The 72,089-nt window shown below is 43.3% G+C and overlaps 1 protein-coding gene across 1 annotated transcript; it reads right to left on the bottom strand.

Moving 5' to 3' along the window:
* Positions 1-38,193: 38,193 nt before the first annotated feature.
* RWDD1 (RWD domain containing 1) lies at positions 38,194-64,534 on the bottom strand. The gene is made up of 7 exons (XM_075597673.1): positions 64,327-64,534; positions 62,040-62,105; positions 58,560-58,690; positions 57,811-57,954; positions 42,895-43,027; positions 39,746-39,808; positions 38,194-38,493 (listed from the first exon to the last, which is right to left on the bottom strand). The coding sequence occupies exons 1-7, from the start codon at positions 64,397-64,399 to the stop codon at positions 38,387-38,389; spliced, it is 717 nt and encodes a 238-aa protein (XP_075453788.1). The 5' UTR covers positions 64,400-64,534; the 3' UTR covers positions 38,194-38,386.
* Between the last annotated feature and the right edge of the window lie 7,555 nt (positions 64,535-72,089).

Here is a 72,089-nt window from a genome sequence, read left to right as displayed (position 1 = left end):
TGGGCCTGATGGGTTACCTCACAGACCTACAGATTACCAGCATCATGTTTCACACAGGGTCTGGAGGCCTGTTGGTGGGTCCCGCCAGGCACCATGGTCCACCAGGTGGTCTCCACGGGTTACCGTGGGCCACAATGGGGTCCCCACGGTAGGCCCGTGGTTGTCTGGTGGGCCCCGGGTCAGACCCACAGGTGTCTGAGGTGCCTCGGGTGGTTCCCACGGGGGTCTGGGGACCCACGGGTGGTCCCACTTGTCCGCGGTGCCCCCACAGATGTGGGTCAACCAGTTCTTCCCCGCAGGTGTCCCCCGTGGACCACGCAGCCTGGTACCCGTGAGAAGCCCAAGGATACCTCAGGTGGTCTCCAGAGGTCTCTCGCAGACCAAAGGAACCAACCCTGTATGTAAAAAAAATAAGTGTGAGTCTGTGCTCAGGATCAGTGTTTCCTGCCGGAATCAGATCTCACACACCAGGACATCCGGCTACAGAAGCAGGACCATAGAAAGGGAAGAGGAGAGGCCAGAGCGCCTCTAACCTGCTCCTCCTGAGCTCATATGGAACAGTGACCCCTTGTGCGCTCTCAAGTAAGATCACGACAGGGAGCATGAATTCCCAACAAGGAGGGACAGCGAGACAAACAATCTCATAGGGAGACAAGACACACCTCGCTCTACAAGGCGGAAAAGAACAGAGGATTCAGAGGAAAAAGAGGAGGAGGGAGGAAAAAGAAAAAAACAAGAACACGGGAACCCAAGACATATACCTACCATCGTAAGAAAATCAAGAGGACCACCTGTGAAAATGTACGAACTGTTCCTCTCAGACACAGAACCAGGAACATTATATCAGGTTTACATACTTGATAGTGCGCCAAGGACTTTGTTCTCTGTATTACCAGAAAAAAGCCATTAAAAATAACCTGTAACAAAATACAAATTACATTATTCACACCAATGACAAAATAAAGCTGATAAATACATTAGCCATACATTAAAAGAACATAAACATTAGCAAAACAATCAATTATCATCCCTGTATGTCTATCCATATAGATAGATATACATAACATACAGGGGCAATAATAGAGCATTAAAAACAATGCATTTACATACAAAAATCACATAGTACCCCTATTATCGGTAGAAGTTTCAGGGGTGCCTTCACACGGTCGCCCGCCTTACCCACTCGCTGGCAGGCATCACAAGAGTGGCAGAAAGTGCCTACATCTCGAGATTCCCCCGGCCAGTAGTAACGCTGTAATAACCGGGCTCGCGTTCTGTTGACCCCCTGATGTCCCGCTAACGGAATAGAGTGAGCTACCCGTAACAGTTGCTGTCGGTACCCCTGGGGCACTACTAGCTGTCGCTTACTGGTCAATCCCTCCTCTATCCCTGGGTTCCCTTCTTCTCTATACAGGAGTCCATTATACCATAGGCAGTGCTCAGTGCCTTCCCCTGCCTGAGATTCGGATGCCCGAAGTCTCACGCCGGCCAGGGTAGGGTCTGTCTTTACTGCCTCCCTAAACTGGGCTCCTAATTCTGGCCATCCCCAGTCATGTCATTGTCCGGAGAATGGGGAAGGGTGAGGGGGAACAGTAAGTCAGTCTGTGGTTGCAACTGATCCTGGCTTACCTCCCCGGGCTCCTCTGCGCCCTCCGCTAACGTTGGTCCCAAAGGCTGGGGGACTGGCGCCGCCACCATTGCCGCTGTCTGGCTCCGGGTAACTGCCGCCACTGCAGCGGGCTTGGGCACTCGGTCGTAGGTGCAAGTCATCGGTCCCAGATCATTGCCAAGAAGAACATCGGCATCCAAACCGGGTAAAACCCCCACCTCCCGCACACCCTGGACCTCCCCCCAATCCAAAAAGATCCTGGCCACTTGCAAGAAACGTGGCTCTCCATCTGCCACAGTGATCTGTATCCCTGGGCCTGGGAGTAATTCCTCTGGCCGGACCATATCAGGTCGAACAGGGTTACTGCAGCTCCTGAATCCAGCAAGCCGACTGCTTGCCGGTCACCGACTGTGATCGGGGTGGGATGTCTGCTCCAGCCGTCCGTCTGCTGCAGGTCCGGGCTGAGATGTCCTCCACTCCTGGCTGTAGGCACCGATGAAACCGGGACAGGTGTTGCATGAGACGTCTTGCTGGGAGTTGGCTCCATGACCGGTCCGGAGTCTCTGGTGGAAGCCACCCGCACGCTGGCTACTGGCTTCGCAGCTGGGGTGCGTTGCCCCTGATGGGGTCTGCCGGAACGCAGAGGTTCCAGGCAATCTGGTCTGATGTGATCAGGGCGGTTGCAGTTGTAGCACCGGCGCTCGTGCCGGAGCTCCCCCGCCTTCGGTGGACTGCTGCCCGCAGGCAGCCTCTGAGTCCATTGGGGGGTATTGGCAGACTTTCTGGCCGGTGCCACCGCCGCCTTGGCTACTGCTTTGGCGGTCATCAGGGCTCGGCTGGCCACATAGTCGTCTGCAAGCCTCGCCGCCTCCTGGTAAGTCTTGGGCTTCTCGTCGTACACCCAAGCCCTCACCGCCGGTGGGCACTGCTGCATGAGCTGCTCCTGAAAGATGAGGTCCAACAGGCGTTGGTAAGTCGGTGCCTCATAGCCCTCCACCCAGCGTATCCCGTACAAAGCCATGCGGGTCACGTAGGTAACATAGGACTCCTGGGGCTGCCTCTCTTCCTGCTGGAATTTACCCCGGTAGGCTTCAGGGGTAAAACCGTACTGAAACAATAACAGTTCTTTAAGGTGGTCATAGTCATCAGCATACTCATCTGGAAGCACCATCATCATCTGCTTAGCCAAGCCGGACAGTAACCCTATGCTGGGGAAGCACTTTGTACCGCCGACACTGTGTCTCAAAGTTCTTTAGAAAACTATCTATCTGATCAGTACCTTCCACGAACTTGGTGAGATTGTGCTGATCCAGTTTGGGTTCATCTGTGTTGGGTTGGACAGGGGGGCAATAAGCGGGTCTATTCACTGCCATAGTGATAAACTGCAGCCGCTCCTCCGGTGTCCCTCTGTCTCCCCACGCAGTAATCAGTGCCAACATTTCACGGGTGAACGGACTGGTAGCCGCAGCAACTAGTACCCCTCCTGTTGCACTGCTCCCGGGAGGTGCACTCGTTCCCTCCCCGAGATTCCGCCGCCCCGGCACTGGGTTCCTTCCCTGATCTCCGGGGTGGCTGTATAAGGGCAAGCTGAGCCATATCCTGAGGCTCTGCAAGCCAGGCTTCATAGTCACCGATTGCGTCAACCATGTCTGCGACCTCCTGGTTCTCATAGGGCAGTCCATATTCACGGCACTTGTCCTTCAGCTGAGCTAGGGTCCTCATGTTGGATGAGCCTTCCGCCTCGCTCATGGTTCACGGTCGCAGCAGTGAGGTGGTGTTACAACTTGTGTTAACTGTTGCACTACTGTGTGTTCAATATCTTTAGTCCCAGGAACTCTCAATTACTCTCGAGTTCCCACTATATGACAGAGTCCCGCAGATCACTGTAATATAGGTTCAGTTCAATCCCGCCGCTTGCCACCAGTTAATTATAGAGCTTGTCACGGTAGCTTATGACAAGATATAATGAACACCAAATATCTGGGTTGAACTGAACGAGGCTTGGATATAATAAAATATAATTTATTCCTTAAATAAGGTGAACACAGCAATATAGTACAATTAACAGACAAGAAGGTAACACTTACTTAGGGTTGGGGAATGGAGAAGTATCAGCTAGCAATTCTCCAGCAATCCGGTGACATTCCAGGTGGAATCAGAAACACAACTAAAAACTGTAGGGTTGACACAGTTTATATACCTGTGTAACCCTATTCTTAACATTGAATACAGACTATTGGTGAACAATTATCTGTATCCAATCACTAACATGGAGACACAGATTAACCCATGCCCCCCAGCTAATTAGCCCATGTGTACTGGGACTCTATGGGTAGCCCCATAATTAAATCAGGGGCAACGACCAGTCTATCAAATGAAGTATCTGCATTGTTTGTAGGTGTAGACATAACACTTACAAACCACTCCAGTTTGATGATTCTCTACCCTCAGGTAACAATTAGAGTGGCAGTGTCTGTTGATTATTACTTGATCTGTTGATTAGTACTTAGTGTAAACAATCAGGCAGTTAAATTTTGATCACAGTGCTTAGGCTCAATCAGCCGGCTGCCCTTCATGACCTATTAGTATAGCAGATGGAGTCTGCATTTTCAGGGCAGATTCAAAATACCATACATATACACTTTAATATCTACACATATTAATAAGTTCCATTCTGGTGGGCTCAGTGGGTCGAAATTTGCCAGTTCTTAATGCCTACAGTGACTCCACATATTAGCCAAATATCAACTCTCTGTGACCTCCAGAACTGGAGATACAGAAATGCACTTTAAAACATTAAAATACAGGATTATAATGAAACATGGGAACAGGGGAACATACAGTTTCCTGACATGACAAGGTGTAAGCCACATTCCTGGACCACAGTCCAATTAACCCCTTGCCTCCCTGGTGAGGTCAGGGGGGCCATATGGGGTGCAACCCCTTTAATATCGGGCCAACCCCCCTCTCCCTCTACAGACACACAAAACAATCCTGCCTTACCGGCCTCCGTAGCTCCCCGGCCCTGCCGCCGTCGCGGGATCACTCCCCACCGGCGATTTCCTCTGCTCAGCGCCGGGTGCACCCACGCCCTCCCGCACGCGCACACCTGCACCATCCACTGGCTCGGTCCACGCGTTACGGAGCACACTCATTCTGCACACTCTTCTTCCCATCCCCCGGACCTCAGGCTCCGCCCCTGCACACCGCACGGGCATACTCAGGTTACCAACAAGACTCACCTTGTCTGTTATGCCTGCACCAATCTGCAGTGTCTCCCTGTAGCTCTTACTGTCCCGCCTCTGTTCCTAATTGGACCTTACTGCTTTATCTAGCCCCTCTCTGCTCTCAGTCTTTGCTCGACATAGTCTCTGTATGGAAGTACTTCTGGATTCTCTCAGTGTTTTCACAGGTTCTGACGCGGCTTGTACGACTACCCCCTCTGGCTCTCGATCTCGGCACTCCTTGGACAACGCTCACTCTGGTAACCCCTTGAACACGGCTTGGACTACGACCTATCTCCGCTCTCCACTCCCTGACCTCAGCAAGGCATTCTTCACTCTATCTCTACAACCGGTACCGGCAAGTATTGTCTACCTTACTACAGCTGGCCTGGCAACACTTTATACCACACTCCGGACATGCTCCCTTTGCAGCGGGTGCGTGTATTACCACTTCCCCCTTCAGCTCAGGGGACGGTCTGGTCTGCAGGCAGCACCGGCGTAACAGTATCTATGTACCTATGGATATACCTACATACCTACATTCACTGACACTGAATGGGTGTATTCTATGTGATTTTTGTATGTAAATGCATTGTTTTTTATGCTCTATTATTGCCCCTGTATGTTATGTATATCTATCTATATGGATAGACATACAGGGATAATAATTGATTGTTTTGCTAATGTTTATGTTCTTTTCATGTATGGCTATGTATTTATCAGCTTTATTTAGACATTGGTGTGAATAATGTAATTTGTATTTAGTTACAGGTTATTTTTAATGGCTTCTTTCTGGTAGTTAGATTAGAATGATGGTGGTTACTTTCAATTAGAATTTTTTGGCAATGGTTTGGCTTTAGGAATTGAATAGGGAATTGTTTTAGGAAATGGATTAATTGATTGATGGTAATTGTTATTCTGGAAGCCAGAGGGTCACGTGTAAGATGACTTAGCTCAGATATTGTCAACTCGGCCCTCTTTTCCAAGCACCACAAGGTCTGTTTCTTTTCTTACTTTATTTGGAGAAAGCAGGGAAAAACAGTCTCTTGTGTAGAGGTGTAGGTCTAAATATCTCTGTGTGTGCTTAGTAGTAAAGGGAGGTGAAAAGATAATCTTGCAGTACCATTACAGGGGTTACAGCAAGGTACTCACTAGTCCAGAGGAATGGTGGAAAGGAAGTGCCAATGTATGCTGGGTAGTAAGATAGTCTGGGGACAGACCATCTGTGGGCAGAGCAGAGGGGGAGAAAGCAGACTAGCCCATTTGAGAGAAAAGCTGGGGCTGCTATGGCAACTCACAGGAGTGTCTGGGGGACCTACAAAACGTAGCAATAATGTTGCATTTCTAATACAGCAAGCTGCTGGGAGAGAGGAAATGGCACTGTATTATCACACAAGCGCTGTGTTTGTGTACAGAGCCAAACACATACAGCTGGCACTAAGAAGCTGGCAAGCAGGGCTGCAAGGAAAGGGGGAGGGGGGTGAAACAGAAGAGCAGACAGGGGTATTCCTGTTCCATGACAATTGTATTGATGTTGCTTAGTTTCAATTTGATTTTCATGATGGAATTGGTGGTTAGGGGACATTGTTCATAGTGTATTTTATTGTTACATATATTTGCATAGTGTTACATGATGCACAGATTAATTGCATCATGTACACACTCAATGCAATTGTGTGACATTTGATATACATTTGTGTAGCTGCTGGTTTAATTGTAAGATGCAATGGGGTGATTTCAAGATTAACAATTCATATTTTGATTTATGCATGTTTTGTGTGTTTCATAATGGCAAAATCTATTATCCATATCTGGATAATAGTTATTTTGCACATTATTGTACTGTATGTGTTGGGGGGATTGATGTATTGAATGTATAGGTCAGGTTTATTTTTTTTTACATACAGAGCTGGTTCCTTTGGTCTGCGAGAGACCTCTGGAGACCACCTGAGGTATCCTCGGGCTTCTCACGGGTACCAGGCTGCGTGGTCCATCGGGGACAACTGCGGGGAAGAACCGGTGGCCCCACATCTATGAGAGCACCGCGGACCCGTAGGGACCACCCGTGGGTCCCCAGACCCCCATGGGAACCACCCGAGGCCCCTCAGACACCTGTGGGTCTGACCCGGGGCCCAACAGACATCCGCGGGCCTACCGTGGGGACCCCATTGTGGCCCACGGTGACCCGCGGAGACCACCTGGTGGGCCATGGCGCCTGGCGGGACCCACCAACAGGCCTCCAGACCTTGTGTGAAACATGATGCTGGTAACCTGTAGGTCTGTGAGGTGACCCGTCAGGCCCACCGGGGACTCGCGTGGGCCTGGGGTATGAACCCTGTATGTAAAAGAATAAATCATGTATTTATGGGGGGCACAGGGGGTGGGTTATGTATTTAATAAATATAATGATGTTTATTGTGGGGCAGTGTATTGTTTTTATTGTGGGTACTGGGGGTGGGGGAAGAGGGTATTGGCCCCAAGGGTATGTGGATAGGCCTCCCAGCTGGGTATTGGGTGAGGGTGGTTAGGCCTCACGGGGTGGCGGATTAGTGGGGGAGGGTATGTAGGCCTCCCGAGTGGTGGGTGAGGGTGGGTTAACCCCTTAATGACTGTAGCGGTTAATAACCGCTAACGTGATTAAGAGGTATGGGGACATTACATTGGCTATTTTTATTCTTGTGTGTGTTTTGCAGCACCGGAGGGACATGGGCAGGATGGGCGTCGACAAATCACCAAAAACTCTACTCGCCAAACAAAAAAATCTACTCGCCACCTAGTACCACACGTGTGCTGCTTGGGCCAATAGGAGCTCGCCACGATGTTAAATCCACTCGCCCGGGGCGGGCAAATGTATAGGTTTATCGAACACTGGTAATATGTATTGACTGTATTTTTTGTACTTTATATGTATTTAAAATGGGCAAATGCATTATTATCCATATGTGGATACTGTACTGTATGTGTTAGGGGGCGGGGGGTGTGTGTGTTGTATATTGCTATGTTTATTGGGGCAATCGTCACCAATAAACATGCTATTGTGCCTTAACCCCTTCATTGCTTTAGCGGTTAGCCGCTAAGGTAATGAAGCTGCTTTAATGTATTTTTATTAATAGTGTGCGGGAGCAGGGGGTCCCCTGAGCGTAACCGCATTGATTTTCTGCCTCAGAGACCCCCTGCTTCCCGAGTTACAGGCCCCGGTTTGGGGCATCGGAGGCCAGTGTCGCCGCCATCTTTATAGAGCTCACGTCACGTCTTGGACGCTATAAAGATGGCGGCGACACTGGCCTCCGATGCCCCATACCGGGGCCTGTAACTCGGGAAGCAGGGTGTCTCTGAGGCAGAAATCAATGCGGTTCAGCTCAGGGGACCCCCTGCTCCCGCACACTATTATTAAAATGTACATTAATGCTGCTTCATTACCATAGCAGATAGCCGCTACGGTAAGGAATTATTGTTTATTGTTTTGTGTGTTGTGACAGTTGTGTAGATGTGCAGGGGGTCTCCAGAGCTGAAGCGCATTGGTTTCAGCATCGGGGACCCCCTACTTAAGGAGTTACAGGCCTCTCTATGTGGTGCAGGTATCCCCTGCAGAATGTAAATAACCCGGTCACGTGATGCGGAAGCTTTAAAGTGCAGGGGATACCGGCACCCCATAACGGGGCCTATATCTCCTGAAGTAGGGGGTCCTCGGACCTGAAACCAATGCGGTTCAGCTCAGGAGACCCCCTGCTCATGTACACTATAATTAAAATGTATTTATTTAGTGTACGATCGCCTGTAACAGCCTTGCATGGAGATGGCAAATCTCCATGCAAATGTTACATGCGGCTTTTTTTCTATCAGCTAGCGTACGTAAAGTTTCAGTGCGATAGAAGAGGGAAAAAACATTGCACGCACGATAAGCCAGTTTTGGGCACGTCCGATAGAAAATGGGCTGAGGGCCTTAGTGAATCGCGCCGCCGGCTTTATTTTTTAATCGGACGTGCTAATTTTTTTCAGGCCAGCGCGAAAGCTCGGAGCTTAGTGCATAGCCCCCACAATATGCTAAAGGAGTTGCAAGATGCATAAAAGCAGTTTCTTTTAGTTTTACTGCACAGGATTGATACCGGAGGCCGGAGGGACCCCCCCAGAGATCCGGTGGTCCCCGCGGGTCCGTGGGTGTTCCCGCGGGCCCCCGCATCTCCGGGATCCCCGCAGGTCTCAGGGGTCCCCACTGGCCTCTGGTATCAATCCTGTGCAATAAAATGAAATTGCAGCCAGTTTCATTACCTTAGCAGCTAACCGCTAAGGTAATGAAAGGATTAAATAGCAGGCAATGATTTGTTGTTGGGAGTGGGTGACGCTTGCAGTTGCCCTAGGGTGCGTGTTTAGGCATTGCGGGAGGGTGGCAATAGAAGTTAACCCCTTCATTACCTTTGAGGTTTCAACCGCTCAGGTAATGAAGGGGTTAACATCTCGTGCTACCCTACCGCAATGCCTAAACACCACCCTGGGGTAACTACCACCTTCACCCACCCCCTGTACCAACAACACCACACAGGAATGGGTAAAAGTGCTATAAACAAAGATGGCCAATAGCGCTTTTCCCCATTAAAAAAAAACATGACAGTGCAATACATAAATACAACCCCCTCCCCCCCCAAAAAGACCCCAACGCATGCACAATTACTATTATCCAGATATGGATAATATCTCATTTGCCCATTAAAAGTAAAACCAGCCAGCATAAAGTAAATAAAAGTTCTACTTACCCATGCCAGGATGAAGGCCATCCTCATCACCATCCTTGTCCTCCGTAGGCAGCATCATTACAATAGAAAAAACTAATGGCCAATAACCCCTTAATCACCTCAGTGGTTAGTAACCGGCACTAACCCCCACCCGCTACCCACCTGGGAGGCCTAACCACCCTTCCCGGGGCATCTACCCCCAACCTCCAACCCCGCTAGCCATTGATTGGCACAGTGGTAAACCATGACCATAATATGGCCATGGTTTGCCACTATTGCAATGAATGAGCAAGCTAAAAAACAACATCCACAAAATAAAACACAATTACATTTAAAAATCAATTTAAAATGCCAATAAACCAATTGATTGGCACAGAGGTACACCATGCTCATATAATATGGGCATGGTTTGCCACTATGACATAAAGTCCAGGTAACACGAATTGGCAAATGTGGATCAAATCATGCAATTGAGTCCAGTCAGGTGGATCCGGATGTGCCTCAGATGACCACGAGACTTTTCTCAGGACATGTGGAGATAAATATACAGATAAATCATAGTGTATACTGCTAACCCACTATCATGACTAACAAAACATGAAACCAAAACTAACACGCAGCCTCTTCAAATTAGACTTTACTTCAAATGTGCCTGATTATACCTTACTGTTACACTTGAATGACCCCTTAGGAAGGTTAGATCTGGTCTCAATCCTTGATGTAAAGAGATTAGGGGAAAAAGAATTGGCCACAGTTCTGGCTCTTCTGAAGAAAACATTAGGACCTGAGGAAACAAGAGACTTAAGAATGGGGTCTAGAGAAAGTACTGCCCAATGTTTCCTTAAAATAGACTTGATTTGCTCAGCTTGGGCACTATATGAAGTAATGGATAAGGGTGATTCATTTAATAACAGTTTTTTTAAAGACCTCTTCAATAATTCCCCTCTATTCATAGCGGAGACCTCCTGGATGGATTTATTCAAATCCCGTTGATTGTAGCCTCGTTTAAGGAATCTATCATAAAGATCCTTGACTTGAAGATTGTAATCTTGCTCAGTTGAACAGTTGCGCCATAAGCACATGAGCTGTCCCTTTGATATGCCCCTAATAATGGCTTTGGTGTGACAGCTGTTGGCTCGTAAAAACGTGTTACGTGAGTTGGGTTTGCGATATGTGTCAGTTTGAATGTTGAGTGCAATGTCAATGTATAAATATAAATCTAGATAGTGTATGTGATGATGATTAAATGTGTGAGTGAAGTGAAGGTTGTAGTCATTAGTATTAATTGTGTCAATAAAGGATAGAAATGTAGAAACATCACCCTCCCAAATAAAGAGAAGATCGTCAATAAACGCCTATAAAATAAAATGTGCTACCTAAATATGTTCTTATCTCCAAACACGTGGAACGACTCCCACCACCCCATGAAGAGGTTGGCGTAGGAAGGAGCGAAGCTAGTTCCCATTGCCGTTCCACGTGTCTGGAGATAATGAACCCCATCAAATACAAAATAGTTGTGAGTAAGAAGAAAAAGAATAGAATCCAAAATGAAGGTGATATGTGCTGGTGACAAGTCTGAACGTGAAAGAAAATGGCGTGCAGCTGTCAACGCCTGTTGATGAGAAATCGTATATAACGAGGTTACATCACGTGTAACCCATATAAGGTTACATTTCCAGGTGATACCTTGGATTTGTTTGAGTAGGTCCCCCCTATCAAGGATGTGAGAGGGCAAAAGCCGGACCAGGGGTTGGAGAAAACAGTCCACGTACCATGAAACACCATCTCCCAAAGATTTAATGCTAGATATAATAGGTCTCCCATGAGGGGAGATCAGGGATTTGGGAAACTTTGTGAGATGGTGAAACACGGCTATGGTAGGGGTGGCATTGTATAGATATTCAATATCATTTTCATTGAGAATTCCAAGCATGGAGCCCTCATCAAGGAGTTCCCTTAGTTCACTCTGGAACCTCCGGGTAGGATCTCAACACAGTACAGCATAGGAACAAGTATCACAGATTTGGCAGAGAGTCTCCCTGTGATAGTCATCTCTATGCTGCACTACAACCGCTCCCCGTTGTCTACATTTTTAATTATTAAAGATTTTATCATTTTAAGATCCCGTAGAGCCTGAATTTCTCCCTGAGTCAAATTGTTCTCATGATGGATACTACGAGGTAAATCAAAGCTGAATCCCTTGTGTAAAAGAATAAGATCCCTCTCCACTAAACTTTCGAAAGTGGAAAGACATTATCCTTTAACAAATTTAGGAAAGAAATTTGATTTTCTTTTTAAACCAGAATCCTTTCTGCCTAGGAAACCAGAATCCTTTCTGCCTGGTCTCTAAAAGAGAAAGGATTAAAGGGAATTAATCAAAGGTACTTCATCTTCACAATCTGTAAGAAAAGTGGTATTAGATATACTTCCATCCTTAGTACAATACAACTTCTTTAAAGTACATTTTATAACAAATTTGTGAAGATAAACAACTTTGTTGAAAACCAGAAATTAGTCTCAGGGGCAAATTTTAACCCTTTGATAAGGAGTGATAACTCATCTCTAGTTAATTCAACATTGGAGATATTATAGACCCCACATTCATCATTCAAATGTTCTTTTTTCACTTCATTGGAATCCCCTTGCTTCAATCTCTTGTTGCCCCGTCTGGTAGCCTTTCGATCTTTGATGAATGATTAGTCGATGAATCAAAATAATGTCCGTCCCGAGATCTACCACCTTGATCCTGGTAGCCCTTCCCCCAATAGGTACGCTGGCTGACCTTTAGGTCTGTCCTGCTGAGAGTGGGGGTAATTATCACCACGATCATTAAAAAATGAAACTGTGACAATGTGTCTGTGTCTGATAAATCAGATTCTGCCTTCTGTAAATCATTAGGTGGTGGCGTCTTCTTTAAAATAGATTTTTGAGACCACAAACTGTCCCCAGATATATTAATGGGTGTTGCGTGACCTGATTGTGTCCCCTTACTTTCCCTTCTAGATTGTGCAATTTTCCCCCGGGCATAGACTTGATTACGCTTCCCACAGTGGGGGGAGGCGTATCTACTGTAATTGGTTAGCCCATTAGGGAAGATACCTCATTAATTGTATCACCGCTGGAAGCATGGTGAATCAGATACATGATGTCCATATTTAAGTATATGCTCAGCCTGAGAGACAGCACACAATTATTTATTTTATTACATGTGATTAGATTACATGATACAATATCAGTACATCATGGGTTAATTATCCCCCTTATTCACCATAATTCCAGTGTGATACAATTAATTAGGCATCTCCCCGTTTGGACTAACCAATTACGGAAGATACGCCTCCCCCCACTGTGGGTATATATACTCCTTACTTACCTGTTCCCTACATACTCCTCCCCCTGAAGAAGTGTGAGTCAACACGTGAAACGTGTGCTGGGAGTGATGTCACGATGGTGATGCCAACATGGTGAATCGGGTCTGAATGATCTAGAAACGGTTGTATGGCACTTTTTTACTAACTTTTAGCACATTATTGGCACACTACTACCCTGTCTAGTACGGGCACAAGTTTGTTGTTCTTGGCTCAGTAGCAACAATTATGTGTATCAATTATTGTAGCACAGCCTAATATACTGAAACAGGCTTGTGTATACACGTGTATTTGGATACAGTTGTGATTGGGACTCATACAGTATGTGTGGTCTTTACTACTGCTGGCAGTGATATTGGAGATTATGGTCTGGAGTCACCTTAGAATATATACAATTGATGGCATTATGATAACTATTGCCTAATTGTATGGTGGGACCTCTCTGTCTACATAGTGTCAATAAGTGGCTCTTGGGTACTTATCCCTTGTGTTAAAAACTCATGAGTGTCACTTTATTAACCATCTGGCATTACATCACACTCAAATATTCTAGGGTGTTTTTATTTATTTTATGTGTACATGAATAATTATATGTACAGATGCTGACTTTTCACTAACTAGTTAATATTGGTTCAGTGGTGGTTTCGGGGACTTAAATTCCCTGTGTCCATTACTCATGAGTGAGGTTCATTTCTGATACTAGATCCTATACTATACCTTGGATTACAGGGGAGGCTTCACAAGCGCATAACACACACAGTCTGTCCTTAATTCTTGCGAATTATATGTATTAGGGAAGCTCTTTTAGGACATACTGTAGATCAGTGTACTGACATACCTGCCACAGTATTACACTCTACAACCAATAGATGTCAGTGTTCTCATACATGAAGTTACTGCCTCTATTCAAAGGACCTTGCAATCACCATAGAGGAGTTTAAATACACTAATGTAAATATATCAGTAATTTACTTGTATATTATGTATATCATGGCATATTTGTTGATTAAATACTTTATTGTTTTAAGAGTACAGTAGGAGTTTGAGTTATAGCTCAGAGATTCAATTTGTTCTCAACACAAAGCTGTAACCCCTCTGAAAGAGTGCAACCAAAGGGTATCTTTTGTGTCTCCCTGATTAGGGAAGCATTTATGTTTTCCTGATTTTCACTGATCAGGTTGATTAGAGGTTGAGGGGGGTGCACCTGGACACAGGGAGGATACTACTTAAGAGACTGTTTCCTGAACTAGAGTCACTCTTTGATAAAGCGCTGTAGAGGTGGGAAACGCTTCAGAGGATTCTCTTTGTTGTTTGTAGTTTGGCTATTATGCCCAATAAATGGATATTTTTTTGTACCTGCCTCCAGCCCAGTATATACCTCTCAGTGCTCATTCCTTCCTCCTTTCACTCATCTCTGATTGTATATTTAGCAGGAATAAAAAGCATGTAGCAATTTACAATTAAGTAAAATGAAGTGAGTGGATTGCAGGTCACTGTGCCTTCAGCTAAATGAGATACTGAGGTAGTGTGGTGTTCACCAACTTCAAAGCCTGTGGGCTGGGACGGGTTTGGTGTTGTCGGCGATCCTGTACTTCCATTTTTTTTGTCAGCGCGGAGGCTGTGTGTAGGAGACTGGTGTGTCTCGAGAAAGGCTCCATCAGGCACTGCGGCAAACATTGATTAAAACTCAGCTGTGCTATAGATACTGTACAGCCACCAGTATCCAATGCCTTGCCTTGGAAAATCTGGAGCAATCTCCCAGTAAACTGCAACATTTCTGTGAGATTTTACAGCCAGACTAATGATTTATCCGATTAACAGTGGGGGGCTCTGAAGGTCCCATTCAAACTGAATGGGACTGCAGGGACCCCTGCTGTGTTAATTCGATGTGCCATTAGTCTGGATGCAGAATCTCAAAGAAATGTAGCAGCATTTACTGTGAAATAGCCATAGTATTTTTCAAGGCAAGGCATTGGATACTAGTGGCTGCATCTGTAAGACAGCTATGCATTTCGAACATTTCCATTCTTCATCAGGGGTCACTGTCCAATTGTTTTTTATAGCCCCCCAATTGTGACGAATTACATAATTTAAATTGCAAATAAATCACAATTAAGATCCTATACATATTAAAAATGGTGACAATATCTATCATATACATGTTCGTATGGATATGTCACCCCACACATAGTGCCAAAATGTTAGTGAATAATGATGGGAAATAATGACATCAATTGTGTAGACAATATTAAAATGTGATTAAAAATGTAATGTACAACCATTGCAAAATATTTAATAACAGTAAGAAAAAAAATGAACAATTGAATTTAGATAAAAACCAGAAAATGAATAGGGGAAAGGGAAGGGAGAATGGGTAGGGGAAACGGAATGAAAAAGGGGGGAGGGGGAGAAAAAGTGAAGAAAAAGTATAGAAGTGGGAGGGAGAGTTGAGGGAAATATGAGGAGCCCATAGATGTGTAGGTCATAACATTTCCAAACCATCATGTAAAGAAATATGGCAACATAGAGACATTTGAACTAGCTGTAGATCAAATAAAAAGGTGGTATAAATTATGATGAAAATATATAAATACATGTTTCTACTGAACAATTGTAACCAATGCATATGCAACAAACATTGCAATTTTCATGAGTCTTCAACCAATTTGCAGTGCAAATAATTGCATACAAACAGAGCAAACATATAATCTCTAATAGTAACAAAATAAATGGTATTATTCAACATGAATATAAGTTATCATTGACCAAAAATATAATGTACAAAGGTGAAGTGTCAAGATAAGGAAAAGTAAAAACAAAAATAATGACGATGAATAAGAGAAAAATTAATATGACATATGTCAATGTCAACATCTACATGTATAATATGTAATGTAGGCTAACTAAAATAAAATGATTCAGTCTAGATTGGATGTGACCAATTCTATCCATTTGAAATTATATATATATACACAATATGTGGTTGAAAAACAATTCAAAAGAAAATAATATATAAAGGAATCTAGATATAGTACCATATGGGAAAAAAGATTGGATTGAAAGGGATCTAAAACACCGCATATGAACCCACAGAGATTCATCTAAGAAAAGGGGTCAACTCCACGTAGTCATTAAGACCTCGAGGAAATTTCGTTTTTAAAGTGAAGATCCAGTACTGTTCTCTGTTGGACAGGAACAAATCTTTATCCCCTGCTTGAATGTTGCCAGAAATCATCTCTATACCCATACTTTTTAAGGAATACTACAGATTTGTTAATGTCTTTGAAAAAAGTTAGGTGGTCTAATAGATATTCATGGGTCACCATGGATGTCACATCCCTACAGTGTATATTTATATATATTTATATATATTTATATGCAAATATAACTGTATGCTCATCTGCATGTCTTAGGCAGGTCTGCAACCCCGCCTTTCCCCATTATCACCCAGCATACAGCACTTCCACTGCAGCAAGGGATTCTGGGAAATGACATGCAAATGAGCACACAGTGTCACTATATATATATATATATATATATATATATATATATATACTATGATAGACAATGACCAAGGGTTGACAGCAGTACATCATTTTCTTCAGCAATCTGATCTTCCTATTGCTCAAAGTATGTTTATTTTAAATTCCATTACATTTTTACTCACACACACAATTATTTCTTATTTGAATCACAAATTATCTTACAGAAACGATGTACTGCAATGTGCACTTCTTTTGCCCCATCTTATGCAAACCTATTTCTTGGGGGTTTTGAGAACTCACAAATTTGATGTGACATCAATAAGTATCGGGTATCATATTGTTTTTTCAAAATGATATCGACGATCTGATTTATTTGGGATGGGGACTATAGCACATTGCACACATTCATAGAAACACTTAAAAATAATTATAATTTTGTTCTTACATATGAGCACCCTAATAACCATATTCACTAGTTGGATTTATTATTTTTATATATATATATATATATATATATATATATATATATATATATAAACATGAAATGTGATTCAAACAGATGTCTATCAGAAAGTCAATTCACAGAACACATTTCTGAGAGCTGACAGCAGTCACCCTAGGTCTTTAATTAGGGGAATATCCAAGGGCCATGTTCTTCGATTAAGGAGACTTTGCACCAATGATGAGTCTGTTATTCAACAGTCAAGAGAACTGACCTCAATATTTGTGACAAGGGGCATAGAGAGACTGACAGAGATGTTTTTAACAATGCATATTGGATGATAGGGCAGAACTGTTTAACCTAAAACATTTCAGAATAAGACTGGATTATCTCATATAGAGAAAATTATTCCAGGGGAGTTGAATCCATCACTCCCTTGTTCATTACACAACATAGTAATCAAGCTCACCAAATGAGATCAATAATCTCCAAATATTGGGAGCACATTGAGCCTAGACAAGGATCTCAAACCCTTTGTAATTACAGGCCCCAACTTTCCCTTTAGGAAAGCTAAATCATTGGCGTCATATTTATCTCTGAGTTTATTCAACTCTTGGACAGGAGACATGTTCAGAAGGGAGTTCTTAGAGGCTTCTTTAAATAGTGTCATTGTAAAATATGTCCTTTTGCCAACTGTATCACGCCAATCAAATGTAACACGATATAGATAAATTATGGGATTTATTAATTGCAACACTAGTTATAATGTATACTATTTGAAATGTGGATGTGGAAAGGGTTATGTGGGGAGAACATCAGACCACTTAAGCTCAGGAAAATGAAACATATTCGTTCAATTAAAAAAGGAGTATAATGATATCAAGAAACGTTATGAACTGTCCAGTAACGGTATTAAAGAATCTAACCTTCTAAGGTATTGAGCACATTCCAATTTCGGAGGTGCACGAGCCTAAAGTTTGGCAGTCCATGCTCGTTGTGGGATGCTGAGAACTCTGGTACAGGTAGTCCTCGTTATCCAACATTTCACTTTACAACGTATGGCATATCCAACGGAACTAGAAGAAAGAGTGGTGTGATTAGCGCTAAACAATAAATGCAATGTGTAGAATTACAATATAAATAAGACAAAATTGTGGTGAAGATAACAATAAATAAGGCTGCCAGGAATTACTAACCCGAACACAGTTAGTGATGAACAAAAAGAAAAACAATACAGACCAGCGCCTTAAAGTCCCAATGTGAGATAAAAGTTCAATGGATGATTGGAAATGTCCAATGGGTATTTATCTGATCCAGTGGACAGCAGGTGCCTCAACAGCAGGATGATTTATACATGCAGGGGAGACAAGAGAGAAAGATCATAGTGTAATACTGTGAGGTTAATACAAAAAACACATAGACATAGACAAACATACACAAATAACACTGAACGATAGGCTGACTAATATAGGAGGAATATTTAATGAACAATAAAAATGCAGGTAACTGGTGATGAGCAGGATTAGGATCCGGTGTTTTAAAACCGGAATCCTACTTACAGCAAGTCCCTAGAACACGAGCAGATAAGAGGGTATAGGTGTCCGGCGGGTAGTGTTGGTAGACACGCGCCGCGTGTAGGTGCCTGGGGGAGCTCTCTCAGCCGCGGCCGATGATGGCGATGCTTCCCTTCACTCCACGTGACTCTCCTTCACTGGCGTCCGGAAGTGGCGCACTTCCGGACGCCAGTGAAGGAGAGTCACGTGGAGTGAAGGGAAGCATCGCCATCATCGGCCGCGGCTGAGAGAGCTCCCCCAGGCACCTACACGCGGCGCGTGTCTACCAACACTACCCGCCGGACACCTATACCCTCTTATCTGCTCGTGTTCTAGGGACTTGCTGTAAGTAGGATTCCGGTTTTAAAACACCGGATCCTAATCCTGCTCATCACCAGTTACCTGCATTTTTATTGTTCATTAAATATTCCTCCTATATTAGTCAGCCTATCGTTCAGTGTTATTTGTGTATGTTTGTCTATGTCTATGTGTTTTTTGTATTAACCTCACAGTATTACACTATGATCTTTCTCTCTTGTCTCCCCTGCATGTATAAATCATCCTGCTGTTGAGGCACCTGCTGTCCACTGGATCAGATAAATACCCATTGGACATTTCCAATCATCCATTGAACTTTTATCTCACATTGGGACTTTAAGGCGCTGGTCTGTATTGTTTTTCTTTATATCCAACGGAACCCTATGGGCCGTTTTTCGACGCCTGAATGCGTTAGCCAACGCTCACCGCCACTGATTAACATGGGACTCACTTTACAACTGTTTCACTATCCAACGCTACTTCAAGAACGGATTCCGTTGGATAACCGAGGACTGCCTGTATTTGTATATCTCAAGGAGAACTCTTTACAAAAGAAAGGAAATCTGCAAATCAGCAACACTCTGGCAGTGTGCTCCGGATCCTGTCATTCCACCGATTAGTGACCATGAGATATAATCTCACAATGCTTGATATCACTCTATCCTTGTAAGTGCAATTCTTTCACCTGACATTTTATTAAAATTGTATGTACAGAGACTTCCGGTGATGTCAACGGAGATGGTTGTCTGAGAAGGGAGCTTCCGACACCCTCATAAGCAAAAGCTAGACTGAGCACTTCCCACGGACCGAAATCCCCCCAGAAAGCTCCCCACACCTTCCCCCAAGCAGGCGCAATGCTACCAAAGAACAAGAGATGTAATAATAGGGAGTGAAGGGGGGAAAGGGTGGTAAGCTCTAGCTACTGTCTGTGATACGGTGCCAGGGGTGAGAGGATCATTGAACGTACAAAGTACCTGCCTAAACAAGTAAGAGAACCCCTTTTCAACAAGCACTCATATTGGGATTGATACAAGAAAGTTAATTAAAAATACCTTTATTAGTGTATATGGGTAAAATAAGTGAAATTCATAAACACTCAACACAATTAAAATACATATTAAACTAAATGTCTCTAAGTCTGAATCGTAGACTACTAGAGGTTGGTATTGAAGGAATATGATGTATCTGGCACCATGTGCAATAAAGAGTTTTAATATCGCAGTGTGAATTGGATAGGGTGCCTCAGTGTGATGTGTGTATTGTAGTTGAAAGGGTCTGGTGTGTGTTACATAAGTAGAGGTGTCAATCACACCGCTTTCAAATCACATCTGATTAATATGTGGTTCAGTGGTAATCTGTAATATGTAATATAGCTAGTACGTTACTGGCCAAACCAACATAGTATATGCTGATTATGGCCTAGTTGGAGTCGATAGTTAAAGAGACCACCAAAGGGTTAATATATATCCTTCAATGCAGCGCTGGATAAGTTAAAATGACAAAGAAAAAGGCTACTATGTAGCTAGGGGTGGTGAGGCTATATTATGGGAGCTATTACTGTGTATCAATGTTATAGTTGATTCCCCCTGGTCAGTAATTTTTCAAGGTTATAATAGCCTCACAAGTGTTCAAACCAAATTAATGTAGTGAATAGATAAATACATAATGAAATGAATCACTGCTCGTATCCCCTGTGAAGGTGGCAAGTGTGTGTCTGAATAGGCTTGCTGGTATACAGGTAGAAAAAACTGGCCAGTTGCAAACGGTTTACTTCAGCTGCCTATAGGACAAGAAGCACTCTATCTCTGCAGGCTTATGTGGAGGGTTTCACATTTATTCTTATAGGGCGAGTATGCCCTGTCTGCTGCGTATAGACACTAAGATATTATAGAGAAATGGTGCCCTGCAGCCGCTCGGTAAAGTACCCTCTACAATACAGGGGTGCTATTTGGGGCTGCTATCTCGGAGCGTTTATTCTCTGCTCACGAGTGGCGACATTTGTTGAGTTTCCACCCGGCATGGTGTATTAATGAACACCGCTGTGAGTAAAGTTGCCGGATGGAGCTCGGAGTGAAGCTGCGGCTATTATCCGCGCTCTCTAGACAGACGTCGCCGCACCAATGCACGTGCTGACGTCACAGAGGACCGCCCACCGATGTACGTTTCGCGTCACACTGACGCTTTCTCAAGGTGGCCCCGCCTCTACGTTTGCCCACAGTTTAAATAGCCAAGCGTTGCTATAGTAACGATCGCACTTGGGTAAATATATCAATTTAATAAAGACAATGGTTTGTGTTGATGTTTATTGCTGTATAGACTGTTTATTTAGTTATGATGGCTGGCTATGGGTGAAACCATGTTAAAAAAAGAACCCTTTTGACTAAGGTAAGTAAATGGTGATAATACTCTTTAACACACATGATGATGTTATAAGAGTTCAAGCTGGGTAACTCATGCTATCTGTCGAGTGTAGAAGTATATCACAAGTAAATTGGGACTAGTGACAGCCTACAGCTTGCAATAGTATACAGAATTCGGATTTTCCTTCTGTTAATGTTTGGTTGTTATATTTATGGGTGATATAAAGACTGTATCTGGCAGATGGAAACTCATATTTCCTATATGCTAAGCCAAAATTCTTAGATGGTGCCATCATAGGTGTATGGTTACTACAAGCACATATTCTAGAGTTGATGGTCACTAAAAGTGAGCTCTGTGAGTTGTCGAAGTAGTGGGGTGAAGGTACGTTGACAGATGGGTGAGTCTTGCATTTGCTGTATAGATACATAGATACATAGATACAGTAGATGCACAGAGTGTCTTATTCCTATCCTATAAAGGGGGCAAACATAAAGCCTTCATTGAGGCCCTGGGGATACAACATTCCCAGGGTATAAATCCACTTTGCTTCTTTTTTGAGCAGCTCTCGGTCCCAATCACCCCTTCTGATGGTTTCGGGGAGTTGGCAGATACCTTTAAAGCGTAACTTGGAGTAATCTCCATCATGCTTGTTGTTAACATGTTTGGCTAATGGGGTATCAGATTTATTCCGAATTGACCCAATGTGCTCTAAGACCCTTCGTCTTAGTTGTCTGCTGGTTTTCCCCACATATTTTCTGCCACACATGCAAATAGCTTGGTAGATCACTCCGGTTGTTCTACAGTTCACGAAGTTACGCATGGTAAATGTTCGACTGCCATCCCAATTGTCAAAGGTTTTTGAGACATGAGCATACTGACAGGCACGACAGCCCTGGCATTTATAGTTACCAGGTAGTCTCTTGTCTAACCAAGTGCCAGTGGTGTTAGGTTGAAGGTGGCTGTGAACCAAGAGGTCTCTGATGTTAGTTGATCTCCTGCTAACCATAGTAGGTCTAGGTAGTAACACCTCCCTCAGATCCGTGTCCTCCAAGAGGACATGCCAGTGTTTGTTCACAATTTCAAAGATATTAGACCATTGTCTATTGTGAGTGCCTATCAGGCGTATGATTTTACGTTCTCGTTGCTTGGGGTTGGGATGTAGTAATGATGCTCTATGAGTGTTTTTAGCTCTGTTGTACGCTTTGTTCAAGTTATTCTTGCTGTAGCCTCTGGCGAGGAAGCGTTGACGCATAGAGCGTGCTTGTACTTCAAATTTCTCATCATTCGAGCAGTTTCTTTTTACTCTTAAATACTGTCCAGTCGGAATGCCATGGATGAGGTTTTGAGGATGATGGCTTCTTGCATGTAGGAGGCTGTTGGTGGCTGTTGTCTTGCGATGGATAGTAGTTTCTATCCTCCCATTGCTTGCCCGTGTTATTCTTAGGTCTAAGAAGACTATGCTATCAGCCCCTATTACATAGGTGAGTCTTAAATTGAGAGAATTCTGATTGAGTTTATTGATGAACTCGATAAACAGCGTGCGTGGTCCTTGCCATAGGATGATAATATCATCTATGAATCTGGCCCATGGAATGATGTGGTTGGTATATACATCATTCTCTTCGGTGAACACTATCTCGGCCTCCCACCATCCCAGGTACAGGTTCGCATATGATGGGGCACATGTCATCCCCATTGCTGTTCCCTGCACCTGGTGGTATAGTTTACTGTTGAAGAGGAAATAGTTTCTTGTTAGTACGAACCTAAGGAGTTGTTCTACAAATTTGTTATGATTCATATATAGCAGGCCTCTGGTTTTCAGAAAATACAGCGTAGCATTTATACCATTTTCATGGATAATGCTAGTGTATAGGGCCTCCACGTCCATGCTTATAAGGAGTGTGTCTTCATCAATTACAATATCGTCAATTCTTGTAAGGATGTCAGTAGTGTCTCTCAAATAAGAGGGCAGTGCCACCACAAATGGTCTCAGTATTTTATCTAGGTAGACACTCGCTTGTTCACTCAAGTTGTTAATTCCGGAGACGATTGGTCGTCCCGGTGGTGGACTGATAAGCTTGTGAATCTTCGGGAGGCTGTAAAAGGTAGCTATCTTTGGGACCTTATTGTAAATACAGTTGAATTCTCGTTTGTTTATCACCTTTTCTGTTAGGCCCAGATTCAGAATGGTCAGAAGTTCTTGATTGTATTGAGTGGTAGGGTCTTTGGCTAAAACCTCATAGCAAGTTTGGTCGGACAAGAGTCTAAGGTTTTCTTTGATATAGCCTCTCTTTCCAAGATGACAATATTCCCCCCTTTGTCAGAGGGTTTTATTACTATGGATGGGTTGGAGCGTAGGTCATTGAGAGCTGCTCTTTCATGGATGTTAAGGTTGCCAGTATTTTTGGCATATCTTATTTTCTCCAAGTCGGTAACAACCAATTTGGTGAATACCTCTACATTGGGGCAAATCCCCGGTGGTGGAATGAAAGTGGCTCTGGGTTTCAGATCGGTAAATGGTCCTTCACCAGTGGGTCTATTTGACTCTTCTTCGAGTGAGGTGAGGGCGGTCAGATTCTCGCGGTCTAGTTGGTCAAGATCTAATAGACCCATGTTCTTGTACATAAAGTCCTCTCTGCGTTTGAAGAACTTGTGTAACATTAGGTTTCGGCCAAAGAGATTTACATCTTTCACCCATTCGAAGATATTCAGGTCCGATGTAGGTGAAAAGGAGAGGCCCATAGAGAGTACTTTCACATGGCAGTCATTTAATACCATTGATGAAAGATTGATAATTTGACTGCTATCTTCCTGAGGTGTTATTAGTACCGACGTCTCCTTTTCGGTCTCCTTCTCCCGTTCTGGCCTCTGAAACCCCATATCTCTCTGTCTCGAAGACCGACTCCTCTTCCCCCTTCTTGTCTTATATTTGGATCGGGGAAGGGTATTTGGCCATCTGTGTCCTTGTCTAAAAAAGTGGTTCTACCTACTTCTGCCCCTGTGTGTCGTGACTCTCGTTCACCCTCATCATTCGAGGTGTCCCAATCTGTGCTTGAATCACTGTGTGCGGGTCTAAATGGTTTCTTTGGGTTGTTGTGTTTAAAGACATATCCCTCCGTGTAATCCTTTTTGTCACGTAAATACTTGCGCTGTTTACGTGCTTTGAGATCATTTGTGAACTTAGATACATTGTTTTTCAATTTGATCTCTAATGCTATGAATTCTTCGGATTCTTTCCAAGTTGGAACATCAACTAGGCATTTATTCAGTTCCTCAGTTGTAATAGTTAGTTTCTCTTTTTCATGAGTTACAATCAATTCCATTAGGTTAATTGAGCACTGAATTAGAATCTTTTCCCAGGATTTGAAAAAGTCACTGTCTGTGGGTGGGACGGATGGGGCCAAGTTGACCCGCAATCCCCTTGGTATTATGTTATTCTTCAAGTAATTCTCTATGCTTGTGATTTCCCACCACATTTTTGCCTGTTTTATACGTAATCGTTCAAGATTTATAAAGTAACTTTTGATGTCGTCATTGGGGGAGGAATTAATGATGGTCTCTGATGAAAACACATCACTGGCTTCCTGTTGCCACGAAGAGAAGTCTGAGATGGTTGTCAAGAAGCCTGCCTTATTAGCAAGGACGTGCTTAGAGCTATAAGAATGCGGGATAACCGCTATTGTATGTAATAATAGGGAGTGAAGGGGGGAAAGGGTGGTAAGCTCTAGCTACTGTCTGTGATACGGTGCCAGGGGTGAGAGGATCATTGAACGTACAAAGTACCTGCCTAAACAAGTAAGAGAACCCCTTTTCAACAAGCACTCATATTGGGATTGATACAAGAAAGTTAATTAAAAATACCTTTATTAGTGTATATGGGTAAAATAAGTGAAATTCATAAACACTCAACACAATTAAAATACGTATTAAACTAAATGTCTCTAAGTCTGAATCGTAGACTACTAGAGGTTGGTATTGAAGGAATATGATGTATCTGGCACCATGTGCAATAAAGAGTTTTAATATCGCAGTGTGAATTGGATAGGGTGCCTCAGTGTGATGTGTGTATTGTAGTTGAAAGGGTCTGGTGTGTGTTACATAAGTAGAGGTGTCAATCACACCGCTTTCAAATCACATCTGATTAATATGTGGTTCAGTGGTAATCTGTAATATGTAATATAGCTAGTACGTTACTGGCCAAACCAACATAGTATATGCTGATTATGGCCTAGTTGGAGTCGATAGTTAAAGAGACCACCAAAGGGTTAATATATATCCTTCAATGCAGCGCTGGATAAGTTAAAATGACAAAGAAAAAGGCTACTATGTAGCTAGGGGTGGTGAGGCTATATTATGGGAGCTATTACTGTGTATCAATGTTATAGTTGATTCCCCCTGGTCAGTAATTTTTCAAGGTTATAATAGCCTCACAAGTGTTCAAACCAAATTAATGTAGTGAATAGATAAATACATAATGAAATGAATCACTGCTCGTATCCCCTGTGAAGGTGGCAAGTGTGTGTCTGAATAGGCTTGCTGGTATACAGGTAGAAAAAACTGGCCAGTTGCAAATGGTTTACTTCAGCTGCCTATAGGACAAGAAGCACTCTATCTCTGCAGGCTTATGTGGATGGTTTCACATTTATTCTTATAGGGCGAGTACGCCCTGTCTGCTGCGTATAGACACTAAGATATTATAGAGAAATGGTGCCCTGCAGCCGCTCGGTAAAGTACCCTCTACAATACAGGGGTGCTATTTGGGGCTGCTATCTCGGAGCGTTTATTCTCTGCTCACGAGTGGCGACATTTGTTGAGTTTCCGCCCGGCATGGTGTATTAATGAACACCGCTGTGAGTAAAGTTGCCGGGTGGAGCTCGGAGTGAAGCTGCGGCTATTATCCGCGCTCTCTAGACAGACGTCGCCGCACCAATGCACGTGCTGACGTCACAGAGGACCGCCCACCGACGTACGTTTCGCGTCACACTGACGCTTTCTCAAGGTGGCCCCGCCTCTACGTTTGCCCACAGGTTAAATAGCCAAGCGTTGCTATAGTAACGATCGCACTTGGGTAAATATATCAATTTAATAAAGACAATGGTTTGTGTTGATGTTTATTGCTGTATAGACTGTTTATTTAGTTATGATGGCTGGCTATGGGTGAAACCATGTTCAAAAAAGAACCCTTTTGACTAAGGTAAGTAAATGGTGATAATACTCTTTAACACACATGATGATGTTATAAGAGTTCAAGCTGGGTAACTCATGCTATCTGTCGAGTGTAGAAGTATATCACAAGTAAATTGGGACTAGTGACAGCCTACAGCTTGCAATAGTATACAGAATTCGGATTTTCCTTCTGTTAATGTTTGGTTGTTATATTTATGGGTGATATAAAGACTGTATCTGGCAGATGGAAACTCATATTTCCTATATGCTAAGCCAAAATTCTTAGATGGTGCCATCATAGGTGTATGGTTACTACAAGCACATATTCTAGAGTTGATGGTCACTAAAAGTGAGCTCTGTGAGTTGTCGAAGTAGTGGGGTGAAGGTACGTTGACAGATGGGTGAGTCTTGCATTTGCTGTATAGATACATAGATACAGTAGATGCACAGAGTGTCTTATTCCTATCCTATAAAGGGGGCAAACATAAAGCCTTCATTGAGGCCCTGGGGATACAACGTTCCCAGGGTATAAATCCACTTTGCTTCTTTTTTGAGCAGCTCTCGGTCCCAATCGCCCCTTCTGATGGTTTCGGGGAGTTGGCAGATACCTTTAAAGCGTAACTTGGAGTAATCTCCATCATGCGTGTTGTTAACATGTTTGGCTAATGGGGTATCAGATTTATTCCGAATTGACCCAATGTGCTCTAAGACCCTTCGTCTTAGTTGTCTGCTGGTTTCTCTATAATATCTTAGTGTCTATACGCAGCAGACAGGGCGTACTCGCCCTATATGAATAAATGTGAAACCATCCACATAAGCCTGCAGAGATAGAGTGCTTCTTGTCCTATAGGCAGCTGAAGTAAACCGTTTGCAACTGGCCAGTTTTTTCTACCTGTATACCAGCAAGCCTATTCAGACACACACTTGCCACCTTCACAGGGGATACGAGCAGTGATTCATTTCATTATGTATTTATCTATTCACTACATTAATTTGGTTTGAACACTTGTGAGGCTATTATAACCTTGAAAAATTACTGACCAGGGGGAATCAACTATAACATTGATACACAGTAATAGCTCCCATAATATAGCCTCACCACCCCTAGCTACATAGTAGCCTTTTTCTTTGTCATTTTAACTTATCCAGCGCTGCATTGAAGGATATATATTAACCCTTTGGTGGTCTCTAACTATCGACTCCAACTAGGCCATAATCAGCATATACTATGTTGGTTTGGCCAGTAACGTACTAGCTATAATTACATATTACAGATTACCACTGAACCACATATTAATCAGATGTGATTTGAAAGCGGTGTGATTGACACCTCTACTTATGTAACACACACCAGACCCTTTCAACTACAATACACACATCACACTGAGGCACCCTATCCAATTCACACTGCGATATTAAAACTCTTTATTGCACATGGTGCCAGATACATCATATTCCTTCAATACCAACCTCTAGTAGTCTACGATTCAGACTTAGAGAAATTTAGTTTAATACGTATTTTAATTGTGTTGAGTGTTTATGAATTTCACTTATTTTACCCATATACACTAATAAAGGTATTTTTAATTAACTTTCTTGTATCAATCCCAATATGAGTGCTTGTTGAAAAGGGGTTCTCTTACTTGTTTAGGCAGGTACTTTGTACGTTCAAAGAACAAGAGAACCCAAAACTCGGTAACTAAGTTCTTTGCGCCCGCGCAATGCCAGATGGAGCCAGCCGCCGAAATCCAAGATGGCGGTGCGGACCCCGACCACGCCGGGACAAGTGCGGAGCCGACCCAGTTTGAACTACCCGAGCACTGACTACACAAAGATTTCTTTGAGGCCCTATTTAATAAGATAAGAAGGGGGTTCCAGGAAGATTTGGCTTCAGCCATAGAAAGCCTCAGATCTGACGTCGATAACCTTGCCGCACGTGCTGACACCCTGGAGGCAAAGGTAGAGGAGGTCTGCCATACCCAATCGACCACAGAGGACGAGGTGAACATGCTTGGTCACCTCGTGAATGAGCTGAGGGACGCCCTCGACGATCAGGAAAATAGACAAAGGAGGCAAAACATCCGCATCAGGAATGTGCCTGAAACAATCCTGCCGGACTCAATACAGACTTACCTGAGCAAGATTTTCCTGAAGCTGGTGCCCGACCTTCAAGAACATGAGCTGCTGATGGACCGTGCCCATCGGGCCCTGGGTCCCAAATCCCCAGATCCCAACCGCCACAGAGACATCATAGTCAAACTGCATACCTACGCCACAAGAGAGAATCATGGCGGCTAGCAGAGGGGTGGGAGATATTCAAATAGGAGAAGACACTCTGCAGATCTTTGCTGACCTGTCCGCTTTCACAATCAACAAACGCAAAGACATGAAACCCTTAACTACAATACCGAGGGCTCAAGGCATCCGTTATAGATGGGGATTCCCCTTCAAACTGGTAGTCCCCAGAAATGGCCACTACTTAACCATTTCGGATCCAGATGAATCCCAAGAATTCCTCAAGGCTCTCGGAATACCCCCTCCACAAGCCCAGCAGCCAACCCCCAGAGCTGCCAACAAACCAACCTCCACTGAGACCCCCCGTGCCTCGGAACAGCTGGAGAGCCAGAAACAACACTAGAGCCAACTACCCTCATCTCCCATTATGGGCCGGCAAAGTCAACTCCCTCTCGAAACCCTCCTACAGCTCAAACTACTGTGACAGACCTACTGTGGGCCGACAGGGACCTGAGGGAGGAAAAGCTGCAGGAGGAACCCCCCCGATGAGAGCCCAAGATCACCCACCTACCTGATGTTCCTGCTCAATTCAATCTCTGCACTTGGCGCCGCAGCATCACATCCCCTGCAGAGAAACGCAGACGATCAACGACAGACCACCCAGTGCACTGCCGTCCAGATCTCAACCAAGCCTCCCTTCCACTAGTCCCCATCCCCCCCCACAACCCTTCCCTCCCCTCACTCCCCCCCAGCCCTTACCCCTGCCATCCAACCCCCCTCCCAATCCTCCCCCCCTCCCCCCAAAGTCTCCCCTCTACCCACCCCCACCTAGATTCCCCCCCCAACCTACCTCTCCTGACCCTCCCTCCCCCTTCCCTCTACCACTCACCAGAGTCGAGGACCCTCCACTGTCCCAGGGGGCGATCCACACAAGCGCAGACCAATCCGGAGACCCTGGTGCCCTGTCTTCCTCAGAGGAGGCCACGCCGGGTCCTCGGGAGGACGTGACGTCCGCAGGTGAGCGGCTGCCCCAGCAGATGCCCGCTTCCAGCTGGCTCCTGGGCTATGGAGGTTAGGCCGCTTAGGTCGATTGAGCTGCCGCTGTCACTGCCCCCCCCCCCCCCCACTCAGAGCCAAGCGGAGCCGGAGTCAGAAGGAGATGACCTCAACCCGAGGCCTCCAACCCCAACGATCGTGGTGCTGCCCCCCCCATGAGAAAATCCAAGCTCCCGACGCGGACTATATCTCCAACCCAGGGGGGTTCAGCTACAACCAGGTTGGATCCATCTTTTCCCCTGATCCTGATATGCCACCAGTAAACCCCCCCCCCCCCTCACTGTGCCGCCACCCGGCCACCCTCTCCCCTTTCCAATCCCCTGTGCCCCCCCCCTACCCCTCTCCCCCCAGAAAGGCCCAGACCTAGGTCCCCATCACCACACCAGCTCCCAAACAAACAAAAAGAGGAATTATATGCCCTTGAAATTGTTTACAAACCATTAGCCTCTCCCCCCCCCACACACACGCCAACCTCCCCTTCCCCACCCTCCAGTCCCCCCCTATCTACTATCCACCGCCCCCCCAATAGGAGGCAAAGTTCAGAACAGATAACACGTGACAAGACTCACAGAGAACTCATCAACACCACGTATGAAAATGTTTACATCTATGTTAATATGTTGTCGTCTAGCCCTCCCTCCTTCCCCCTCCCCCCCACTCTACAAAAAGGGTAACGCAGCCTCTAAACCCTCCCCTCCCTCCCCCCTAGGGCATCCGAAATGTTACATATTGAGATGTAATTAAGGTATTAAATTGTGAATACGCAGCCATAAGGCAAGGCATCCCCTCCCTCCCTTTCCCCCACCCTACCCATTCCCCCCCCCCCCTACCCTTTCCTCCCCGCCCTCCCTCCCCCCTCTAAAGCAAATGAAACAGTATTCGGTGAACGTTGAATATGCTACCAAAATGTGAAAACGCAGCCATAAAGCAAAACAGCCTCCCCCCCTTTCTCCTCCCCCCACCCCACTCAGAGGCAAAGGAATGTGTCAAAGCTGAGTTTCGTAGAAGGTATTTTTGTGATATGTGAAACTATCGAGGGACTAGGAAGACGTTGGAATGTATAGATTAAAAACCTGTTTAGATAATGTCCCAAAAACAACAAATGTAGAAAGAATCGTTTCATATGACTGCATACCGAGACCTGAAGAGTACAAGAAAACTATCCCCCTTTTTCCCCTCCCCCCCCACTCTCCCCCGCTCTATACCCCTCCACCCGCTCTATACCCCTCCCCCCCTCAGTCAGCCCCAAGCCCCTCGGCCCTACAAGATCCAAAGTCCACAAAGCGCCGCAAATTTAGATGAGCAACAGCTCTCCCCCCACTAGTTCTCACACAAACCCAGTATGTTTGATGTCACGGAGGGTGTCGGGCCATATACCCGGTTCGCTCTCCCACTCCAGGCTTGGTGTCCTGGAAGGATCTCCAGGGGTGTTTGACCCTGTCACCTTTCTCACTCTCGTGATTAAGGTAATTCTCCTTGGGCCTGCCAAAGGCCCGTCTTCTCTTTTCTTCCCTATTGTGTCCACCCTCCCCTCCCCCCCGGCCCCCCCCGCCGCCCTGAGGCATCCTATCCCTTTCCCTCCATACCGACTATGGACTTACGTCCTATAACAGAAAAAGGAGCTCTTGACATGGGAAATCCAAGAGCATCAGAGCCTGGAGCTCTGAGAATACCCCCCATGGTACAATGTCTTCCATCAAATTAATCTCACTAAACGTCAAAGGCCTCAATTCAGTAAAAAAGAGGAAGCTAGTCCTTCAGGACCTAAAGAAATCAAAGGGCGACATTGTTCTCATCCAAGAGACCCACTTTAATTCCCCAACCCCACCCAATACATTCAAAAGCATATTCCCCCAGGCATATTTCGCATCCTCGCCAAGCAAAAAAAGAGGAGTAGCCATTCTTATAAGAAACTGTGTCCCTTTGTTCTAGCCAAGTCACTCCAAGACCCGGATGGTCAGTTCCTGGTACTCCATGGCACCCTGTCTGGCACCCCAATCACACTTGTAAACGTATACGCCCCCAATGACAACCAACTCCCCTTCCTAAGAATCCTTCTGGAATCTCTAGAACAGCAATCTTTCTCATCCCTGATTATCGGAGGAGACTTTAACATGGTGGCCTCACACGCACTAGATAAATCAAACCCCGCCCCCACCCTCCTTCCATCCTCTCCCACTCCATATACCATCCAATCCCAAAAGAAAGCTAAGAAATTTAGAGACATCATTGAGGAATACTCACTAGTGGATATATGGAGGGCTCAGCACCAGGGTCAGAGGGACTATACCTTTTTCTCCACCCCTCATCAGTCCTACTCGAGGATCGATTATTTTCTAGGTACTAGTAACATCTTCCAGGCATCCTCCCAGTCAAATATAGGTCCAATCACCTGGTCCGACCACGCACCGATTGAACTTACTCTATCCCTTCCCTTTGTGAAAAACACCCAATACAAATGGAAATTAAATGACTATGTTGAACTGTCCTGATACAGAAATAGCATTACGTCAAAAGCTATCAATGTTTTTTCAAATTAATGCAGGCTCAGTCGCAGCCCCAGCCATGCTCTGGGAGGCCCATAAAGCCTCCATCAGAGGAGACCTGATTTCAATCGCCTCTTACAAAAAGAAAATTAAACTTAAGCTACAAAAAGACATCTTAGACAAGATCACCAAGCTAGAACAGCAGCATAAAATTACGGCATCTAAAAAAAACGCTTAAACAACTAAATCTAGCTAGATCTGCCCTGAAACAGACCCAACTCGAAGAAGTAGAGAAAGCACTGAGGTGGTCAAAGCAAAAATACTTCGATAAAGGCAATAAAGCTGACAGGCTCCTGGCCTCAAAACTCAGGGGCACGAGAGTTAAATCTCAGATAGCCCGCATACAGACAAGAAAAGGACAGATCACATACATAGAAAAGGAGACACCACAGGAATTCTAAGATTTCTACTCGGACCTATACAACCTTCACCCCCCAGCCCAGGACCCGGTTAGCCTTAATACAATCACACAATATCTAGAGCAATGTAACCTGCCCTCCCTATCCCAGGAAGAGGTGGAGAATTTAAACAAAAACATCACCCAAGAGGAACTATCTGAAGCCATTAAATCACTCAAGGTAGCCAAAACTCCGGGCCCTGACGTTTTTTCGAACTCTTACTATAAGATGTTCATGCCAATCCTCTCCCCATACCTATAAGACATGCACAATTCCTGTCTTCAAGGGGAACCAATCCCCGCTACGATCACAGCAGCAAATCTGGCTATAATTCATAAGGAGGGTAGAGACTCGCTTCTCTGCGGTAACTACAGGCCCATCTCCCTGTTAAACACTGATCTCAAAATCTACAGTAAGATCTTGGCAAACAGGCTAAATCCAATTATCCCTAGACTCATACATATAGACCAAGTAGGTTTTGTGTCAGGAAGACAGGCCTCCGACAACACCCGCAAAATTGTGGATATAATTGACCACGTGCATCTCACCGGATCCAAAGCAATGATTCTGAGCCTCGACGCTGAAAAAGCGTTCGATAGAATCAAATGGTCTTTTTTAGACCAAACAATGCTGAGGTTTGGCTTTAGTGGCCCCTTCCTAGAGGGAGTGAGAGCCCTCTATAAAAACCCAACAGCGTTTGTCAAACTATCAGGCGGCTTCTCAGATCCAATAAAAATCAGAAACGGGACCAGACAGGGTTGCCCGCTTCCCCCCTGCTATTTGCCCTAACCATCGAACCTCTAGCGGCCAAAATTAGAGACGAAAAAAGTATTAAGGGAATCCAAATTGCGGAACGAGAGTACAAAATTTCCCTATTCGCGGACGATGTGATTCTGACCCTCGCGGACCCCCCTGCCTCCCTCCCTAACCTTCAAAGGCTACTGACCCAATTTAGGTTGGTCTCTGACTATAAGGTTAACATAGACAAATCAGAAGCCCTAAATATCTCCCTCCCGGCCCAGACTTGGAAACTCATCCAAGCCCATTAAAAATACAAGTGGAGCTCCCCTTATATAAAATACCTTGGGGTCAAAATCTCAAACTCATACAATTCCCTTTATCAATATAACTACCCCCTCTATTTGACCAGATCAAAAAAAAGACTTGGAATCGTGGAAAAAACACCAAATTTCCTGGTTCGGAAGAATAGTTTCCGTAAAAATGAACGTCCTCCCAAGGTTACTGTACAACTTCCAAACCCTCCCCATCGCGGTGCCACGCCCGGCTCTAAAGAACATCCAATCACTAATACTCCAATTCATTTGGAACGATAAGAGATCTAGGGTCCCAAGGTCAGTGATGCTCTCCACAAGAGCAAGAGGAGGCATGGGGGCCCCCGACTTAGTCAGATACTACCTCGCAGCACAACTGAAGCAGGCTGTAGTTTGGAATTGCGACCCAGCCTCGGCCTGTTGGCTCGCAATAGAGTCACATTAAGCACAGCCCCACTCCATCCAAGTGGCACTGTGGACCACAGGAGGAAGAGGGAGCGGACCACAGAGGTTCGACCTCGGAGCAATGAGATGCACGTGGGACGCATGGCTCAAAAGCAAAGGGAAGTATGGTCTGCTAGCTTCCCCCTCCCAGCTCACCCCAATCTTTGGGAACTCTAACTTCCCACCAGGGTGCTCCCCAAGACAATTTGACCAACTCCAGGGTCTCAATATTAGGATGGTTGTCGATCTGCTGCAGAAAGGAGAGATCATAACTTTCCAGGCATTAAAGGACAAATTCCAGATCCAAGACCTTCACTTGTTCAAGTATTTACAAGTTAGACACTTCCTACTCTCACTGTCCCCAACCTCCAAATTCCCCCCGCTGACCCGGTTTGAAACCCTATGTATTAAGAACACCTACCAGAGAGGCCTGATATCTGAGATATATAAAGGAACGGAGCCGACATCAGACCCCCCCAAACCACCGATATATGCAAAAATGGTCGGACGAACTAGGTCTTCCAATAGACCTGGAGGACTGGGAGGATATCTGGGAGCAAGCTCCTAAAACTTCAATTTGCACGACAATAAAAGAAAATATCTATAAAATTATATTCCAGTGGTACCTGACCCCAGCGAGGCTGAGCCAGGTCTACCCCGGCACACTGGACCTGTGCTGGAGGGGATGTGGTCAAAAGGGGGACATGGCCCACATTTGGTGGTCATGTCCGGAGATCCAGAGGTACTGGACCATGATCCAGACGCTTATCTACGAGATCACGGGACTCCCCCTCGACCCTCTGACCATGGTGCTGAGCAAACCCATTGAAGATCTCCCACCACCAATGTCACGGTTGATCATGGCCATGCTGACAGCGGCCAGATGCTCTATAGCGGCAGCCTGGAAACAGATTAAGACCCCCTCGAGAACCACAGTAGTGAGAAGGGTCAATGAGGTCATGACTATGGAGAAGCTTACGGCTATGCTCCAAAAGAAAATGCCTCAGTTTTGGAACACATGGGACCCTTGGCTCGAGAGATAAAACCTCAAAAATCAGAACCCCTATGACTACTAGTCCCCCCAGACAATTGGAACGTGGGGATGTCTCTGGGCGAACCCTCAATCCATTCCCCTCCCCATGTTTGTCTCCTCGACACCCCCTTTTCCCTTCTTTATCTCCTTCTCATGAAAAAGGAAAACTGTTATTGGTCCCTCTCTGAATGCACTGAGTTGAAATGTTGTGGGCCCACAACATTTCTGTATTTACACTTATATAAGAATGTGACCAATAAAAAAATTGTATGTACTTTTTTTTTTTCACACTATGGAGCATGTGCTTGTGTGTTTTAGCTCCCGTTTTGGATGTGGTCCATCCCGTAAAGAAGCTGTCCCAGCCTCCGTTTTATTTAGACCATCTTCAAATCATGGTTTTGTCTTGTTTTTCTTTTCCCTTTTTTTTTTTTTTTTTATATGGAGATTGCTTTTTTTTTTTTGCACGATTATTTTTTCTAGTTAATCACAGGAATAATTAGAAAACTGTGTGTAATTATTCATCTTTTTAAACATAGACTAATTACTAAGTAAGAAAAAAAGGAAAATAACCTCCGGCACACAAGCTCAAGCAAGTTTTCCCAAGCATAGGAGAAATACAAGGAAAAAACAGAGATAACAATTTTATTTTTAAATAGTCAGACCAGTGCGGTCATAGAACTGCTTGTATTTCGTCTCTGTCACTATAGTTGTTACTCAGATAGAGGTTAATAATGTCAATGCAGTCTTCAATTGAGGCATAGATTATGAATAGCACACACCTGATGTGATAACTTTATAAGGGATTTTTTTTTAGGTGTTTATCCAAATGGCAGCAGTTGGATATATAGCTGTATGGATTAGTTACCAAATTGGAATTTGAGGATAATCTTCAAAATTCCACCAGTTGTCCTTTAATGTCCCAACATTAAATAAACATGTACTGGAATAAAAACAAATGAACACTCACAAAACGCCCTGTAGTTTGGTGCATTTTGAATAAAGCTTTCCAGCATAAAGAGTCTGTATCTTCCTGAATTTCTTTGTAGAGAGGATCTTTCACAAAACGTTGCTGTCAACTGACAAGTTGTATCCTTCCACGCTGGGGTAGCTTTGCGGCCTCTCCTTCCCCTGCTCGTGCACAGCTGGGGGCGGCGGTGTCTCTCTCCCTAGATGGATCTGCATCAGCGCGATGTTCCTGCAGACACCAGTGTCAGTGTAGAAGCTTCCACTTGGTCGAGCGTTCCAAGAACTACGGTGGCTTGTGAGTGTCAAGCCAACGCGTTTTGCTAATACGCTTCATCAGGGATAATGCTCTAAGGGTTCTCTATATCTTTAAATACTCTCTTGGTGTTGGGGAGTGGATAATCTAAAAAGTGTCCTTCATTTCACAGCAGCATATTAGAGTATGCACTTTCATCACAGCATTAAAAAACACTTGCTTTAAAAACTCATTTTAAAACCCAATTTAAATATCTACACACAGGTATACCCAGATCAAGTATATAAAGATTGCATTTAATAATAGAGTAGTAATTGACCAATATATAATTTAAATTTGATATGTAGTTGGTTAAGATACAATTAATGATATAGGGAATCTTGTCACCACCACTCAATCCTTTATTGGTATTACATAGATATGTTGTCATATCCCTCATCAATTAGAACCTGGGACTAAGTTACTTTAATACCTATAATAAGTACTAGTTAAGCAAATAGTCTGTTGTGATATTGTAGTGCTGTAACACATTTGTTTGTATACATACAATTTTATTATTTCAAAGACCGGGATCTAACGTCCTCGTGGTTCTTGTATGGTGAATCTTCTTGGCAATGGGGAGCGCAGAATCAATGGATATGCAAAAGAAAAAACATGGCAAAATACAAAAATTGGTAGTTGTGACTAGGAAATCTTGTGATGCCAAAACTCACATGGTGTCAAATTTAAACGGGCATGGGTGTAAAACACTCTGGATCTTGTAATGGAAAGTAGATTTCCTCAGACCAAATTGGAACCCTCCGTCTCTCCCAAAGAGCAAGATAGAACACAGGAACAGATGGTTAAAAGAACAATTTTATAATAGCAATAAAGTGCAACATCAACACTTACTTATAAAAAAAAAAGGTAAAAATCAGCGTGGAGTCGAAAAGGGATCTTACCCCCACACTGCTACTTTCCAGAAGGAGTGTGCCAGCCGTGCGATGCAGTATCTCATTCAGCTCTGTGCATGCAACTTGCAGGTACGGCGTCAGACATCCAAGTCGTCTCCACCTCAGTGCATCACAGCTCAAAGCGCTTCGCTTACGCTTCAGGAGCCGTGTTTTATTCCTCTGCATAATAAACAGACCTCCATTCTCTGAACTTGTCTTGCACATAGGGCCATGTTTACCAAGCAGTCTTGTCATAAAACACCTTACAGCCCATTCTAGTTAATGAGCTGTAAAGGACTGATACATCACATATGCACACTTCTACTTCACATGCACTGAAAAAGAGGAACATATCCATGTACCTTATTTAGTAGAATATTTAAGCTGATGCTGCTAATACTTTTATATTAAATTAATATTGTTGTAAAAAAAAAAATGTAGGAGACTATTATTCAGAATAAATTATTTTGTACATAGCTTTTGAAACCACATAGGTTTGTTCTTCAATTGTGCTATGTGAGATTCCATTTAAAATATTAAATCCATTTTCTTTTAACACCACCCATATTTGTTGGTTTCTATACATGTTGCAATTAGCAACTTCTGTTCCCAAGAAATAATTTCTGGGCATTTCTTGTTACAAACCAGATTGTTATAAGAATTTATCACTGTGGGATGTAGCACTGAGGTTGTGTAATATCCTGCTGCATTATTTGACTAATGGTTGAAAAGGAGAAGAATGCACAACTGTTCATGGATTGTGTAACACGTACACACTGCAGTTTCTGGATATGATTAGGTCACAGTTTAGACGCCGGGTTGTGAAGACACCATTGAACAAATCAGGCGGCTGGTTGAAATTTATTTTCCATATAACCCCGGATGCTATCAAAGTGGCTTTCATCAGCTAGTTTTATTTGTTATTTTGGATATAAACACCTTGCGCTTTTTTTTTTTGTGTGGATAATATGACATTTGGATTCAACCGCCCTGTAAAACATGGTTATGTTTAACACAAAACATCCAGGTTTTTTAAGTCAATTTATTCAGCGTCAATATTGGGAGGTGATCAGAAGAATATTCTCCTGAAAATGAAAATGCATGACTTAAAAAAAAAGAAAAAAAAAGAAGTGTATAACAGCAGTGAATGCATGCTTCATATAGTCACAGATACTGTGATTTTCCTGGCTCCTGAAGAGTGCTAGCTCCAGGATATCAGTCGCTTTCTAGACCAACTGGATTATAATCTGGATCATCATCATCCAGCTCTAAATCGTCCATATCTTGGAACAAAGACTCATCAACTTCAACACTGTTCCCTGCTGTAAGATAAAGGAAAGACATTTTATGAGAGTAAACTTTTTTTAAACAAAGCAGAAGACGCTTTGACAGGTTTACAGAAATGATTCAGACAGTGTCAGTGCCACCAACACACGAATACTTTGAACGCAGCTGTAAAACACGTTATCAAGTTATACAGTATATGTGCCAAAAACTGCAGTCAATTTCAGACACAGGAGCTGCAAAAATGTAGGACAATTAATCATTAATTCCCTTGACAATAACTGTGGGACAACAGAAATAATGAGCATGACTACACTATCGCTGAAGTTTCACACCAATAGTCTGTGGTTAATATCGTAGCAATCGATCCGATTGAATACAAATAGTGGTGCTTGTAAAGTGGCGTGTTGTGTGTGCGCTAGTCTAAAGTAGTAATTTGTGTTGCTTGCAATCATTATTTTTTTGGGGAGAGGTGGTAGCTTAAGTTTTTATTTTTGCTAGTGACGTTGTTAAAGACAGGTAAGGAAAGACAGGTAAGGTAAGCCACTTAACCTCGAAGACTTTCCAATTTGGTCCACAGGTCTTTGGCAAACCATGTCCGCTTATGTAAAATTAAATCTGCATAATTTAAAATACGGTATAGAATAGGTGCCACTGAATGCATAGAATTCTGCTATACGGTTTAAAAAAAAAAAAAAAAAAAACATAGAAAAATGCTTAGATTTTAAATGAGCATGCAAATGACTACATACTTTACAAAGATTGGCTCTAAATGAAAAATAGAATTCTTTAGTCCATGTTAATATTTCTTACCCTCTAATTTCATCTAATAAAAGACCTGTGCTCATGACAGTTGCTAGGAACACAATTTATTTTTATTCCCACTTGCCTTCTAATGTAAATTAATATCCGATAGGATTGGATGTGCCATCGGTTGTTTGTAGAGATGGCGAAAAAGTTTGCCAAAATTCACATTTGCAGCTAAAATGGCTGTTTTCACATTTTTGAATATTCACACATTTGTTGGCATTCAAAAAAAAAAGCAACCACTGTTTTATTTCCTCTCAAAATGTTAATGTTTGAAAATTGGAGAAAACTTGAAACGTAGAAATATTTACACATTTTTGCATCGAGAACATTTACTCATCTCTAGTTATTAACTATTTGATGTCATCTTATGTTTGTTCTCCAATTCTTTGCTGTGAGCACCGAATGCTCGTGTCTAATGAACCATAATGAAGGACAGCCAGACATATATAGCTATATACAACCTAAAAGCAAACATTTTACCTTCTTCCAAGAATTGGATGTCAGATGTATCAAGATTATGATCTGTTTCAAATAGCTGCTTTCCTGAATGAAAGAAAAAGATGGAATATAATATATTAACACTGAGATCACTACAATAATTATCAAGGTACAAGATGTATGGTAAACAGTGAGCCTGGATGGATGGGCTGAAGCTTTTAACCCAATTAGAGATTATGTTTTCCATTTTACAATGTTTTCTTTTGCCCACATATACCCTGTGTTCTCTAATTGTAATGATCTTGCATTAGCAGTGCGGTGCAGACCGTTCTCGCAAGACACACTTTGTACCATAGTGTGAGCACATAGCCATATAATATCTGGACAAATATTTCTAATTTGGGATGTTTCAATTCAATTTAGGCCATTTGTTTTGTAAATATTGATACAGAAGCCTAAATTGCAAAAAAAAAAAAAAAAAAAAAGTGCAACAACTATATTTTAATAAATAAAATAAAAAATAAACTGGTCCTGCTTTGTGCTTATAGCTAAATAATTAAAGACTGGCAACACTTCCAAAAGTTCGGTCACCTGGATACATTTTAAAGTAATTATTTTAAAACCACAATAGCAGCCATCTTTAAAAGGCCACACAAACTGCTTTTTCTCATCAGTATTTCCTCACATTAGAAAAGTACTTCTACAATGTACAGTATACCATTAGGATGAAAGGTGCAGGCAATTGTACAAATACTTTTTTCTTGTTACTATACAAAGAATATTGCACTTCTACAGACTTTTTTATATACAATCCTTTGAGAATCACAGCGTTAAGTAACATTTACAAAATGTTATTTTCCTTCTGTTAAAATAGAATAAGGTTTAAAGATCTTTTCTCTATTCTGTTCATCACCTTCCCTGCCAGAGAAGCCCAATGGCAGTGAAGGGATTACCAACGCCAATGTTTTATAATGCGCCACATCCAGCGCAATTCTGGCAAGCAAGGTAACAAACCAGGCAAAATTAGACGAGCAATAGGTGACCAGAGAGGATTGTCCGTTTACTATTTGGCATCTCACATAAACATAAAACAGAATACAAATACTTGTACCATGCACAACTACAACAGTGTCAATTGCTAGTAAAATGTTGGTGCGAATAATCTTTTCGTTTAACCATAAATTAAAATTTTCATCCAAATAGGATGGTCCACTCCTAACAGTATATTAAAAAAAAAACAATAAAATAATTAAAAAAAAACAAAAAAACATTTGAGCTGTAAAATAACTCGATACTACATTACTGAGTTCAAATACTATTACGGTGATGGTGTCGTTTGCCAATATTTGCTTAATTCGATACACACAGCACTGTACATGTAAAGTACATCTCCATTTGTTTCATACACAAGGTGCAGTCACATTGGCTCAAATTCAACTCATGACAAAGTATTTTTTTTTATCGTTAAAACTGAAGGATGGATGCTTTAAAACAAAACGCATCCCATTTAAGTCGATCAAGTATTTTTTAATATGATCAACGTAGATTGTGATACCTTTTAAGGGACCAGCAAGAGACTTTCAGAGATGATATTATAGTGCACAGAACTTTCCCAGACTCACAGGATTCTTGCTCAAATAAATAACGTTTCTAAAGCTTTATTTTCTTTGTTTGTCCACCAAAAGCTATCACAACATACATTGAATCTACACTTCTCCAGATCAAATAAGTCTACTAGACCTTTAAACAAAATAATGTTTTCAAAGTCTGGGGAAAGTCCCACTGTTTGCATGTATAACGGAGACTCTCTGAGCAATTGCCAATCTTATTTCCTAAACCTCAGTAATAGGATAATCGGAATAATTCACGTTCACTCTGCTTTGGAAATATCCTTCTTGTAGCCGTGTTGAAAAAAAAGTCCTCCTTGGCGCTGGTCCTCCATGTGGTGTGTTGAATGGCGATAGGGAAAACAACAAAATAAAATGGTGTAAACCTTCTATACAAATACTGCAGGGCCCCGCTCATATGGAGGGTTCCGTTCCAGGCTGCCGCTGTAAAGCGGAAATCACCGTAAAGCGGGGCCTACTGTAATGTATCTTTGAAAACAGAGATGCAGAGCTGTAAACCGACTGTTTCGCTGACAAATGGCATCTGACAAGGAGTTGTGCACGCATTAAAACTGTTAAGTGACAGCCGGATACTTTGCTGCAGTGCGCGTCATGCCGAAAATTGCCAGAAAAACAGAACAAGCGCAGAACCTAATGAATATGGGTATACATTGGGAAACACTATATGAGCGGAATGCTGTAAAGTGGGGCCCTACTGCACTGTAATCAATAACACCACTTGTGCGTGAATTTAATAAAACAGCACCAGAATACACACTAAAACAGGATCTAATGCCCAGTGAAACTTCCGTAAATATAAGTGAATTAAAGCGCGACCATGTAAACAATGAATGGATAAAATTAACACAGGCCGTGCTTGATAACTCTTGATCAGGGGTGTGCAGTTTTGGAGCTGCACCCCAGTGTGACAGCGCCAGCGCCCCCTTTCTCAGTGACCCAGCGTCAAATGACGCCGCGGGTCATGTGACGGGTCATCCGAACGTCACATGGCCCCGTTGCCATGGCGACGCGTCAAGAATACTACAGAACCCCGGTAAGTTGAGGTTGCAGAGGCCTCGCGTGGACCACCGGCATTTACTTAAATGCTGCGGGGAAGAGTGCGGGGCAGCCGCAACTGCCGCGCCCCCTCCCACCAAAATCCTGCACGTCTCCCCCCCCCCCACTTCAAACAAGTAAAGGTGTAATTTTTCAATTGTATTGGGACATTTGTTTATGTACATCATCCTGTGGATACAGCGCTAGGTTGTGTATAGTCCATCACACTACATTGCAAATAGCTAATGAAAAGAGCAGGGAGTGGGAGGGAAGTGTTCAATATAACCAGAACTTTAGGCTACATCTAGTTCAAACTGCAACAAAGCAAAATACTATGAACAGAGAGAGCCATTTACACTGTTCTGTGAAAAAGCTGCAACCCTCTAAATCATACAGCTGTATTCTGCATATCATACTTTCCCATAGTTCACATTACTCCCTTACCAACAATGCATATCCTATACAGTGTACCTGGCCAGCAAGGTAAATATGTAGCAATCTTGATAAACAGCAAATAAAGTCCCCTACCAGTTAATTTATCTTTTCCCGATTGTTCTTCTTCCTTTTGCCTTTTTCTCCTCATTTCTGCTAGCTCGGCATCAAATTGTGCTTTCCAGCTAAGAAAGGATTCGATCGTTACAGGAGTTCCATGAAAAAGCACCTGGGAAGAATCAATTCCAAACATGTTACTATTACAGGTTCTCCATATATAGACACAGCATCAACAATTCCTGTTCTATTGCACTTCCCCAATCACAAGCCGACGCTTGTAACATGAATAACAATATGAAAATGAATAACTCATTTCAAAAGGTGGCACAATTGCAGTAATGTTGCACAGTTAAGACAAGTTTTTTTCAACAAGTTATTCTTAAACATTTTTATATAAATATTAAAGAGAACCATCAGTAACACAAATTCTTAAAATAATCCAACTACAGGTAGTCCTCGCTATCCAACGTATCACTTTACAACGAATGACATATCTAACGCAAGCCATGGGGTCGTTTTACTACACCAGAATGCGTTAACCGACGCCTGAATGCGTTATCCAACGCTCAACGCCACTGATTAACATGGGACTCACTTTACACCAGTTTCACTATCCAACGCTACTTCCAGAACGGATTCCATTGGATAACTGAGGACTGCCTGTACTGTTAAATTAAACATATTTGAATTATAATATCTTGTGTTGTAAGTATATGAATTATTTAAAACGATATATCTATATATATATATATATATATATATATATAGATATTTTTTTTTTTAAATGGGCAATAGAGAACGAAATTTGTGTGAAATTAATTAAAACACCTAACAATATAAAAAAAACAGTGCAAATATAAAATATCTCAATGTCCCAGAATTTGAAGAGGTTTCAAAAGTCCATAGATTTAGTGTCCCGATTCAATTTGGGGGAGAATGTGTTCTTAGCATAAAGTAGTCCTGGCAGCTCTTCAAGGTTAATCAATTCCAGTAAGAAATCAAAAAGAAAAAGCAATAGAAAAGCGCACGCCCAATAGCACAATACATTTTTAATAGAAAATAAAATCTAAAGCTCAAAAGGGGTTTGCACTAGCAAGAAAATGATCAAGACAAACATTGAGCTTTATTATTTTTACTGTGGTTGAGCCTTTCAGATTATTTTTTATAGAGGGACTGAATACCACAGAGTTGCATCTGGCAATCATAAAATCTTTTCCTCTGGCTCCAATTCTCCCGCATTACATGGCGACGTCAGCTTGTGATGTTTGCGGTGGAACCCTATGCGTTGTTACTGACTGTTGTTGTCGTGACTTCATCAGGGTCGACTGGGTGATCCGTGTGTGTCCTGAAACAGCTCTCAAATCCCATAGTAACCGCAGTTGAAATTTGGATCGAGTTAATCCTTCTATAAAATCTTCAATACACAGCTCCATTAAATGTATCATCCATTACATACACTAGACTTACTATATCTAAATCAAAGACAAGTATGCAATATTCAACAATATAAACACTATATAGCACCCATTAAATAAAATATATATGCCAACAGAAGTCTTTGCTACTATTCCATTGTTCTTGTTAAAGGCACTCTTGGACTATTCATTTTTAGCAACATTTGGCATGTCTTTGTGTTTACCCTTTCCATTCACTTCACATATGGTGTTCCCCCACTTTCCATTCACTTCACATATGGTGTTCCCCCACTTTCCCTTTTGTTATAGGAGTTTATGACGCTGCGCAGGTTGATCGGGTGCTGGAACCGTGACAGAATTGCTTATGCGCATGTGTGGAATTCCCCTTCACTGGTTGCCATTGGAGACTAAAAGCCACATACGGGTCTTGACGACGGAGGACGCGATGCTTTACTAGCGGTTGAAGAGCTATGACTTGACAGGGAGAATATTTACACGTGTGCGCTTCCCTACATCTGCTGCCTTCGGACATTCAATACCCTGGACCTTGTCACCTAGCAACCCATGACGCCAAGTCATCTTATTGTAAACATGACTTTCTAACTTAACTACCCATGCGCGAGGGGGCAATGACGGATCAGTGCTGTGGAATGGCCACGGGAGCCAGTTTCGCCCCTAGTTATGCCACTCTCTTTATGGGCTGTTGGGAGGAAAGCCAAGTCTGGACCAACAACCCATATGGGGCAAGCCTGGTCTACTATGGCCGTTTCATCGATGATATTATTTGGGATTCAAATTTTGGGGACATTAAAGATTTATTGTCTCACTCCTCTTTGAACACATTTGGTCTGGTATTTACATCTAATATTGATCCCATTTCCATTGTCTTCCTGGATCTTAATCTTAAAATTGACTCTGACAACATAATTCAGACAGATGTACATATCAAGGAGATGGCAACCAATAGCTACCTCCATGCCAACAGTAGCCATCACCAACGTTGGCTGAGGAACATGCTCTTCAGCCAATTTGGAAGATTAAGACGCAACTGTTCCACTGATCTGGATTTTGTTGTACAGTGCGATTCAATGAAGGCTACATTTATTGAGAAGGGCTTCAAGGAATCATTAATAGAGGAATCTTGTCAGAAGGCAGCATGTCTAGATAGACAAGAATTGTTGAGTATTTCAAGAGAGAAACATAGGGCTAGAGACTAAAAAACAAGGTCACTACCTCATGATAAGATGGCTTTTTCTACTAGATACAGTCAGTCGCACAGGTCTGTGAGATCTATATTAAATAAACATTGGAGCATACTTACACATGACCCTGTTTTGAGAAATCACTTGAAGCAACAGCCCACCATTATATATAGGAGGGCTGAATGCCAGAAAACTATGTTAGCTCCCACAAAATTGCGTTCTCAGGTGCAACAGAGGAAGATGTATTACATGTTATTTTACAGAGACAAGTAAAAACTTAACATCTTTTTCTACTGGTGAGGTCTTTTCAGTAAAGCGCTTCATCAAATGTCAAACTACCTTTGTAGCCTACCTTATCACATGTGGGGGTGCGGCCTACAGTATGTAGGTCACACCACTAGACCACTCTACGCCCTTTTTGGAGCATAGGAGGAACAAATTAAATGGTATTACAAACCATTACTTATAGAAACCTTTCCTACATTGCCATAACAAAAGCATGGTTGGTCTTAAGGTTGTGGGTCTCTAATATATCTCCTATTTTAGTATGGGATAGGATGCAGGTGCTTTCTCGTAGGGAGACCTTCTGGATCTTCAAGCTTAACAGCTTGGTTCCAAGAGGTGTCAATGAAAGCTTGGATACTAGCACTATTGTGTAGTGTCCAGTCTTATTTGCGGTCTGGTTTTAACTTTTCATTGTCAATTTATCCATTGGTTTATGCTACTTTTTCTCCTTTTTCGGTTCTTATACATATTTTGAATATATATTTTAATCTAATTGTAAAGATTCTTTATTAATATAATTTATATTATTTTCAATAACTTTTATTACTCATTTTTATTCATAATTTTTCAATTATTAAATATAATTGATCATTGTTGTTATTTTTTTGATTCTCCTCCCCTTAAGGTATTTCATATTGTTTATATATTTTGGTATATAATATATATTTTATATTGTTTTTTGTTATATTTATATTACCTTATTTGTTACATTCTGTTAATATGTATCATGCATATGGGCTTGATTTTTTATTTAATTGCATACTGCTGTTACTGCTTTATTTTACATCCTATTGGCTACATATTTCAACCTATCAAGTTCACTTCACCACTATATATGTTTCATAGCTGCTGCTCTTTTGATTATACCCGACGAAGTCGGAAGCAACACTGATGAAACGCATAGGGTTAATGTTCCAATGCTAAGAACCCATCAGCTGCTGTAGAAGTTTTAATAGCAGACACCAAAGAAGGGGAGCTCTGGAGAGAAGAAACAGAAGTCTGGCGTAATACATCTTGCAAGCTGAGTTCCAAGTGAGTCATCCAGCTACTGCTTAGGCAGATTATCAAGAAAGGAGAAAATTTAAACAACTTACCGTAATTTTCTTTTCCTGGAACCATGGCAGTGGGCACCATTGGGTTAATCCCTTCTCACTCTAGGTAGGACAGGAAGTAGACTTTTGCAGGTAGGCCATATAAGGCCCCTCCCTCTACCTGCACACTAGTCTTACGTTTCTTCCATAGCTGAAAATATATAACTGATAGGCATTAGACATACATAGGGAGGGTAACTATGTGCCCACTGCCATGGTTCCAGGAAAAGAAAATTACGGTAAGTTGTTTAAATTTTCTCCTTTCCTGATCACCCTGGCAGTGGGCACCATTGGGACATACCCAAGCAGTGCAAATTTTAGGGAGGGATACATCAGATTAGACAACACCAGTTTAATGTCTTATCAGTTCCACCTTTATTAATACACTTTACACTTTATTTCACTACAGTTTCTAAGACTCTACGCCCAAAGCTTGCATCAGCTGATGATTGTACGTCTAGTCTGTAGTATTTCAGAAATGTATTGAATGAGGACCAGACAGCTGCTTTACATATCTGCCCTGGTGTGGCCTGGGCTTTAAATGCCCATGAAGTAGCCATGGCCCTTGTAGAATGGGCCTTCACGTTCAAAGGTTTATCTTGTCCTTTGCTTTCATAAGCTCTTTTGATACAAGCCACAATCCACTGTGCAATTGTCGTCTTTGATGCTGCTTGACCTTTCTTTGGTCCTTCTGGAATGACAAATAATTTGTCAGACTTTCTGATGTCTCTCATTCTTTCTAGGTACACCTTAAGACATCTCACCACGTCTAATTTGTGTAACCTTTCCTCTTTCTTATTTTTTGGTTCTGGACAAAAAGACGGGATCACGATCTCCTGATTCATGTGAAACTGTGATACCAACTTTGGCAGGAATTGATGTATCGGTCTAAGAACTGCCTTGTCTTGATGTATGATTAGGAATGGCTCCTTAGCAGATAGCGCCTGTAGTTCTCCCACTCTCCTTGCCGAGGTGATTGCTATCAGAAACGCCATTTTCCAAGACAACCATTTTAGGCCAATGTCCTGTATTGGTTCAAACGGAGCTGCTGTTAATACATCCAAGACTAACGACAAGTCCCATGTAGGTACTCTGTTCTTAATTTGAGGTTTTAACCTTTTAACTGCTTGAAAGAACCTGATTATCAGTCTTTCTACTGCCAGATTTCTTTCCAACAAAGCTGATAGTGCCGACACTTGTACTTTTAATGAGCTGAGACTGAGACCTTTCTCAAATCCTTTATGCAGGAATTCCACTATAGATACAATTTTTGGTGAAAGGAAATTTTCTCTCTCTTTTTCACACCAATCACAAAAGCAGAGCCAGATTCTATGGTATACTCTTGATGTGGAACTTTTCCTTGCTTGTAAGAGGGTTTGAATTGTTTTCTCTGAACAACCCTTCAATCTCAATGTCTCCCGCTCAATCGCCATGCCGTCAAAGCCCATTGTTTGGTATTTGGATGGCTTATTGGCCCCTGTTGCATCAGGCCTTTTTGATCTGGTATGTGCCATGGTGTATCCACTGCCATATTTACCAGGTGTGTAAACCAAAGCCTTCTTGGCCAGTATGGTGCTATGAATATCACCTCTGCTCTCTCTTCTCTGATCTTCCTGATTGTTTTTGGAATCAGAGGAATTGGAGGGAACAGGTATCCCAATTTGAAGTCCCATTTGAGACTGAGAGCATCTGTAGCTTGTGCGCTTGGGTGAAATTGTCTGGAACAATAGTTCCTTACTTTGCGATTCTGGTGTGTCGCCATCAGATCGATGTCTGGTTGACCCCATCGCTCTACCAGTTTTTGAAATACTCCTGGATTTAACGCCCATTCTCCTGGGTGAATGATATTGCGACTTAGAAAGTCTGCTGTGACATTTTCTAGTCCTGGAATATGTATGGCTGTGATATCCGACAAGTGGCACTCTGCCCAACCGAGTATTTCTGCTGTGAGCTTCATCAGCTTTTTGCTCCTGGTTCCTCCTTGTTTGGCTATATATTTGACCACAGAGCTGTTGTCTGATTCTATCTTTATACAGCCACCTCTTATTTTGTCCTGGAAAACTTCTAGGGCCTTTTGTACTGCTTTTAATTCCAGTAGATTTGATGGTAAGTGGATTACCTGATTTTCCCAGGTTCCTTGCACCACTTTTTCTCCCATCTGAGCCCCCCAACCTGTCTTGCTCGCATCTGTTGTAATTTTTAACCAGTGCACAGGTTGTAGCGTTTTCCCTTTGACCAGGTTCTGGGTATCTTCCCACCATTTTAACTCTCGTTTTGTTTGTGGGTGTAACAAGATTCTTTGTCTTGTGTCTTTGTGATTCCCGTTCCATTGTTGCAGAAAATTGTTTTGCAGAGGTCTCATATGCAACGCTGCCCACTTTGTGACGCTTAATGTTGAAGCGAATTTCCCCAGGAGTCTCATGCATTCTTCTGCAGAAGTCCTGGTCGCTTTTCTGAGCCTCCTTGTTCGCATGGCTATGTCTAGCCCCTTTGCCTCTGGCAATCTCACTTCTCCTTTCTCTGTATCGAATTCTACTCCCAGAAATCTTAAGAGCTGAGTGGGTACCAAATGGCTCTTGTCTCTGTTTATTAACCAACCGTGATGTTCTAGGAAGGTTATTACCATTTTCTGGTCCTGTTGGAGTTTCTCCCAATCCCTTGATTTTACCAGGATGTCGTCCAGGTAAGGGTATATCTCTACCCCCCTTTTTCTCATCTCTGCCACTAGAGGGGCTAGGACCTTTGTAAACGACCTTGGGGAAGTTGCCAGACCAAATGGTAGTGCTCTGTATTGATAATGCTCCTGATTTACTGCAAACCTTAGGAATCTTTGATGTCCTTTTGCTATCGGTACATGTAAATAAGCGTCTTTTAAGTCTATCGCCACCATCCAGTCTCCTGGTTGTACCTCTTGTATAATCAGATTTACAGACACCATCTTGAACTTTCTTATCTTCAAGAATGAATTTACCCTTCTTAGGTCTAGGATTGCTCTGTAATCCCCTGTAGGCTTCTTTACTAAAAATATTCTGGAATAAATTCCGCTTCCTCTGTTTTCCTGAGGTACCTTTTCTATTACTTCTGCCTGTAGTAATTTCCTTAAAGCTATATTCATCTGCTTTCTCTTTTCTTTGGAGTGTATCCATGTTATCACCCCCATATTTCTTTTTGGTACCTCCCTGAATTCCATACTGTATCCTTGACGAATGGTTTGTAACACCCACTCGCCCTGTATTGTTTGGGCCCATGTTGTGGAAAACATTCTCAGCCGTCCTCCTACGGACCACTGCTGGGCCCTCTGACCTTCATGTGGATTTATTCTTTGCGAATGATCCTCTTCCTCTAGAGCCACGAAAAAGCCGGTTCTGGCCACCTCTCCATGTTGTTTGCCTTGGAGAAGACCTACCAGGCCTGTATGCCTTTGCTTCTCTATTTTGATTTTTATTCATGTGTTGGAGATTGAATCTCCTGGCTCTGTATTCCTGCGGCAAAAATATGCTCTTTCCACCTGATGCCTTTGTTATTATTGCATCTAGTTTGCTGCCGAATAAGAATTCACCTTCAAAGGGCAATGTACATAAGGTGTTCTTTGATGCTGTGTCAGCCATCCACTGCCTGAGCCATAAAGCTCTTCTTGCAGATACCGCCAGTGCCATAGACTTGGCTGCTATTTTTACTGCATCTAATGAGGCTTCTGCTATGTAATCAGTTGCCCATTTCACCTCTGACAACGCTTTAAGAATAGTACTTCTTTTTACGCCCTTGTCTATTGCCTCTTCAATATTGGCAATCCACACTCGCATAGCTCTAGCAATTGATGTAGTTGCTATGGCTGGCTTGTAGGCTGTCCCTGCCGTAACATATGCTTTCTTTAATGCATAATCCATCCTTTTATCCATAGCGTCTTTTAATGACGCTGACTCCTCTAAGGGGATTGTGGTCTTTTTTACTATTCTGGAAATAGCAAGATCCACCTTTGGGCTGACCTCCCATTTTCTCATTTCCTCTTGTGGGAATGGATACATTTTCCCCAATCTTTTAGGCGCAAATATTTTGGCATCTGGTCGGGCCAATTCCACCTGAATAAGATCTTTAATTACTTGGTGGATGGGAAAAACTCTATCCTTTCTTTGTCTTGCCCCAAAAAGTTTCTCTCTCTTATGGGTTAACTCCTCAGAGTCTTCTAGTTCCAAAGCCAGCCTCATGGCTTTAATCAGTGGATCCACAACTTCTATATCAAATTCAGATTCTTCCTCCTGAATCTCTAGCTCTGATGAATCCCTTTCTGCCTCTGACACCTGGAAACAATCAATCTCAGACTCATCTGATGAAAAACCTTTCCCTTTATCCAGACTGGTTTGGGATCTAGATCTTTTTTGCGTAGGGTTAACAGCTTGCTGGACTGCTTCATCCACACTCTGTTTAACTGCCTCCTTCATTAACACAAGGAAAGTGCTCATTTGCTCACTGGTATCACCTGCTGCAGTTTTAATACATTCGTTGCATAATTTCTTTCCTATAACAGCTGGATTCTCACACGCTGCACACCACTTCGTTTTTTTAGTAACTTTTCCTCTACTTTTATGTTGCAGGGATTCCCCAGCCCCCTTAGAAGATTCCGCTTCAGGTACGGTAACCAACGCACTAAATTATAAAAACAAAATAAATGCTAAACATACACCCTGATGTATATATATATCATCTCTCTTTTCCCATTGTAGAACAAACTAAGGACTCACCTAGTCTTGGGAACTGTTGTTTTGGGTGTTTCCATCTTTGCATCCATATCCAGCACTTGGCTTCTCCCTGCTGAGCGTTCCATGCTGCAGCTTCACTCAAACATACCTCGTGTGGCCGTCGCATTCATGACGTCATCAAGTGCTCGTGCACCCGCACGGCTCGCGTGTCCGTGCACGCACTTGCCGGCCTGCACGCGCGCGCTCCCGAGCGGCTACGTGCCCTGTACCCTTCTCCGCAGTATCTTTGATACACTTGCGGTCCTCTGAACCTCCTAGGTTCACCGCGGATTCCTGGGGTAGTACCGCCGCGTTACTACGCTGTTTGCGGTCTGCAGAGCTCCTCCGCTCGCAGCTATTGCTGCTCCCCCTTCCGCGTGTGGCGGGCTGCCGGGTACTTTACCGCAGCGTACTGGCGCTTATGCGGTGAGTCTGGGCCTCCATGGGTCCCTGCTGCAGCTGCTGTGCGCCTCGTATCTTGGGCATTGCACTAAGTTTTCCTCGCGCTGCAGCCGTTTCCCCCCACCCAACAGGGGCACCCCCGACTCTAAGGGGTCTCCGACTTGCCCCCCGCAGGGCGCACCGCGGAGCTTCAGGGCAGAGAGGTTGAGACCCTGGTTATCTGCACAAAGTGCAGTAGGTGAGCCCTGTTTAAAAAATAACAAATCCTACACCTAGCTGTGAGGACAGGAAAAAGACTAGTGTGCAGGTAGAGGGAGGGGCCTTATATGGCCTACCTGCAAAAGTCTACTTCCTGTCCTACCTAGAGTGAGAAGGGATTAACTCAATGGTGCCCACTGCCAGGGTGATCAGTAAAGCAGCGGTTTCCTTACGAGGGTGCGTGAGGTCCCCGCATAGTGAAAGTACGCTGGTGGACTAGGGTTAAGCTGCGTGGCTTTCCCCTCCCCCATTTCCATGGGGGCTATCATTCACTTGGGAGTGAAAACACTACCACAGGTATTATATTCCAGATTGACACACTTGCGGTCTCCGTGATGGGGAGGCCCAGCTGACAGATCATCAGCTGCCATCCCTCCTGGGTGAGATAAAACTGAACTTTTCTATACATATTGCATCTAACTGGATTAGACTCTAATACCTCAGTTTTCTTGGTGTAAATTAGGACACCTTCATCTGCTCCACCTCCCCGTGTAGCTAGTTCCACACATATTGAGTGTCTGTATATATATATATGTGTGTGTGTGTCTGTATATGTATATGTGTGTGTGTCTGTATGTATCTATATATATCCTCTTCATATGAATTTCAGCTTGTGATGGGCCTTATTGTTTTTTAATCATTGCTGTTTTATATATGATTTTATTATCAAACTTCTCATAGTTCATCAACTTAGGGGCATGATTTGTCTGTTTTATTAAATTGTTATTTTTATTTACTATTGGTATATTGCGCCCTTTTCTTTTTTGTATAACACACACTATTTTAATTTCACAGTATATTATATCATGTTTTTCGTCGGGTTTTATTATTTATTAAAGTTTATTATTTTTATTATGTATTATAGGCTTCTGTGTGGCCTCGTTATCACTACCTCTATTATTTATATCATAATTTAGAGGTGGTTCTAGACCAGGCCTGCCCAACTCGTAAAGTAAGAAGGGCCGACCTGCTCAAAGGAAAAAAAATTTGGGCCGCACGGGTAAAATCCTCCTCATCATCATCATCTCTCCTTCAGAACCCCTCACTATCAACCATTACGATACTCCCCATCTATCTCTCCCCCTCACCCACACAATACCCCCTCCACATCAAACCAGCCCATTCCATGTCAGCAGCCCCCTCCCCCCAAGTCAGCAGCCCCTCTCCCCCCCAAGTCAGCCGCCCCCCCCAAGACACACTCCCCCCCTCCCCTCAGACACACTCTCCCCCTCCCCTCAATATGACACACTCTCCCCCTCCCCTCAATATGACACACTCTCCCCCTCCCCTCAATATGACACACTCTCCCCCTCCCCTCAATATGACACTCTCCCCCTCCCCTCAATATGACACACTCTCCCCCTCCCCTCAATGTGACACTCTCCCCCTCCCCTCAATATGACACACTCTCCCCCTCCCCTCAATATGACATTCTCCCCCTCCCCTCAATGTGACACACTCTCCCCCTCCCCCACTCTCTCACTGTCTTAAGCCTGCTCACTTACTTTCACTATAAGCCTGCTGCAGTCCCCCATGTGCGGCTGAGTACTGGGACAGGAGGAGGCGGGGCTGTGTGTGCAGGGAAGGCCCCGCCCCCGCTGCAGGCAGAGATCACACAGGGAGCAGCAGCATGGAGCTTGTGAGCTTCTGGCCGCCCGTGCACAGCTCTGCCCGCCCCCAGGCTTCCACACACGCATGTTGTGTAGGCCTGTTCTAGACTGTCATTCACTATTGTTCCACATATGCGATTCCTTATGCATTACCTCGAGTGCAATTTCTAGGGGCTACAGTGACCCCTTGTGGTCACTATTTCTAGTGCTTTTCAATAGTGTTAGGACCTGCAAATTTGGTTATGCCTTGGAGTGGCTTGCAGACTTATAAACGCTTTGGCCAAAGGGTCTAACCAAATAACCCCCACTCATGAGAATATCAGCATTCAGGTATTGTACCAAAATATTTTGTGTCACATTGGATGCAGCATTGGGCATTTCTGTCTCTTGTTGTATCTATATATATGTATTCTTTAGCGAGCACTATATAGTGTTTGTATTGTTGAATATTGCGTACTCCTCTTGAATATATATAGTATATCTATTGTAAAAGATGGATGATACATTTTATGGAGAAGTGTATTAAAGATTTTATAGAAAACCTACTAAGGTTTAACTATGTCCAAATGTCAACTGAGGTTGCTATGACAACAGAGTTATTTACACACAGGGATTACCCAGTACTCGAAGTAAAGTTGGTAATGAAACGAGTAGGGTTACGATGCAAACATCATAAAGGGACGTCACCACGTAACGCGGAAGAGTTTGGTCCAGAGGAAAAGATACCATGGATATAATCTGTGAACACCAGAGGCAGCTCTGTAGTGAAGTCACTCTATAAAATAATAGCAACGACTCAACCACTGCGAATATAATCCAGCCCAATGTTGATAAAATACTGTTTTTAAAATTCACTTGAGTGCAAACGCCGTGGAGCTTTATTTTTTTATCTATTTAAAAAAAAAATAATAATAATATGTACTGTGCTATGGGGCGTGCACTTTTCTATTTGTTTTTCTTTTGCTCTTAAAGAAGTTTGGTTGCTTACTAATCTTATTTAAGATGCCCTTCATGAGACCTTTGTAACCAAAATATTTCCCTCTGAAAAGGTCTATTCAAGCAGCAGAACACTTTGAGTGGGATCCCTCAGCAAGTGAGCAGATTTACTCATAGAAAGGTGCATGATAATGAGCTAGTAGTTTGTATTTATTTATAAAATGTTTTACCAGGCAGTAATACATTGAGAGTTACCGCTCCTTTTCAAGTATGTCCTGGGCACAGATTCATAATGACAAATACATTGCTACAAATACATAAATTACATTAAGTGAGCAGGGCTATACAGTAAATTATATACAAGACATTGCATGCACAGTTAACGATAATATATATTATAGGCATATATAACAGTATCATAACGTACCAGGTTTAATGAGCTAAACCAGACATACCAAGGTGCACAAAGTAATTTAGCCAGTTAGTGTGGTAACGTTACCTTACATTACGTGGATACTAGATTGTTTTGCAGGGCCTGTCACATCTGAAGAATTTTCAATCTTAAGATTCGCTCACTACAAAACCAATGGTATTCGGCCATGCAAATCTTATACAGACACAGTAACACAGCTCATTTGGATCCCCCCCAACTTACTGTTTGCAGTAGTGTCCTGTCCAATAACAGGTTAAAGTGGAACACGGTAAGCGCCCTTTTCTTATTAAGCGATTGGGAGTATTACTGGTAAGAAGCCATAGCTTAGCTTTCAATAGGCACATTGCTACAACGTTTGTGCAAATCGATCCGAGAGCTTTACCCGGCTGTCAAACGTTCACTCAAATTACTCAATTACAACAACTGTTACCTGCGAGGATGTGCTCCCACATTTATACTGCAGGATAACAACACTTGTTCTTCACAGAAAACTGGTCAAAAATAGTGAATTATTACTACATCTAACAGATAGAAACCAGGGGTCTCCAGAGCTGAAATGCGTGTATTTCAACCCGGGGACCCCTGATTCATGAGATACTTACGGGGGAAGCTGCAGCTGGTAACATCCCCTCCAGGGGAAACAAAATGGCGTTTAAATATCCTGGGTTATGTGGGCTGATAGGAACCAGGAAGTCACCACCAGCACATTCGTGGGATAAGTATCTTGGGAACCAAGGGGTCCCTGGAGCTGAAATAAACACCGTTCAGCTTCAAGGACCCATTGCTTCCTATAAAAAAAAGGGGGCGAGGCGGTCAGGGTCAAGATGGGATTGCTCCTCTAAAGGTGCAGTCCCTCATACAGCCTAACATTATTTACCTGCTTGGTACAATCAAGGCCCATCACCAGTAGCAAGACTGGCTTCCTAACATGAGCCATGATCACTTACTTTCCACATTGGAGCAGTAACTATTCTTAATTCTTGTGTTTTCCTGCCAGGGGAGGGCAACACCACATAAGAAACTACGAAATTAACATGTAAAATTCCTATGTCAGACTTACCAAGCAGTGTTACTCTATAAGACACCATCCAGCCCCAGAAGCCCCTTTATGGCCTAGCCTATCCCAGTGGAGTAACACTACTGTTAATAAATATGGTCCCATCTGCTCTCTCATTGGTATAACTCCAGCATTTATTGCAAAGTGATCTTTATAAACACCAAGCAACATCCTATGTATTTTTTAAAAAATAAATCAGTTCTGCACTATGAAAAAAGTACTTGTTGCATATTTTTTTTTAAACAATACTGAATTACATTTTTTATGTATTATAATTTAACTAGCATTTTTTGTTTCTATGGTACAGGATACGGAGTGCAAATACTCCCAGGTATATGCAAGCATAAAAAAGGGGTAAAAAAATAGTGCAACAACAAAAAAGCTTCAAAATATAGGAGCTACAAAAATCCAAAACCATCACACACACACTATGCATTAGAATAAGGCGATGGAGGTTAAACCTCTGTGGCCTCGGCCATAGTGGCAGCGGGTGTGAGCGTGCGCTGCGCCGCTCCGACAGGGAGGCGTGGCTGTGACGTCACGGGACTGGTTCTCCCTCACTGGGCAAACCATTTACGTGACCTGGCCGTCGCCTGGGAAATTCAAACTTAATTGTCGCGTGAAGCAACGGTCTCCCTGTCGCGCAGGTGGACGCACTACACAAATATATTGGTGTCCTTGTGTTTGTTTTCGGCGCGAGTGACATCTCTCGCGCCGTCCCCTGCATGATGGACGCAGCCTTAAGGGGGTGACTGGAACCTCAGTATTGCAGGTATAGGATGGGGGTCAGAGATCAGTGTAATATTAGACCTCAGATCCTCCGCTTATAGAAATAAGAGTAGAACAGACCATAGAACAGATATGCAATTTACAAAAAACAAACAAAAAAGAATGCACACACAAAGGACGCTCTTAAGAGGTTTAACCTCTTCAACGCCTTATTTAATGCATAGCATGCGAGTGTGATGATTTTGGATTTTTGTACCTGTATATTTTGAAGCATTTTTTGCGGTGTTGCACTATTTCCACCCCCCTTTTTTTTATTCTTGCATATACCTGGGAATATTTGTGCTCTGTATCCTGTACCAAACAATTCTTAAGATGATTGGAAAAAGTATTTTTTTTCCATCGGAGCTGCGCTACCCCTATGGTTTTTGTATTGTGACGTATATTATTCTCATTACATTAATTTTTCACATGTCACTGGGTTGGTTGAATTGTACCTTAATTTACAAGTGCAATTTGCACTTTAACCTCTTCATTTTTTGTTTCTATAGCAACCATTTACAAAGTCACAGATACCGAGTCAATACTGCTCTGAAGCCATTTAGTGAAACCCAAGCCGAATCTTTGCTGATCAATGGGCAACGTAGCCAATTACTTATTGTGTGTATTGTATTCGTGTACATATTCAAGGGGGGGAAAATAAATAAAGTAAAAGGCAGCTTGGACTTTTGCTTTAATGTCTGTGACAAGGACTCTTCTCTTATTAGTTGGAAGTGAGCTACAGTATGTGGTACCAGTTACCTTTTCTGCTTCTTCTGCTTCCTTTTCCTCCTTTACTTTTTCCTCATCTCTTCTGGTTTTTACTTGGTCTATTATTTCGTTTAGTTTTTCTTGAACTGCAGACACTAAAGTGAAGATCATTACCATCCCTAGATTCTCTTCTGCCTGTGGGAGAAATAAAGGTGACAGATTACCTAGACCAGCGGTGCGGAAACTGGGGGGGCGAGAGATTTACTGCAGGAGGCGCAGAGTTTACAGAGGCCCTGCGCGCTTCCCGAAGGCCCTTATTTTAAGTGCCAGGGAAGCGGCGAAGGCCTCTGTATACTTTACTTAACGTTCAGACGGTATCTGGAGACGCGTTGTCATTTGACTCTGCGGGGTCATGCAACATCACTTTGCTATAACAACGTGACATCATGACGCCCAGACGCCCAGACGCCGGGAACCACGGTAAGAAGAAGGGAGGGGGCGCAGGCAGAGCAGTTCAGCCGGCATTGGGGCGTAGGCAGAGCAGGACAGCCGGCAGGGGGGCATAGGCAGAGCAGGACAGCCGGCAGGGGGGCGCAGGGGAAAAATATTGCGCTCCCCTGACCTAGACTGCAGCAGCCTTTCAATGGCACGCTGCGAATGAAGGCGGGCCGGATGCACGAAGATGTCTGGAGCAGAGAGACATCTCTCCTCTGGGGTTGACAAGGTAAAAAACCCCAGAAGAGGTGGCTTGATAGGACGCGGTTATGAGAATAGAAAAGATAAAGCTATCTGGGGCTTACCTGCTGCTTCAGCAGGGTCAGTATATCTGAAGCATCACCATCCTCTAGGTTCCCTTGCGAGACTATTTCATAGCGAGGCGCTTCGTCTGGATATGATTTCGCGTAAGTAAACTTAAGTGTTACTTCAACAACTGAAAAACAAGAAGACAGTTATTCTCTCTCTGGTCAATGCTCTAATTCCATAACAAGTGTTCTGGCCTTAAATGTTTCCGTTCTCTACATAGAGCTTTTTTGTGTGTGGGTTAGAAGAGTTACCTTAGAAAAAAAGAAGAAACAATTTGCGTTTTATACATTTGGACTTTAAAGATCATGGGTGATTTCTTTGTAGTTTAGGGAAACATTTACTAAGGCACTATAGGGGTATTTTTCAAAATCTCCTGATTGGGGCAAAACAACTTGTCAGATGTATAGAAAATGATTCCCACTGGCACCAAAGGGATTTTCTTCTTCGATAAATCCGATCTAGCAGTTTTGCAGCCAATAGACTTGGATAATACAGCTCTCTTACTGCACAATATCTGCACTTCCATTGACTGAACAATGAACTACCCTCTGTTACAAACATCCTAGAATAATAACTACACTGTTCAGTACGGGTGAAGTTCTTATTGAATTAACTGAATTGTATCACGTTTACGAGGTTAAATGCTTGATGCCTTCAAACACATTTAGTTGAACGTAGAAGTGTTTCTGCATTTGATTTGCACAGCAAATAAAAATACCACCAGTGAGCACATTCACATGTTTCAGACAGGTCTGCAACCCTGTCTTTCCCCATTATCTCTTAGCAAACAGAGCTCCCACTGCAGCCAGGGATTCTGGGTAATGATGTGGAAATGAGCACTCACAGCGAGTCACTACTTCTTATTCATTTTAACATGGATCACTATAAGCTCATGCCTGCCGTATGACAATGCTTTTCCGCACAGACAGGGTTAAAGAGGTGTATAGCAAGTAACCCTACTCACTGACAGCTATTTCGACCTTTTGGGTCTCATCAGTGTGAGGTTGGCTGCAGTGGAAGCAATGTTTGCCAAGCGATAATGGGGAAAGACAGAGTTGCAGACCTGTCTGAGACATGCACATGTATCCACAAGTGGTATTTTTATTTGCTGTACACTCAACGGTAGCGGGTTATTGTCGCTTTTTTTTTTTTACCCACCATAACTATTTTAATGCCTGGTTACAGTTAAAAATCTTGGCCTTGCCTGAAAATATTAGTAAACATTGCAACAAAGATTACGATTAGTTTTACATTCTTGTGAAGTAAACAAGAATGACAATAACCCTGCCCATTCCTATCCCTCGCTGTGAATAAAAAGAAAGGAACATTTCTGGACTTGTGCAACAGATTTTAGAATACCTGTGATTTGATTATTGTTCAACTCTTTCACTGCCAGAAGAATCTGCAATGCATTGCAAATACTCTTCCAACATCGACTGGGAGACCAACAGTCACCTAGTTTTAGCTTATGAAGTATATCAATTGTTTGTTTAAGGCAGTGGTTCCCAACTCCAGTTCAAGAAAGTCAAACAGGTCAGGTTTTAAGGATATCACTGCCTTAGCACAGCTGGCTTAATCAGTGGCATACCTAAAACCTGATCTGTTGGGGGTTCTTGAAGACTGGAGTTGGGATCCAATGGTTAAAGATGCAATCCAAGCAGCTTATTTTAAAAAAAATAAAAAATAGATTTTTTTTGTTTGTTTTAATATTTGCATCATTAAATTACTTTTATTGAAAACTAATTACCTAAGCTACCAATCGATTTGTTCTGCCATGATCAATCAGCAAAATCCCGCTTCCCAGGGTTCACTAAATATCTGCCTTTCAGTTCCAAATCAATCCTTCAGTCAGTGTAACTCAGCAGCTACAATGGCTTCTTCTATTACTAAGGTAACATTATCCATTGCTACAGTTTGCAGCTCAAACTGCTGGGAACATTGGCAACAAATGATCACAAACAGGAAAGTGTTACAAAGATCTTGCACTGCTGTGGAGGTGGAAACCTGCTATAGAAATCAAAGGAAGCTCAGTACATTAAAACGCATTCAAAATTATATTAAGAGTTGAATTTTAAAATTTAAAAAAAAAAAAAAAAGGTAGTATCTAATACTACAGAACAGATTAAAAAAAAGAAAAAAAACATGTTACTACGTTATATTGCTTGGATTGCTCCTAGACTGAACCTTTCAAGTAACAATGTTGGTTATAAATAAGGTTACAGCAATTCTAATGCTAAGAACGTTGCATTACAATGTTTTGCTTGCCCTATCAGCAATTTATTTATAAAATATTTTACCAGGAAGTAATACATTGAGAGTTACCTCTCGTTTTCAAGTATGTCCTGGGCACAGAGTTAAGACAAATAATACATGGTTACAAATACAGTTACATAAATGAACAGGGTATACATTATATACAAGACATTGCGTGCACAGTTAAAGATAATATATATTATGGGCGTATGTAACAGTTACAGACCAGATTAAAATGTGAGACAGACTTAGATTTGAAAGAACTTAAACTGGTGGTGGATGTGAGAGTCTCTGGTAGGTTGTTCCAGTTTTGGACGTGTTCGCAAATGTTGTAACAAACAAAATAAGGTTTAATAACTTTGACAGTAGATATAAGAACATTGCACCTGCTGCAGCAAACTAACGAGCATTAGGATTAAGTCAGTACCATCTGGGATATCTACAAAACAAGTAGTAGTTTAGCTGTCTAACATGTAATCCAGAGGATGGCTTTAGGCAGCGTCCATGCTGCTGAAAACCGTGCGGAGGGTGCGATCACAATGCCTTAAGGCAATGATCGTGCCCATAAACCGCGCAAGGAATCAGTTCAATCTGATTCCTCGGCGCGACAGCCAGGTCACGTGAGCAGTTCGTCTAATGAGGGCGAACCAGCTCCGTGACGTCACAGGCACGCCCATGAATACGATGCCCACGTCCAGAATTCTACCTTACTCTGTAAACGTGTGAGGAACGTATTATCCTTCAGTTTTTAGCCCTCCTGGCGTGTGAGCATACTGCTCAAGCAATACTGTATTAGTTTACTATACCTGATACGTACACACTGGATCGAGAACACTCCTATAGTGCTTACATATCAATCACAGTCACCTTTTCTGTTTGTGTTTTAAAGCCCTATATTTTATATTCAATTGGCAATAAAGTATTTTAATTGATTAACATTACACTAGGTAACAGAGTGCTTGCCACTAGGTACTCTATTCTCTTGTATACATTACTGACCTTACCTAGAGAGCACCTTACCACTTTACCTTCTTTTGCTGTAGCGGGTACCTGTTGTGTTTCTAGATTCTGCACTACCCAGTAATTATGGGAGTTGCTGACTTAGAGTACAAACAATCGTTTTATAATTACTTTTGTCTGGGTTTCATGTAACAAGGAACACAAAGAAATACATCTGGAAAGGAAAGTCTTGCAATGACATCTCTAACCTGTTTCACACTTACTTTCCTCATCGTCGCCTGCTTCAGACGTTACCGTGATAGAGAAACTTGCGGGAGATGTGGAAAATACTGCAAGAAAATAAATAACTTGTTAGGAGAAAAGGATAATTAGTAAGCAAAAAATGTTTTCTTCTCACTCTTTTAATGTTAAAAAAGAAAAATGGTGTGACACCCAAGGACCCGAGAAGTCGAATTCAACTGAATGTAAGAGGGGTACACAAATAGGTTTGGGAACCACTAAGTCCACTGCAATATATACATAAGGCGCTAAATTAGTCTGTTTGTAACTTGAAAACATATCCAGCACATATAGATGTAGTAAGACTTACTGTCCCGCTGTGCCAGGGACGCAAAAAAACAAGTCTGCAGCACTAAGGACGGTGTCTGCCGCGATCGCGCTGCGTGGGGGTCCATGCTTCTGAATGTGACCCCCCCAGCGTTAATCCTTCCGGGTCGTGACCACAAAAACAGTACGGTTTGCTACATCTGTATAAAAAACATAACCCCTTGGCAATGTGCATGTGTATACAGCCTATTTATACCGTTAGAGCGCAAGGCTGACCATGAGATGATGGGAGTTCGCATGTGATCTTCTAAGTGAATGACTACGAACACGGAGTGTATGCTTTTATTAATACAGCACGATTCCTATTATTTCAGCGTTTTGTTTTTAAATAAAAGGGGTCTATGTAATTCTATGCACAGGGCTTATGGCTTAATGAACACATGACGCGTTTACTGTGCCGATTAGAAACTTTAAGGGTTCCCAGCTGATCACTACCACAATCACATTATTGTTGCCAGCTTCCCGTTGTATGTTACATTAGCATAGGCTTCAGTGCCATAGACTCGGCAGTGTACTAAAAGTAAAAATAAATGTATACACTGCATGTATTTTCATGTGGCAACACAAACTACCCATTTAAAGTCGCATTATGTACCCAAGATGGCATAAAAACAGGATAAAACAGGGAATGTATGGTTTCGGAGCAAACTTGATCTAAATGCAGCAAACTTTTTGTTAAGTTGGTAAACCTACAGCTGCTGCAAAAAAATGGTATTGACTACACCACAAACACTGCACAGGACCCTGATCTGCAGCCAGAAAATAACAGGGAGAAGGAAGTCACTGTTATTCCGAGGCATTGTCTCTCCATGGGGAAATACCAGTAAGGACATTTTTATTTGTAAGCGCTTTAGGGCAGGGTCACCCTTTGCCTTATGTTGTCATTTTTTAAAACAATCACTTTAGAGTATGTGACCCAGCTTCTCTGGTTCTGGAATATGACTCGGCAGTAGGTCTTGGTGCAAACTGGATGTGTGCCAGGATCCCTGATGCACATACATTGCAATACTCAAGATGATCCATCTGTCGCACATTCAATAAATATTGCTAAAATAAGCTTTAACATCTCATGCGGTCTTTACTTGGCTAAGAAAAATAGTAGCACAAGGTTTCGGGGGTCACACTGTGTGTACCTGACAAAGGGCCCGTGAAGGGTGATCAACTTGATTATGTTATCCTTTACCTATTGTAATACCTATTCCTAATGTTTATTTGCCTTGTATTGTAACTGTCTAACTATGGCACTATATAAAAAAATAAATATACATCTATACAAGGGCCTGATTTATCTTATAAAAAAAGGATTCTTCATGTTTGGGCTGGGTTATATGGTAGCCATAACAGAGCATTATGGGTGCCGCATTATAGGACTACCAACAGCTATTTAACCCTTTCCCATGCAATGCATCGAAAAAAGTTAACCCTACAATGTACACATTTTTATTTTATTTATGACTTGTCTATTTACCCGGCAGCTGGCTCTTCATCTCCCTTATTTAGCCGGCAATGAAGTTTCTCCCATGTTATTAGAACTCAGTCCCCTTTTGGCTGGCACATTAGGGTTAGGCTAGACACGTCCCTTCTTTACCTGGGTGCCTGCTAAACAAGGATTAACCAGTGCTGCTAAATAACCCCCATGTACCTTTTATTTATATAGTAACAATAGTCATCGTCCCTTAAGAGAACAACATGTGCCCGAAAGAACACTACCCATAGCAATTCGGGAGCCCTTGTTGATTTGTATTACACGCCCCTCTGCAACAGCGCATAGGGGGGGATGAATAGGTTAACGCCTCAACGCATTGTGCAGCAAGTTAAGTGCTACGGTCACCAACTGTGCCAGGACCGTCAGCAACCTCCCTCCATACAACCAACACGTGAACTTTGCACTCCGGGGCTGCCAGGTGTGAGCTCGGCCACGTGCCGGAGGCCCCGTGATCTCACCGGTGAATGAGTCCGCATAGATAGACTCCAGCGCCTCCAGCTCGTTGCGCTGCTCCTCGCCGTAGTCCGTCATGGCGCGCGGGCCATGGAACGTTGTGCTGGCGGCTGAGAGGGGGGCGCGCGGGGCCGCCGCCGGGATCCTGGCAGTCGGTTTCCTCCGCACAGGCCGCCGGCACGATCGGTCGCTCTCGCATCGATTGCAACTGTCTGGAACGGGGGGGAGGGAGGGGCGGCTCCTCCCCTCTTTTTTCCCCCGTTTCCCAGCAAGACGCAGCTTTTAAGCGTGTTAACCCCTGAGGTCCCGCAGGAGGCGCTGGATTGGCACTTCCTATCACCAAGGCAGCCGTCCTTGTGGCGCCAGAGGGGTTAATACGGCAGCCACCCGGAATGATAATAAAGGGAAGCAAAGCATTTGTCACAGCGATGCACAGGGTCACTGGTCTTGGATGTGGCAGTGACTTTATCTGTGGGTGCATTTAGAAGAGCAGTGAGCAGACACCGGGATGTAGAGATGATAGAAAATCCGATAGTGTACCCCAGGGCTCTTCAACTAGTTTCCCAAAGGGACCGGATTACATACACATGTGCTCTCACCCACACCTCCATGCCACCCTTTCTCTGCTAATGGTATTAACCCATCTACTTTAATACAGATAAACCTTAAAACTCACATCCAAAAGAAGCATCCCAATAGCCTGGACTCATGGCTACTACCCCACACTCAGTCACTCCTACCAACAATTGTGGCCAACCACTGCCATCTATGGCACTTACTCCCTCACCTGCTGTCTCTCTAAGGCTGCGGTCCCAGTCACTGCCCGTGCGCTGTGCGTGTAAGCACCGCCCCTCAATGGGGAAGGGCCCAGTACGCACCTTCACGCAGAAGGTGCAGCCGCGCTGTGCTGCAAGATTTTTTAAACTCAATGAAATTGAGTTTAAAACTTTCGACGGTGGCGTGGCCCAATGAGGGCGAACCAGTCGCGTGACGTGATGGCCACACCCCCGCAAATCCCCGACCACGCCCCCTCCCGTCGCAAGCTCCCCCTCTCCCCTTCAGACCGCAGTTCGTGGTTAGCGCTGTGCACGCGCCGCCCCCCCCCCCCCCCCCGCCGGGCGCGCGTGTCACAGTTATGACTGGGACCGCAGCCTAAATCTCCCATCATACCACTTAGATTGTAAACTCTTTGGGGCAGGGATTTCCTTTCCTATTCTGCTGCGCTTATTGTATTATTATAATTCCCTGTACTGTATCCTTTGTGAAGCGCTGAGTACACTGTCGGCGCTATTTAAATAAAGATATACCTACATATATACATTATGAAATTAGGAGTAGAAGGGTCATAAGAGTATCGTTATATCATTTAGACTACATTTAATTGTTACACATGACTGCAAAATCTTGAAGTATAACCATTTTATCATTTTAATACAGAAAAATATGAAATCGTATGGGTTTTAAAAAGATCAGTTCTGTAGTATTAAATAATAGTAACTATTTAGTGTATTTTTTTTTATTATTATTTAACTCAATGCCATTTTTAATAAGTGTTAAAGCATCCTTTGATTTCTATCGCAGTTTTAACCCAGGTCCCAACCAGTGCAAGATCTTTGCAGCACTTTCCTGTTTGTGATAATTTGTTGCAAATGTTCCCAGCCATTTGAGCAGTAAACTGTAACAATAGATAATGTTACCTTATTAGTAATATAAGGATAAATTGTAGCTGCTGAGTAACACTGATGTTGACATGAACCTCCACGTCATGATTGGATAATGAATTTGAGAGCAGCCCTCTCCTCCGCATCGCTGTGGGGATTTCAAATTGAGATGTAAAAAGGGAGGAAAACAAATCGGATCTCACATAACCAGATCTGAAAAAGCACTATAATAAGAGGAGATAGGAAAGGTATACAGAACAAAGATAGGGATAAATGGCACACCACTGTTAATAAAAAATAGAGAAAACGTTTTGTGCTTATGGTGCTCACCTCCTGATGATCCCGGCGTCCCAAAGCTGGATCCAAAAACTGGTAAACAATGTACAAATAGGAGAAGCACACACAAGGCTAATGAAGAGTTAAAGAAACTTCAAACTGTATTAAATCATCAGAGCTAATGATTAGGTAATGTTTCAGAACGCACGGTCCTTTCCTTAGACCCAACACCCAACACCTGATTCTGGGTTCACGAATAGTTTTACTGATGTAAGTTAGTCTGCAAAGATATTTTATAATACTTGTATAGCACACATGTGGAAATACTGTACATGTAATGCAGTGTTTAATATCAACATTATGAGAATGAGTAAAGAAAAACCTATAGTTATTTTGTTGCAGGTCAAACAGTTACCACATTTATAACATCCAGACTTTGGTTTAAAGAATTCGCTGTCTGTAGTATAATATTTAGGATTTTCTGCTTTAATCAAATATTCTGATACATTACGACCAGTGTTGTAACGAGTCCTCTAATTTAACAAATACTGGGTACCTGTGGAAAATTAGAAATTTTCCCGGGCCGGGTAGCATTCAATTATCTGCAGCTGGCTGCAGGTAATTGAATGTACTTCTTTTTACCAGCCCCATGTCTCCAACTCTATTCATATATCTCCATCTCTCCTTTTTCGCCACCTCTCAGCTCACATGAACTCCTTTCTTACCTGCGCCCTGTGTCAATACACAGCAGTACCTCCTGCACTAAAACACACCCCTACAAATCATCCTCACACATTCTCTTTCTTTTCATGCTTCTCCTCCTTGCTTCTGGGGATATCTCTTCCAATCCTGGTCCCTGCCTTATTGCTACATGCTCTCGTCCTCGCCTGCCAAATGCAACCTCTACTCCTTCTGGTGTCAACCCCTCCAACCTCATACCCATCCCCTGCCACACTCCCTCCCCTCTCCTTTTCTCCTGTACCCTTTGGAATGCTTGCTCCCTTTCTAACAAGTTCCTCTCTGTGCACTTCTTTCTTTCTCACTATCTGCTCCTATTTGCTATAACTGAGACCTGGCTCACACAGTCTGACACTGCTCTGAAAGCTGCCCTCTATTATGGTGGCCTTTCTTTCTCCCACACTCTGGTACATTTCCCTCCTCCTTGTAACAGTTATACCATTACTCAAAAACAGCAAGCTTGACCCTACCTGTCATTTTAACTATCGACCTGTCTCTCTCCTGCCCTTTGCCTCTAAACTCCTTGAACGTCTTGTATTCTCTCGCTTGCTCTACTTTCTCAACATCTATTCTCTCCTAGACCCTCTACAATTTGGCTTCCGCACTGCTCACTCTCCACTGAAACAGCCCTCACTAAAATAACGAATGACTTCCATGCAACCAAAGACAGAGATCATTACACTCTGCTACTTGACCTCTGCAGCATTTGACACAGTGGACCACCCTCTACTTCACCTTATCCATACTCTTGGTATTCGTAACAAAGCTCTATCCTGGATCTTCTCTTACTTCTCCCATCATACTTTCAGTGTCTCTTCTGCTAACACCTCCTCCTCTGTCGATCTCTCTGTGGGGGTACTCCAGGGCTCTGTCCTGGGACCTCTTCTCTTTTGTCTGTACACACTTTGTCTAGGTGACCTAATCACATCTCTTGGGTTTAAATATCACCTCTATGCTGACGACACACAAATTTACTTTTCAACCCCTGACCTTACACCTGCTGTACAGACCAAAGTTTCTGAATATCCATCTGCGATATCATCCTGGATGGTCCTCCGCCGACTTAAACTTAACATGGCAAAAACAGAGCTCCTCATACTTCCTCCCAAACCTGGCCTTACTACCTCCTTCCACATTACTGTTGGAAGTACTATCCTTAACCCAGTAGCCCAAACACGCTGCCTAGGGGTCACACTCGACTCCTCTCTCACATTCTCCTCTCACATTCAAAACATATCTAAAACGTGTCGCTTTTTCCTCCGCAATATTACAAAGATACGTCCTTTCCTCTGTTGCTCGACTGCTAAAACTCTGACTTAAGCCCTCATTCTCCCCCCTCTCGATTACTGTAACTTCCTGCTGTCCGGCCTTCCTGCCTCTCACCTGTCTCCCCTACAATCTATCCTAAACGCTGCTGCCAGAATCACTCTATTCTTTCCTAAATCTGTCTCAGCGCCTCTCTGTGACGACTCAGGAGATTCCTTGTACCTCTCTCCCATCTCATGTGACTCCTCCTGCCCTTCTTCCCTTGCCGCAGCGCATCCCCCGCAGGTCCCGTGTACAGAAGCGTTCCCTGAGCTCCTGCTTTAACCCTCCCCGCTCCCTTGCTCCCGCGGTCACGGCATTACCTGTCCCTGTAGCGCCACCTGACCCATTGCCTCCTCCTGGCGTGGTACCCGCGGCACGGCGCTCCGCGCACCTGGTGACGCGTCCGGCGCGTACTCTTCCCCAACCCTCAGAGGGTACGCGCACACGCTCCGCCACGGCTCTCCCTGACTCACCTGTCTCCTCTGCTCTGCCGCTGTACGCCATCGCGCAGTCCAAGGTCGCGCGCATGTTTCCCTTCATTGAACTCCGTCCACCCCCTGCGGCCTTCCCTTGCTCCATGCGATCCCTCGCTGTGTTGCAAGCAGTGCACGCACACTCCCACCTTACAGAGGGCGCGCGCACAGGTTCCTCTTGTCCTGGTTCCCAGGGCTCCGCCTCCCAATCCCTTCAGGCCTTTCCCCTGTCCGCCCCTTCTGTCTCCTCCTCTTCTCTTCCTGTCCAATCCTTGTCATCTCCCACTTCTCTCTCTATTAAGTGCACTTTAGCAGTGTACTTGTTGGATTCATTTACTTTTTTGTTTGACTGGTTTTTTCTTTGTTCTACTTGGTAACAAGTAGAATTGTTGTTTAACTGAATTGGCCGGCTTCGCCGGCCAATCAGTTTCAAACCAGATCAAAATAGGCCCACTTCTCTCTCTACTCCTCCCCTCTCTCCCATTGGTAACTCCTCCTTTATAATCCCTGTCTGTCCACTTCTTCCCGCTCTGCATAGTTCCTGTTTCCTGTGTGTACCTGACCTATGCCTTGCTCTCTCCGTGTACTCCCTGTATCCTGCTCCTGTAATTTATTGGATCTCCCTGGTTTTGACCCCTGCTCGTCCTGGACTATTCTACTCTCTGGTATCCCTGTGAACACTGCTACGCCTTCTACTACGTTAACCTCTGGACTCCTGAAACTGGCACACGGACACGACTATTCTCTCGGACAATCCCAAGCGTTGCAAGTATATGCTAACAACTTTTTCTACAGCCCAGAAATGCTATACCACACTCCGGGCTTGCTCCCACTGCTGTGGGTGTGTGGTATCATACCGTTCCCACCTTGGTACTGGGGTCTAGCCAGGTCTGCGGGCATACAGGCATGACACTCCCCTGCTGAAATCCTTCTCCTGGCTTCCTATCAAATCCCGCATCTCACACTCAATTCTCCTCCTCACTTTTAAAGCTTTACACTCTTCTGCCCCTCCTTACATCTCAGCTTTAATTTCTCGCTATGCACCATTCTGACTCTTGAGTTCTACTCAAGGATGCCTTCTAACTACCCCCTTTGTATCTAAAGCCCTCTCCCGCCTTAAACCTTTCTCACTGACTGCCCCACACCTCTGGAATGCCCTTCCCTTCAAAACCCGACTAGCACCCACTCTATCCACCTTTAAGACCCACCTTAAGACACACTTGCTTAAACAAGCATATGAGTAGCACCTTGGCTAATACTATACACGATACATAAAGCTTGGTCCCCTGCAGATGCACTTATCAGAATGCCCTCCTACTGTCTGTACATTCTTTCTACCTACCAATTAGATTGTAAGCTCTTCAGAGCAGGGACTCCTCTTAATCAATATTACTTTTATGTCTGAAGCACTTATTCCCATGATCTGTTATTTGTATTGTTATTTATATGATTGTTACGTGTATTACTACTGCAGATACTTCATTTGGTAAACTGATCGTCGCCCCTGTGTCTCCACGTTAGGGATTGGATACAGATAATTGTTCACCAATAGTCTGTATTCAATGTTAAGAATAGGGTTACACAGGTATATAAACTGTGTCAACCCTACAGTTTTTAGTTGTGCTTCTGATTCCACCTGGAATGTCACCGGATTGATGGAGAATTGCTAGCTGATACTTCTCCATTCCCCAACCCTAAGTAAGTGTTACCTTCTTGTCTGTTAATTGTACTATATTGCTGTGTTCACCTTTTTCAAGTAGATAGGGGAGAGAGAGGACCCAATTTAGCACTCAGGTTCACACTCTGAAGATAAGTGAGTGATTTAAAACATAATCTTTATTAATAACAATATATATTAAAAAATGGTTGATAGAACGACGTACTGAAGATAGGTAGATCCTGAATAAAATAGCCGTGTTGGCTCCAGATCATACTTATAGGTGTACCAAAAGGTTTTAATAAACTATTGGTAACGTAGTAGCACAGAATTCCTGATGCGGACCTGTGTAATGAGTGAATACTCCAGGTGTGTCCGGGTATATACTGAGACTACAAGTCACAAAGATGGTGTCTATATCCTAATAGGTAATAGTAAATGTGACTTATAGCAACTAACATACATGAGGAGCAAATATACTATGTATATCAGTTGTAATATATTCAATCAGTTAGACTCCCCTGTGGAGGTCTGTAAACCCATATCAGTGTCAGGATGACCTATGGTAACCCGCTGAGTGTAAAGTCCAGGGGTGTGTTGACCTATAGTAACCTGCGTTGTGCTAGTCAGAGGTAAGTAGCCTGACTATATATCCTGGGGGGTTCGATAAGGTCCCAGTGAGGGAGACACTAATATTGGGAAACAGACTGATACCATATGCATATATCAGAGGGCTTGGTACTAGCAAAAACAGAATGATAAACCTCACTTATGCTGTGCAGAGTGACGAACACAGCAAGGCAGCTACAGTGTTGCTGCAAGCAAGGTTCCTCAGGACATAATAATATCGGAACACTATCCCTGTATACACTGCTAAACGAGGCTAAGAGTGACCATCGGGGCACTTATATCCTATATATCTGCACGAGCAGACTGCTGCATCAACTCGCGGTTATGTAAATCATGCGGAGACAGTAACTGATCTGCGCGTGCACGTGTATGGAAGGAGCCGACGCGCGAGTTTCGCGAGAGGCTTTCTCAAGGCGAATGGTGAGTATCACTAAGGATACCTTGCAGTTAGGCAGGTATTTATAGGGCCCCCAGTGATGACGTCATGGATTAACCCCTGATGTGCCATGATATGCTTTGTTCTGTGAATGAGCACAGTAAGTATGCCAATGTGTATAACTGCATATCCTGCACATTGAAATATTAAAGTTCTGACTCAAATTGTGTGTTGTTGTTGCCTTATTGTCAGATACTTGCAAAGTGAAGCAATAATGCACTTCAGATCTGCTACAAGGGTAGTCATGGTTGATATTAAGTATGATCATGTGAATATATCAATAGTTGTATTAGGGTCCAGAGTGGCCCTATGAAGGATAGTATAACCTCTCTAAGATGGTAGTGGTGGTCTTTTCACAGGATTGGGGAGCTACCTGATGTAGGCATGGCAATGCTATTAGGTGTAAATACCTGCAGTGGTATGGTCAAGAAGCGAATTTGGTGGACATAGAGAGGGTGCATATATGGTCCAAGGGTAGTGATATGGGGAAATACACTGCCGTTATAGGAATGGGGTGTAAAGAAATCCCTCATTGAGGCCTCTGGGAGCCAGAGTCCCAAGTGTGTAGATCCATTTGGCTTCTATTTGG

The sequence above is a fragment of the Ascaphus truei genome, chromosome 4 (genome assembly GCF_040206685.1).
Source record: "Ascaphus truei isolate aAscTru1 chromosome 4, aAscTru1.hap1, whole genome shotgun sequence".
Taxonomy (NCBI): domain Eukaryota; kingdom Metazoa; phylum Chordata; class Amphibia; order Anura; family Ascaphidae; genus Ascaphus; species Ascaphus truei.
This window is presented reverse-complemented; position numbering and strand designations above follow the sequence as displayed.

Bases quoted from the DNA above. Each gene is read 5' to 3' on its own strand.
- RWDD1 (XM_075597673.1), bottom strand. From the start codon at position 64,399: ATGACGGACTACGGCGAGGAGCAGCGCAACGAGCTGGAGGCGCTGGAG. The intron at 62,106-64,326 runs GTGAGATCACGG...ATTTTCTTGCAG, and splicing joins CTATGCGGACTCATTCACCG to TATTTTCCACATCTCCCGCA. The intron at 38,494-39,745 runs GTAAAATGTTTG...TTTATCTTACAG, and splicing joins CATCCAATTCTTGGAAGAAG to CAGGGAACAGTGTTGAAGTT.